General features: G+C 42.9%; 3 long non-coding RNA genes across 3 annotated transcripts in view; 2 read left to right on the forward strand and 1 right to left on the reverse strand.

Moving 5' to 3' along the window:
* The first annotated feature begins 1,415 nt into the window (after positions 1–1,415).
* On the forward strand, positions 1,416–1,743 carry LOC121700776. Its single transcript, XR_006027280.1, has 3 exons — positions 1,416–1,463; positions 1,535–1,662; positions 1,721–1,743. It is a non-coding gene; the product is annotated as an uncharacterized LOC121700776 (long non-coding RNA).
* Positions 1,744–3,567: 1,824 nt separating this feature from the next.
* Positions 3,568–23,812, reverse strand: LOC121700678. The gene is made up of 3 exons (XR_006027274.1): positions 23,792–23,812; positions 13,276–13,278; positions 3,568–3,642 (listed from the first exon to the last, which is right to left on the reverse strand). It is a non-coding gene; the product is annotated as an uncharacterized LOC121700678 (long non-coding RNA).
* Positions 23,813–67,433: 43,621 nt separating this feature from the next.
* LOC121700371 overlaps positions 67,434–72,089 on the forward strand; it is a 17,527-nt gene continuing 12,871 nt past the window's right edge. Inside the window, exon 1 of the long non-coding RNA XR_006027206.1 lies at positions 67,434–67,519. This is a non-coding gene — a long non-coding RNA (uncharacterized LOC121700371). The remainder of the gene's footprint in view (positions 67,520–72,089) is intronic.

A 72,089-nucleotide genomic window follows, 5' to 3' on the forward strand; every position in this document is an offset into this window, starting at 1 on the left:
TCTTTATTCATACGGCGGTCAGCACTGGCCTATGATGCTCCCATATTGCAGCAGGGCCTTTTTTGCCTTGAGGAAGTCACTGTACAGAAACAGGTGGGTGTGGCATTTGGGGCCGTGTATAGCACACTTGTGTGCAAGATGGGCCTGTTGGTGTGACCCCCCAAATTGCACGGCCTGGATCTCGGAGGGCCATATACATGCATAGTTTTCTGAAAAATCAATATGAATTATACATTCATTATCGGAGAGCTCTGCCTTCAGGGCTCTGCCGATGGCAAATTGCCTGCTGATGTTGAAGTTATGCCGTTTGAACTTTACAAGCTGGTCATTCAATTTTTCAACAAGGTCACCTAAAGTGCTCTCCATTACTATTTTTACTGTGATTTTGAATGCTACATTTTCACCTCCTTCAGACCTCTGTCGCTCCTCTATTCCCCACTGAATGTAGGAGACCATGGTTTCTGGTGTGTAATGGGGCCTTCATTGAAAAGTTTGCATGTCTCACACTCACCATACATACACTCTTTTCTTTGTGAGTCATATACTGTACGATTTCTTTCACTAGCTGTTCAAGGTTGCATTGTGAGACAAGCTTGTGTTGGTGGAGCTTATTCACTATGAAGGTAAGATTCTCGTGTGTTTTACACTGACATGTCTCCCTATCTGCCAGACTTGGACTGACCACCCAAAAAGGTTGCAGGTGACAAAACAAAGAATGCGAAATCATTCTCTCAGGGTATTTGGACAATAATTTCCTGTGAGCATTTCACATTGTGTCAAGGAGGAATAGTTTTTGCTTTTTGTTTTAGTCTGCTTTTTCCCAGTTGGCAATTGGCTCACATTATCACGTTCAAAATATTGTCTCATGCAAGTCTTAAAGGATAAGTTCGGTGTGATATTGACCTAAAGTGTGTTGAAACATGATACCGAGTGCAACATTTTGTCTCAGCCCATCTCGGCTTGTCCCCTGCATTCTGAAATCTGCCACTAGTTAGCCGATGCTACCAACAGCCTTACAATGGGGGTGCATTGGGCATCGGGCTAGCCATGCAAATTAATCACTATTTTACACCATTTATGAGGCTCAAAGTAGCTCCACACTTCATTGGTTGCCTTTCGAGGGCCCTGAAATTTAAAAACGAGACATTAAGAACTTTGAAAAGACGATTTATACAGACAGTACCTTCACAACGTTTTCCGGGCGCCGCCATCTTGAAATCGTGTGTGTGTAGTGGCGCTCCGGTACCTTTAAGCGCGCCGCAGCCGTGCGGCGTCATCAGTTACGTCATCACGCTGGCTTGTTGTCTAGCGTTAGCGGCAGTCTTTAAAAGCATGGAGCCGACACGGCCAGGCGAGTAAGCTCTGCCTGTTCCACGCAGTTCTGCATCAGCATTGGTTCTGCTGCTATTGCTTAGCTATCCCTGCTGAGGCAGCGTTCGGCATTCCCACGGTTCCCTTTGGAGGTATGTGGACCTCTTAGTGTTGAAATGTGAGAGTTGCCAATTGCTAATGTAGCTTCTCACACTGTTTTCAGAGTGTTTCACTTGGTGACCTGCGTTCCTGCAGTAGCCCCTCGGTTTCATCTGTGCTCCGCGTTTACGCGCTCACTACTTGCATCCTTTGCAGTGGTTTATCCAGTTTTCATCCTCCCTCCGCGTTCTGGTATGTCCCTACCCAGCAACACATTTATTCAGCATTATGTCTTCCTCCCTTCACGTAGGGTCCACATTCGTGACATTTGCCCCGAGATCAGCTGGGTATTCGGGCTCGGTGCGTGTTAATATCAGGCTTTGGGTAAGTAGTGCCGCTCTCAATATCTTTGCTGCCATGAGTAGTAGTAATTTGTAATGGGCCTAGCTAATTTGGAAATGTTTGTCTGCCCGTAGGCCGCCGGGTACTCTCATTCCCCCTCCACTGGGCCTCACCTATTTCTAGGCTAACAAAATGCCTGTGTGAGGTGAAGCACACACTAATCCCGGCGCAGTGAGCTGCCTGCAACAACAGCGGTGCTCGGGGAGCAGTGAGGGGTTAGGTGCCTTGCTCAAGGGAACTTCAGCCTTCAGCCTACTGGTCGGGGTTCGAACCGGCAACCCTCCGGCTAGAAGTCTGAAGCGCTAACCAGTAGGCCACGGCTGCCCCTGTAAACAACCAACCAAAATGTTTCCCTCCACTATTTTGAAATTACCTAGGGAAAGTCACATCTATAAATTAGTTTGCAAGTTGGGTGGTCATTTCAATCATGATCCGCAGACAGTTGAGTTGTTATTGCAGCGCTGCTGTGCCTGAGGAGGATGCGCAAGCATAGGCACTGGGTTCATCCTTTTCGCCTTGGCCGGGAACAGCATGGGGCTCGTCATGGAGCTCTGACTGGACAGTGATCTGTTCCAGCAGTATTTCCGCCTCTCAGTCAAGTTATTTGATGAGCAGAGGATGGGCTGGGAGCAGCCAGGTCTGTCTATTATTTCTAACTGGATGGGATCTGCCTGGAGGAGAGCAGCCTGAGGAGGGACAGGCTGGAGGAGAGCAGGCGGCAAGTGAGCAGGCTGTGGAGGGACAGGCTGTGGGGGAGCAGGCGGGACAGCAGGCTGGGGGGGGCAGGTTGGCTGGAGGAGAGCAGGCTATGGGGGAGCAGGCTGGGGGTGGGTGGGGGGGGTTTGGGTTGGGCTGGGGGCAGGTTGGCGTTGTCGGAGCAAGTTTGACACAGTGGGCCTGCTCTGAATGAAGGGGGCCCATCACGCCACTGGTGCTGTGACGAGGCCCCAGCACCACTCCTGTGCCTCTCCTTTTTTTTTCCTGGACGTATACATCCCTGAGGCTCTTCCACCAACTTCTACACTCTTGCTCTGATATAAAGGGGGGGAATGCATTTCACATCACTAATAGAAGGTGTTAGTCTTTAGCCAGTATACAGACTACCAACTCAGCCAACACAATACAGCCAACACAATACATTTAACTATAACTCAAGTATAACACATTTATGATTACATTTCATTTCGATTTTACATTCTGAATTAGTCCTGATAAAATCAGCAGATTTACTTCACACACCCATCTCTCCACCATGCCCCCCTCCACACACACACACACCTTCACTGCAGCAATCCCCTCTCCCAAGGTAAGTAAAGTTGCCAACTTAAATGTGCCCATGCAATTTCCTATTGCCAAAGCAATAAGTTAGCTAACAAATTAATTGTTAGCTAACAAATTAACAGCTATTTTTGTCAAATAAACTTCATAACACCCACCATCTATATTAACAATCTCTCCGACTTTCCTTCACACTTCATTTCCGTAGTCCCTGTATGATTCTACCGTCACATCATACAAACACGGAAATGTAGACACTGCTATGATTAATTTTTCGTCTGCCATGTTTCTGTATGGTGTTTTGGCGGTAACCACACTACCGGAAAATTAGGTTTTGTTTAGGCTACGTGATGATGGACCTCCCCTGCGTATTGAATACTCGCCTCGCGATGGACGGATTCATTTGCATAAAGTTGGAGATTGCTGAACTCTCGTCGCACCGCATACCCAGAATCCTGGGTTTGGAATTCGCTTCTCATAGAAATTATTAGGGATACTGCGTCGCTGAGTTCGCATCGCATGCTAGTGGATCACCGGCGTTAAATAAACAAACTTATCACCCACCTGTGTTCTTGGGCTATGTGCCATCGTTGTAAATCACTTGTGCAGGCCAAAGGTGAAGGAACAGTTTTCACACCGAGCTGCAAATAATGTGCTGTCTGGTATGGACCCTTTCAACAATAAAAAACAAAAACATTGCTTGAACGTTCTATTTAGTTTCCCAATCTACTTCCTCTGCATTAAGATAACATATGGAATGTTAAAACGGAAGCCTTGTGGGGCCAACTATGATGCTGATAATGGAACTCTCTTGAAAGGGTCTATTAACGTTTTTCATGTGACATATTCTAGGTTCTATAGCTTTGTTTACATCCAGCTGGTAGGCAAGGGACAAGTTGAACCCATTGAATATCGTTGTCTGCAGTTGCCTCTCAGTAGGCTACATCTCTGTATTTCAGCAATGTCAACATTTCAGGCATCAATAAAGGTGATGATGAAACGTTATCCCATTGTTCAATATTTGATAGCCTGTCACAGGAACGTTGTTTCGCTAAAATCTGATTTGGTGCATTGATCTGTATCGGAGAACCTGCATGTAGCCTAATGGTAGCCTAACTTTTTTTCTCTGTTCAAAACTCGGTTTACACGAAGACGATAGCCTTTCTTAGAAGCTGTGAAATTTGACCAGAAAGGAACATGTCTTCCTTCTGAAAGCTGACACAAAATCAAACAATATTTGATCATTTAACTTCAACTGAACAGCGACAGGTTTTGGTAGGCAGTAGACTCAGCAGACTTTAAAATGGTAGCCTAGAAGCTACTGTTATAGCCAGCGTCAGTCAGCATCATAACATTAATGGCGTTAGTCATGAATCCTGTAACATATTATATCATATAACAGCGATGGCTTATTCCAAGACGATCTGCATGGATATATAACCACCCAGAAAAACTCAGAATGTGAGTGATAAAGTTCATTAATTGTATGAAACTTTTTATTAGTTATCCATTGCAGCATCGCCTATATTAGGCTGTTATGCTAGCTCAGCCTTTAAATATGTTGTTATTTTGGTCATGTGGACTTGATTAAACGGGTAAAGATAATTCATAAACTGCTTATTTCTTACATGACTGAAGCAGTAGCCTAGGTTCAACAGTGGTGTTTGAGGTTGCTGTGTTAAGTTGTTGTGTGATCGCTAAACTATTAGGATCAAATCAGTTTATTTTGACATACGGGAGTTAGCCTAAGTGACCTGTAACGTTAGCCTATAGCACAAAAGCCTATTCTGTTTTCATTTATTAGCATTTGTTGTGATTATATAATCAAATGACACACATGATAACTTGAAATAGAAGGACAGAAGATAGGTGATTGATGTCCACAAGCACAAATTTCACGAGACAAATTAGAACAAACTGTTCCGGTAAAAATAATCTTGCCATGTTTAAAATGCTGCACTTTTTCCCTTCATAGCCTGTCTCTGGCAATTCATTTTTGGATGACTGTAGATAGTTGTATTTTAGCCTACGTCTTCGTAGACAGTAGGCTACACCATTAGGCTATCTTGCGAATAAAAGACTTCACAGCTGCTAACGATCATCCTCCACAACCACGAGGATAGGTAGGCTAAACGGTCGTTCGTCGCCTTTTTGCTTCTTATTGTAAAACCAACTGTTAGGGCCTACACAAGTGGTCGGCATCCCGGTCAATATTTGATATTAAAATTTCAATTTTGAAGCTATTTGTAACTATGTGTAGCCTATGCAACCCGACTGTTGTAGGCTTGCCTACCACTCTCTGCAGTGCCTTGCCTACCATTCTTGCCTACCACTCTAGTTGTAAACAAACGGTCACATGACATTATGACGTAGGTACAAAACCTTAATAGGAGCCCCACGATGTGATTGCAGAAACATTTTCCAACTACACAGCTGCAGGAAAAGGACATCAGATGCCCATTGCCAGTGGCAAGTGATATCTATACACACACACACACACACACAGATTTCAAAACCCTTGTTCCGTTTAAAGGATGGTGAATTCCGCGAGTGATGACTGGATGAGTAATGAATACTCATTCCAGGTCCTGGAATACTCATTCCAGGACCTGGAATGAGTATTCACAACATTCCAGGTCCTGCCTACAGCCGCAACACAGAAAAACATACAGGCGAGCTTCTAGTGTACAGGCATATGGCCTTACAGTTGTAACATTATTCAGGACTGTGACTTTGCCCCTTCCCAAGTCACAGATCGTCCTGATCCATCTGGGCTCTTCAACTCCTCTCCAGCCCGGGTCCTCTCCTCCTTAGGAAGAAGAGGCGCTCGGAAACTGGCATTGGAAGAGAAGGCGCGTCGAAAAGGAGAAAACATCAGAAAGAAAATCAGGCTACACAGCGCCCATACCATGAATGGGTCCAAGCACCCACGGAGACCCAGGTTCGAGTCCGACCTGTGCTCATGTCCCGACCAATCCATCTCTCTCTCTCTCCCACTCACTTTCTGTCTGTCTTCATTGTCCTGTCCAAATAAAAGCAAAAAGCCCAGAAAAAAAACACCCAGGAAAAGGGTGAAAGTTGAGAACTCCTCATCAGAAGAGGAATTTATGTGTGGTCTGCATGGAACCATTTTGAAATTCCAGTCCCAAAGGAGTGTGGATGAAGTGTGTCTTGTGCAGCTTTTGGGCCCACCAGGCATACACTCCAGGTCTAACCAATTTCATTTGTCACCACTAATTAAGAATGCATTTAATTAGTTTGTTCTTGTCACCATTGTGACTAATTAAGAATTCATTTCATTTGTTTGTTCTTGTCACCATTGTGACTGATTTAAAAATGCATTTAATTTGTTCTGTAGATGGGGGTAAATATGTTTATGTGTGTGACAGTTAATTTACATTCACTAATTCACGGATGGGATAAATGCAGAGACCAAATTCGCAGGGGTGCAGTGGGGGTGGCGGCTGTGTTCCGAGCAGTGGGGGCTGTAACATGCAAGGTGGTGGGCCTCCCGGTCCCTACAATGGGGTCGCTATTGACTTCGGCGGGGTTTGCCAACACAGTGGTTACCTGGGGTGTTGTAGGGTTGAAGCCCGGGGGGGTGGGGCCAAGTTAACAGGCCGTTCCCCTGGAAAGCACAGGGTGACTAAAAAAGGATTTTCAGTGCTCACAAGAAGAGCTAGTGGAAAAGTTAAATGATTCTTTGCAAAAGTTCAGACGCCATATTCTCAACATTCAGCAGCAATTTACCTTCTTGCGAGTCCTGAAGACGAACCTGTGACCCACCTGGTGAATGCATTGTATATTGATTTGGCTGAGAATTACAGCTGCAAGCACAACAAAGAAGTGCAAGTGGTACACTGGGGTGCATCAACAGGTTGCGCTCCACATTAGAGTGTGCTATATACTGTAGGCGGGGAGGCCTCTCCCTTTTCCTTCTGCGCTGTCATCATCCAGATTCAAGGGGCCTCCTGCCATATGGAAACACCTGGAGCCAGTGCTGAGCTTTGTTAAAGAGTGATGGCCGGATGTCTCAGTGATTTATTTTTTCAGTTATGGTCCCTGTACCCAGTACAAACAGCGTGGCAATTTATTTCTGTTCTCCACAGAGATATTCAAGAAAGGATTCAAGATGGGTACGTGGAATTACTTTGAGGCCAGATGGTGTGGAGGCACACTGAAGAGGAGGGCCCACAGACTTGTCAGTCATGGAGCAAACATTCCAACCGCATTGTCCCTTTTCCAGGCTCTGACTGAGGGAGAGTCTAAGGTCAGAGTGTTTTACATCATGGAGAATACTGTGAGCCAAATGCCAGCTGGTCATCCACTGATACCATCTACTATGAAGATCTTACCAGGTGATCGCTCCTTCCCCTGGAAAGCTTCTCTGCCGTGTGAGCTGCATTTGTTCTGCCACTGGAAATTTTCAGTGTGGGTGCCAGGAGACCAAGATCTTCAGCTTTGATCTCACAGCTAAACCACACACAATGCCCAACACACCACCAGAAGAAATCCAGTGGCACAGCCCAGATGTTATGGGGAAATGGTGTGCACTAGTGTATGAGGACTTTATCTACCAAGGGATCATTCAAGAGGTGAATGAGACCCATTCCTAAGTGAAAAGTATGGAGTGGCACAAACTGGTATATCTGGCCATCCCATGTCCCACAATCACCAGTGTGGATTTAAAAAAAATCTAACCAAAATCCATCAATCCTCATTTCCTCTCCTAACATCCTCAACACCATCACCAAAGATCCTTGATTACTAGCAAGATAGAGCAACGTAATTCGTTACTGGAGCAAAACGGGACAGTTCCGGTCTGCATAAGTGGGAGTGTCACCTTACATCACTAAATAAACTTTCTCTTTTAATAAGCAATAAGAACAAAAACATAATTGTGTTCACATTATTATTGTCTATAATCATGTTTGATATCAATGAATCATTATTTAAGACATATGAATAATTTAATTAGTCATGTGAACTGAGCTAGCTAGCTAGCTAACGCTAGCTTAAAACGCTATACAAGTGGATGGGAGTAGCTATGGCAATACAGCTATGCGCTAACAAGTGACTAGTAGTTGAAGGACTTCGCTTAAACATAATATACTGTTGCAAATTCACATGAGTATAAACTATCCACTTTAACTAATGTCAGTAATGATATTCAGCTAGTTGTTATTTCAAAGAAATTACACTTCTCCGTTTAAAAGGCATCTGCTAAATCCATAACCAAATCTATAAAATGTTACCTTAGCTTGGAGGCTAGTTAGCTTGCTAGCAACCGGGCAGTAACTGGCAGCAGCATGGTCTGATATTAAGTTATTTTATTACAAATCCGAACACTAAAAAATTACACTATTAGGCTTGAAATGACTTGTGGAATATTTACAGAATATGACAACATTTTCCTGTACACGGCCATTAACCACCACAAATGTATAAATTCTAGGGCCAATCTCATTTCTCTATTTTACCCCTTCCCCTTTCCCCTTAGTTTTGCGCGTGCACGTGAGACGAAGGGCTATCTCAATTCTCATTTCGATCGAGGGGTAGGGATAAGGGCAAGGGGTAGATACCCCTTAAAACCAAGTAAGATCGGGAGCTTACTTGAAACCGAGGGGTAAGAGAAATACCCAACATACACCGCTCACACCGGAAAAATAAGCACACCGAGAGATTCATTGACATGAAGTGTTGGCATTAATAAGGATTATAAAATTAAAATGGTAATTGTTTTATGTTGCATTCAATCTTGTGACCATATATTGAAGGTCCTGTTCTTCACGAGGAAGTTTTCAAAAAATCACTGTTTTGTGAATGTTAACAGCACATCATTATTTGTGCGAATGTCTCGCATTTTACATATTTCCATGTCTACCCCGCAAATTGGCAGCATGTCAGAAATGTAAAGTCCAACAACAGCTAAATTCGCTGAACTTTTTTACCGCTTGTCTGATATGAATGCTGCATAGGCCTACTGCTGCCGACTCTTCGCATAGGCAGGTAGCGATTGCTTCTGATGTCAAGTAATGATGCATTGGTGATGCATTTGGATATTATTGTAAAATATCAAAGGAGTTGTGGGATGTTTACATAGCAAACTGCATGTTTATTTTGTCCCCCATCCCTGTTTCATTCACCCGGACCAAGGTAGGCTGCGAACGAACATAGGCACGTTCAGCTGTTGTTGAAATAATTCCTGAACGGTTTTATTCCGAGCTGAAAATGCAATTATAGCCTATTTGACAGACGACAGGTTGCTAGTGACAAAATATTAGCTTTCAGTGTGGTACGATCTCTGTAAATTACGTTAATTCAAGTGTTAATCCAGCTCTCCCTTATGATTGGCTAGTGGTATCTCATTTCCAAGGGGAATATTCTTCACCCCTATGTTTTGCCACTCGGTTTCGAGGGACAAGGGCTAGGGGTAAGATGAAGGGGAAGGGGTAAAACAGAGAATTGAGATTGGCCCTTAAAACCAACACACACAGACACGATTGATTTTCTGGACACTTCAGTGTTTTTTTTACAGCATTACCTGATGGCAACAAAGTTCTTCAGACAAAGGTCTTCTTTAAGTTCACTGACACACATAGCCTTCCATACAAATCTAAAGGTTATACTGGGTAACCCCAGTTCTCTGAAACATCGAGTGGAGATATCCACCTAAGGGAGGGACATCCGTACCCGACCTCTCCAGAAGCAACCAATTGCACAAGACTGGCTTTGACAGACAGCAGCGCGAATCCGACGCCACGGATAGCCCCGTCCTGCATCCGTGGTATAAAGGATGATGCTGTGCTGCGCCTCATCAGTAGACAATTCTCTCGATCTCTCCACTCGATGTTTCAGAGAACTGGGGTTACCCAGTATAACCTTTAGTTCTCTTTCATCATCGTGTTCGAGATCCACCTAAGGGAAAGATCTGGACAGCTCCCTGATTGCCCATTTGCCTACCGTGACACTGTCAGCCTCGGATGGTCTCCACGCCAAGGTGTCCCCTCAGCGCAGTGGTGCCAGACACATCCAAAGTTATACGCACAATCACAATATAATCCCACTCAGTGGACAGCATGACCAGGGAATGTGTCTATGGTTATGAATATGCTTATGTGTTATCGGCCATGTAGTCTATAGACTAGAGATCGCCCGAGCAGGGCTGAGCCGTGAGGGAAGTGACAGTAGTGTAACGAACGTAGGGATGTGACTCACGCAGATCCAACGCTCAGGACCGAATGAGAAACCGGTGTTTCGAAATGGGTTTTCCCGTGCGCGGGGGGGGGGGGGGGCCAGGAGACAAGGAGTCTGTCTCAAATGTCGTACTTCCGTCAGTACATTTCGATATCATGCACTATGAGCACTATGCACTTACGTCCGTAGAGCGTAATTTTCAACAAAGTAGTATCGTCTCAAATCGGGTACTCCGCCTATACACTTACCGGAAATGACGAATGACTAACGTCGTATTTTGATTTTGACCGTGAGCGCGCCAAGATTTTAGCCAGCTTTTGTTGTCATTGTGTAGCAAAGGCATAATTTAGTGTAAATAAAGTTTTGTCTCTTTTGTAATATGTGTTAATCTTTTAATGGTTCTGTTAATGGTTTTGCTATTGTTTCCGATGGGGCATTAATTGGTGTTACACACCTGCAGACTTTCTCACGTTTTGGAAGTCTGGAAAGGGGTAAGCTGGCTTTGTAAATCCTGCGAAGTTGAAATGCTTTAAAACTGTGTATTTCTTATTTTACTTAAGATATTATCCTTTTATATGATGTAAGAATGTTCTGTGACACCTCCGTTATTTTTTATTAGATTGAATATGCAAATTAGCGTCGTAAATTCATTTGAAGAAAATCGATTGTTATCTGAGTAGCCCTTTTGACTGGGTGCTAACGGGTGCATTACTTTGTAGGATGCCTGAACTCTTTTTCGTCTGCATATCCATTGATTGCCCTGTCTGTTGTCTTCCAGGTATGTTTGCCTTAGAAAATGTAAAAACCTAGCCTGGCGGGGCCATCCTATATCATTGAGATGTATAGTCTGGCATCGAACCATTCACCTCGCTTAATCCAAGGGGCGGGCTGAGAATTGTCTTTCAAACTGCCTAGGCATGCAATAGGCCAGCGCTACGACCATATCCGTATCCGGTCGGCAAAACGGCAAATACATCCTTCTTCGAAAGTAATGACTTAAGTGCATTGTGTTGCTCAACTTTCAAAGAAAAGCACAAGTCCAACTCCTCCAAAGTTGACGCCAACGCCGATTCAAACAACCGCTCTTCGTTCGCCATAGCCACCTTCCTTGTTGTTCACAGTCGCAGGACTGTCGTTATCCTGTTAAGCCCGCCTTAAGACTCTCTAACAAAATAGAGCGCTGTGATTGGAGAACATCCACGGTGCTAAGCCAATAGAAATCCCTATGGTTCGATACTAGACGTACAGGCTGAGCAAATTAATTTGCCGCCGCTAGGGTGCGTCTAGATTTCTAGGCTAGTAAAAACCAAGATTTGTCATGTCTCTTATTAATGTACGGTTTATTTCATGTTTTGTATATTATAACCTATACTATAGTCAAGTGCACTGCTACTACTATTGTAGGCTGTTTATTTCACACTGGATCATCTTGGAACAAAATGTACTGAACAGTATATAGCTTACATTATGTTATGTATTTTTATCTGTTTCTCACGTTTTGGAAGTCTGGAAAGGGGATGCCTGAACTCTTTTTCGTCTGCATATCCATCGATTGCCCTGTCTGTTGTCTTCCAGACCAGGAATAAATGCTGACAAATCAACTCTTAAAGTCGGTTACAATTGCAAGACCTTTAAACTTTTGGAATGGCGACTTTCATCGCGACATGGGGTCTACTTCGACGTCAACGCAGAGCTCTGCTTGAATTGGCTGAACAAGAGCATCTTCTGGTATGTAGATGCATCTATTGCTTTTTTATGGTCTTTGTATTGTATTCCTACATTAGACTAATGTTATGCATAATTCAACCGTAAGCTGTTCTATTCAATCCAGCTGCAGGCCATCTGCGATCACACTGCCAAATTTGTGGATGTGTTTGTTGGTTATCCTGGGTCAGTACACGACACCAGGGTCCTGAAGAATAGCCCTGTGTACTATGCCCAAGCCTATCCTCCACCTGGGTACTGCATCATCAGGGATGGTGGCTACCCCTGCCTGAGCCACCCAATCCGCCTCATGACCCCATACAGGCAGCAATCACCTCCAGGCTCGCTTCAACAGCCACCTGACAGATGCCAGGCGTGTTGTGGAGAGGTTCTTCGGGATCCATCCAGATGGAGGTCCATTTTTCAGAAGACCCTGGAGGTGGACGTGAAGTTCGTACCGGAGGTCATCACCTGCTGCACGATCCTCCATAACATCTCGTCCCCTTAGAATTATAAGGCTCTATCTGACATTTTTGTCAAAATTGAGTTGTTTACATATTCTTATTCTGTGACACCTTAAGAATATGAGGTGAGGTGTTTCTTGTAGTTGTATACATTTTTGAACATTATATCTGAAGAGGTTTGTTCCACTTAGCAGTATAACTCTATGGAATTCTAAGACTTTGAAGCTCAATCTCAGAACTACTCAGAACGTAGATAGAACCCTATAATTCTAAGGGGACGATCTGCCTAAGCCATGGGGACCTGCTGGAGCCAGAGGTTAACCGGGAGGGTGCAGCAGGAGACCAGCCAGTACCTCCAGGTGCCGTCTGTGGAGCAGAGGAGAGAAACAGGATGGCAGCTCGATCGGTTACAATCCTGACCACAACTTTGTTTAATTGAATAAATAATTTGGCTAATTAAAAGAACTTGTGTGTGGGCAGGTGTGTGTAGACATTCACTTGATATTCACTTGATATTGTCTTAAGATGTAGAGTAACAAAAACAGAAAGAATGCTGCGTAACGTTTTCCTAATTATAGCATTTATTTACAACCAGTCACAATCGGTTTGCTAGCCTCTCTAGGACTGCCAGGAAGCGTTCCTCCCTGGCAGCCGCCGCCCTATCCCTCCTCTTCCCACTCTCTCTCATCTCTCTGATAAGCCTGTCCTCCCTCTCCATCATCAGCTGCATCCTCCTCTCCTCCCTTTTTGCAGCCTCCCTGACCTCTCTGAGCCTGGCCTCCTCCCTCTCCTTTTTATCTCGCTGCATGTCCAGCAACACCGCCTCCAACTGCTCCTCCTTCCTCTCCATGTCTGCAAAAATCTCCATGACATCCACCCTCCGCCTCTTTGGGGTGGATGCCATGGAGGTACTGGCCTGTTCAGAGGTCACCACAGAGGGGGGTGAAGCCACTGCCACTGTGGATGAGGCAATGAGGACCGGCGGTGTCACTGATGGCCTGCCCCCAATTGCCTCATCCATCAATGTGTACCACTTCCAAGAAGCGGCAGTGGCCTCACCCCCCTCTGTGCTGACTCCAGTTTTGGGGCACTTCAGATCCTGTTATTAAATGACAGCATAACAAAAAAAAACACCCAACGCAATTTTGTCAGGAGGTGGCATTATCAGACAGTCTAGTAGGTATAGATGTTTTCACCGCAGCCATATTGACTAAACATGGACGTTATTAATTGCATCAAATTAGTCCGTTTTATGAAAACGTATTGGTTTCAGGTTCTCCCATTTCTTTTTGCAGAAGGCTGGGGTCACCTTCCCTCCCAGCCTCTTCTCAGATATGAAGTTTCTAAAGAAAACAAATGTGGACATAGCAATGCAGAAAACAGTTAATAATATAATGTAAATTAATAGTTACACTTTCATTAAATAGTTTCCAATGATGTACTTTAGGTCATACTTACTAATAGTTCATAAACGTATGCTTACTATAGTTGATTTAATAACTCATTTTTGTTTACTTACTCGTATCCATTGATGGTAGCGTTTCGTCTTCCTGTAAACAGGGAGATATTGGCAGCACGCCATAGTATGAGGGCCCTGGTGTCCATACCGACAACGGACTCTCAAATCTGTAATAATATCACCAATGTACAGTAAAGACTGCCATTAACGGGCTCTATCATATGTTTTTACGTGACTGCCAGCATTCACGTTATCGCGTTCACATCAGCCTACCTCGTTTCCCATTTTGAAAACCCTTACCTACCTGCACTCGCGCTACAGGTCATTCAATTACAGACCGACGAACAATAGACGAATCCGACGAGCGTTCTGTGGAGGCTGCCATCTTGTGGCGACGCCATTACTGAGCTGTTACTGGTATGTAAACAAACCTCCGTGATAACGCACCCTCAATGACGGCTACAGCCAGGCAGTATGGCTTGTTGGGTTGATGATGTTAGACAGTGGCCTCCGGTCACAGATGAAGGTACAAGCGATCTTACAGATTATTTATGAAAATAGCTTAGAGTAGAGAATGAGGAAATAAAGACATAATTGGGACTAGGTTGATATTATATCTACTTAACTACTGTAGCTCTAACGTAAGCAATAACTATGCTAGCTAGGCTAGCTAACGAGGAAACTATAAAAATATCTGTCCATTTGGCAACAATAAATAAATGAATGGATATCAAATAAACAAATTCATGTTTTTCATTTGTGACCATTGTTTATCTAATTTTCACATTTAAAAAAAAAAAGGGTAAGGTAGCTGCTACAGCTAACTGCTATCTGTGCAAACCGTGTAACGACCAGACAGGGGGCAGTCAACCCCGGGGTATTTTGTGTATCTCACATTTTTTTTTTTGTTCCAACTGGTAATTTTATTGCTGCTATTGGAACAATTGAAAACGGAACATGTTTTCCCACTCGACATTATAAAAGAAGTAGCGAGACAGTCGTAAATCGCGGGCTGTTATCCCAGTGGACACAACCAATCCAATAGGAGGCACTGGCGCAACGCTATACCCAGCAACAGCTCAGTAATGGCGCCTGCTTACTTCCGGTAGTTTCGCCGGATTTGTGTATAACCTCTTAATATACACATGCACCACTTTAGCTTCCAATAATGTAGACAAGCAACACTTCTACTTGACCATTTTGATCGTGCTTCCTAGCTAGCTAGCTTTTTGCGAGTCAATCGCTATTCGTGTATCGCGTTGACATCAAGCAACGTTACCTGAACTACAGTAAAGTCTCTTACCATTAAAGCACAGACTGCCAAAATAGTGAAATAAACCTCTAAATATAGACATGCAACACTTTAACATCTTAAATATGACCATTTTGATCATGCTTCCTAGCTAGCTTTTGCGAGTTCATTCACTGTACCGAGTTAAAACTAATCGCTGATTTAATAGTTATGGTGTATATCGGGCAACAATATAATAGTACTGCGTGTAAAACAACAATATAGATCATTTGCATTAAATGTCATATTATAACTTACATCTGTATGGACCTGTAAGTCCCTCCCCTTTCGCTTCGTAGCCAAGATGGCTACCGTTGAGGGCGAAAAGTGTCCAGCGTTGCACACTCAGCCTTTTGACCGTTATGAGTACACCATCCGGGTACTTACAGCGCACTTCGTGTTGTTGGAAATTTCAGTGTGAACGCCCTCACATACTCAAATTAGGTATTGTAAGTGCAGAATTACGCGATTTGAGACACAGCTTAAGAGTTGGTCGCTCTGCCTAAAACTCTTAGTCCTGTCCATGTATGTTCTCAAGGCTCGAACGGGCATAAAGTGTTGCTCTTCCGCCGATGCAAATGGGGGCGGGTGAAAGGCTATGAGCTCCCAACACCTCGCAACGTAGGGAAGCATTTCGGTACAAAGGCTGGGTTAGGTTTGAGAAAAACCTTATCCCCATTAGAAGAGAACTGAAGGCATGAGGCGTGCACCGAAAATACATGCCACTAACAAGTCACTAACACATTTGGCAGAGGCTAGTGCAAGCAATAGGGCTGTCTTGAGTGACAGCAATTTCAAGCTTATATCCCCAATAGGCTCAAAGGGCTGCCGTGACAGCGCATCCAAAACCAAAGGGAGATCCCATGACGGGACGAGCTTTTTCGAGATTGGCAACGAGCGTCGCACCCCTTTAATGTACCTGCGTACTAACGGGTGCTGACCCACCGTGTCATCATTGAAACCAAAGTGACACGCTGATTAGGGATGTAACGGTATGAAAATTTAACCTCACGGTTATAGTGACCAAAATTATCACGGTATTTCTAAAAGTGTGTTCAATATGTTCAGAAAGCACTGATAGGCCTACACAAGCTGAAATAGTTTCAAAAAGTGTCCCGTTTTCTAATGTTTAATTGGCTATGTGCTTATAGCTTACCTTACCCTACCATAACTTGGAGCTATTTCTGTTATTTGGATGCAATGAGTGAGACCAAAGTAAGCGTTCAAAATAAAACTTTAGGCTACTGTATTCTCCTGATAACATGAGTGGAATGGAATTAATGTGGACGTGAACATAAAAAGAAGCAGAGTGGCTACATGATACAGTGCACATTTTGCGGTGAAAAAGTTCCGCCTTTTAAAATCAGGTGTAGCCTAATCCGAATCGTAGTTAAAACCATCAATTAAACAACATAATCAGTAGGGTACCAGTTTTGTACCAGGCCTACTGTATGTCAAAAGCAGGCTCGGATGAAGCTGGGAAGGATTAAACACACGGTTTCCACACCGCGGTAATCAACAGTGATAATCATGATGTTTGAAATGAAAACGGTAATTATTATCGTCAACATTTTTATCGCGGTTTACCATTATACCGTAAAATAAATTACCATTATACCGTCTTGTAAAAAGCTGAGAATGTCTGAGACAGAGCACTGATATGGCACTAAATGATGCACGTCACACCACTTTTCAAAGACTATACTTTTCTTATAGTCATACAGAGACCTAGTGGAGAAAACCCTTGCGCTCTGAATGGTAGCCACGACGTTGGACGGTAATCCCAGCGCAGTCAGGTTCAGCCTTTCACGGGCCAAGCCCAGAGCGCCACCCGATCTGAATGCTTGTGGTGAATTTCCCCGTTCGCCTGTGATAGCCGGTCCGAACGTAACGGGAGCGCCCTCGGGTGCGCATACAGCAGGGGGGTTATCTCCGCCATCCATGGGGCTTTGTGCCATCTGGGTGCTATCAGAATCAGCGTAAGCCCCTGTTCCCTCCCTCGGGCGAGAGTGGGAATAATCAGACTCAGAGGGGGGAAGGCATAGAGGAGCACTTTTGGCCACGGGTGGGCTAGTGCGTCTACGCCGAGAGGCGCGTTCTTGTCCTGAAGCGAGAAGTACATAGGACAATGGGCGTTTTTGCGCGAGGTGAAGAGATCTACGGCTGCTCTGCCGTATCTCGCCCAAACCAGTTCTACTACCTGAGGGTGGAGACACCACTCTCCGAACAGCGGGTTCCCCCTCGATAGCAGATCTGCCCCCGTTTTTATTATGCCTGGGACGTGTGTTGCACGTAACGACATAAAGTGTGGCCTGCTCCACAGCAACAGGTCGCGTGCTAAGCAGTGCAGGGCCGAGGAGCGCATTCCCTCTTGTCGGTTTATATGGGCTACTGCGGTGGTGTTGTCGCAGCAGACCAGTACATGGTGGCCCTGTAGGCGGGGAAGGAAATGTTTGAGAGCTAGCCAAACAGTCAGGAGCTCTAGGTAATTTATGTGTGACGAGCTTAACCAGTCCGGCCAAACACCGTTCACCGTCCTGCCCTTTTACCATGAAGCCTAGGGAGTTTAAGTGCACCCGCACCCGTTGTGTGTCTCGAAACACCTGGTCCCTGGAGCTGGCCAGAATGAGCCAGTCGTCCAAATATGTTAATATTCTTATCCCAGCAATGCGTAGGGGGGCTAACCCCGCTTCTACACACAGGCAAAATGTTCTGGGGTTGAGGGAAAGCCCAAATGGGAGAACTGTGAATTAGTAGCATTTGCCTTGATAAGCAAAGCGTAGAAACTTCCTGTGTGGGGGATAGATGCCAATGTGGTGAAAAGCGTCTGTTAAATCGATCGATGTAAACCAATCGTTTTGTTGTATTGAGCGTGATAAGAGTGTTGAACATTAACATCCTGAAATGATATCGTCTCAAATGTTTGTTTAACACCCTCAGGTCCAGAATAGGACGGACCGAGCCGTCTTTCTTTGGTATGAAAAAATATCAGGTATAGTATCCATGATTCGCTTCGCTTGGGGGAACCTCCCGAATTGCTCCCTTTAACAAAAGAGAGTTGATTTCCTCTTCTAGGAAGTGGCCTGAGCCCTCTTCCGTTTGAGAGAAGACTATACCGTTGAAACGCGGGGGCCTTATACCGAACTGTAGGCGGTAGCCTTTCTCAATTGTCCTGACCACCCACTCGGGGGTGGACGTGGCTTTCCACGCTGCAGCGTGTTGAGCCAGTCGCCCCATCGTCGACACCTGAGTGCCTGTATGAGCGCGAGGAGTGAGCGCCCTCATATGCGCTGCACTGTCGCCATCTGGTGGCTGAACCACTGACAGCGTTGGCCTTAGCCTCATATGTTCTGGTATTTGATTTTTTATGTTCAAACACACCATGGCCGTAGCCTTTATTGAGAATGTGTGAGTGGTGTAGTGCGAACGGTGTGGTGACACTGCCTGTGCACTGAACATTCCCAAGTCTCACCCCATGAGCGCGCTCTGGCTTGGGGAGGTGGAACACTCCCCACCTAATTCAAGTCTTCTCCTCTTTAGCGGATAGACACTCAGTTGCGAGTCCAATGGGCTGGCAGCCTGGGAACCTGGACTGGAGAGACGATGGTCAGGTAGACCGCTTCCTCTTGGGAACGGCCTGTGCGGGTGGCTTCTTAGCCACGGCGGCAGCGAAAGACATCTTACCTCAAGGCTTAGCCTGTTGCTGCTGCTGGGGCTGATGCGGTCCTGGGCGAGGACCGTTACGGCGAGGTCTGTTGGCCCTTTTAGGAGTATGCTGAGGGCGGTTAGATGGCATTTGTTGGGGTCTGGGAGGCGGCGAGGGGCTACTTTCAAAGGGCGGCCATGTCCTTCACGTCCAACCCCGTGATACCGTGTTTCAGGTCCAGTGGGTCCCTCCGGTGGTGCTTCATGTGCTTAGCGCACATGGGAAGCACCGGCAACAGCTGTTTTTTAGGACCTGGGGGCTAGCCTAAGAGTTTGCCGTCATACACGTCTCTCTCCTGGTCAGCTGGGTTATTGAGTGCCGGCCAATCGACGTTGAGACGGGAGGCAGCCCGCTCACACACCTCCAAGAGTACGGCATGAGACAGGGTGGAAGACCCGGACGTTGTGTTCTGGGCCGGGGGGAGGGGGTCATCCTCCTCTGAGCCCTCCGACTCGTCCATCAAGTTAACCTCCTCGACCGTGCAGGGCAGGTCGTGCTGTGGCGGGGGGAGATCCAGCGCAAATTCCGCTGTGTTCTGCTCGGACTGGTCAGCCCAACTGAGCAGAGCCGGGCCCTGGAGGGTTTCCGGGGGCCTTCATGTCTTCGTCGTCTCCCTCGTGGTTCGACCACGGCTGCTCTTCGACGCTCTGAGTGGCGGCCACTTTAAGACTCTCAGGTTGAGTCAATGCCTCTTGAGCGTGCTTGTAGCCCATGCACACTACACATAAGGGAATTGGGCATCCCTGGCCGCGATGAGGGCACCACACGCGGCAGGGCAGGCGCGCGATGTGGCTTCCTGGACGAGAGCTGGTGTAGTGGGCTTCGAGAGAGCCATTAGGTGGGCAACCTGGTGGCAAGCGAACAAGCGACGAAAACAACTTAACGATAGGTGTCAGCCTGTTAAAAGAGAAAACGCCAGTAAGCTGGAAAGCTTCTGGTAGCTTCGTCTAACAGCTCTTAAACTGACCGAAACGTCGACAATCATGCCCGGCAGAGGCTGATCCGGTGGGCTACTGGATGTGTCCTCCTGCAGGCAGTTAAATGAAAGCGAGCGATGACTGTCGAGCTGCGCAGAGTAGTGATGGCTCGCAATCTGCGAGAAGCGAATGTCATCTGATGAGGGGCAGCGCAGCATCATCCTTTATACCACGAATGCGGGGCGGGGCTATCTGCGGCGTCGGATTCGCGTTGAATTAGTTATCGGATGATATTAAAAAGTAGGCCTAGCGAAATTATTTGTGGTTGACCTGGAAATTTCAACTTGGTGATCAAAAAGTTATGGATTTTATGTTAGCCGCGAATTCAGAGCATTAAAGGGACACCAGGCAAGCCTGAGTGCTTTTTCTCTACGAAGCTCCCCCTAGCGTCTGTACGTCGATACGTGTGTGAGCCCGTGCTCGGTCTGAATCTCTTTTCCTTTTTTTTTGCATCTTCCATCAAGGGATTTCGGTGCTTCTTCGCTGGCTCTGCCATTACACACGTTTGCAACAATTGCTAGCCGGGTTTCGTTAGCCTGCCTCTGTGCTGAGGATGCAGGATGTAAACTGATCCTGCTTCTCGATGTCTGAGACTTTTGCTAAGTTTACAAGTGGCCGGCTTTTTTCATAAACGGACATTTCACCCTCTCCGTTTTCAAAAATAACATTGTGCACACCTGTCAGTTTTCAGAAACGTTTTTCCTTTACACTAACCCGGGTATATGCCTTCAAGAGCATGCCAAACCTGTACGTGTAAATGTAAATAAATGTATGTTAGCCAATCAGAATCCCGAAAATATAAACAACAGCAATGAATCACTTCCTCATCTTTTGAACCGACTAAAAATCTCCCCCTCGTCACATAAATCTCCGTTTGTACCTCTTTAGATGCAAACGAACAAACAGAGTTTTCCCAAAAACTGCGGGGGGATAAAACCTCCGTTTGCGTCTAAATGACAGGGTCAAACGCAGAAAAACATCACCGGGGGCGCTGTGGCGCAGCCGGCTACAGCGCCCGTACCACATACGGGCCTGAGTGCACATGGGGACCCAGGTTCGAATCCGACCTGCGGTCATTTCCCGATCCCACCCCATCTCTCTCTCCCAATTGCTTCCTGTCACTCTCCACTGTCCTGTCCAAAAAGGCAAAAAAGCCCAAAAAATATACTTAAACCTTAAAGGAGTACCGTCACACCGGTGTGACGGGAATGTTGGGAAATTAACATTCTAAAGAATATCTGGGTTCATTGAATTCAACATAGAATTTTAGAACCTTCAATTGTTGCGGAACTTAGAATGTTCAAAAACCTACACCTTTAACCCTTTAGGCGCCAGAGGTTTTTTTCCGAAACGATCAATTTTGACATCTTCATTTCAAAAGGCTATATCTTAAAAGTGATAAGAGATAGAGACTTTCTGTAAATTAGAGAAATATTAAGGATGACCCAAAGTTTATGTAGAGATTAAATGTTTATATCTAATTTGCATATTATGACGTCATATGGTGGCGGCCATCTTGGATTATAGAATTTTCATGAAAAGTCGCATGTTTGAATGATAAAATGCACCACTTCTTTCCCCCCAAAATGTCCCTCACCTTCTGTATGCTATATTGCACAATACTGAATGCTCAGGTAAATAGTAAGTAGTGAACAAACTGTGTAAATCATTACTAATAAATGGCCGAAACAAACCAAATGCATGTAGCAGTAGACTGGCCTTTTGCTGTAGAGATTTTCCATTTACTACATACAGTAGGCACTCTGATTCCATGTATGGGGCACATATAGATTATTCAGATGACACACAAACACAAGTAGACAAGACCTGTTTAGTTCAAAAGCTCATTTGCCACGGCAAGGCACAGATCAGGAGTGAGATGACGAGACAAGACAAGAGACAATGTTAGTATTTTTTTTCTTTTTGTTGTTTTTGTTGATGTTTTTTTTTCTTAGCTGACAAAGACACACACATCACAAGGACATGAACACACAAAAAGGAACACATAGTGTATGTCCTAAATGATCAGGGAAATAGATAGCAAATCAACAGTGTAAATCATTACTAATAAATGGCTGACATTTTTTTTTTTATGTAGCAGGCCTTTTGTTGTAGAGATAATGACTCCCTATCCATACAGGGCCGGCATTCCCATCATCTTGTGATAGACTATGCATGACCTAATGTGTGTGTGTGTGTGTGTGGGGGGGAGAGGGAGAGGGAGAGAGCGTGTCACCACCTCCACCATGCGAGCAGCATGGCCAGATCTGCCTCGCGCGCGTCGAGTGGAGAGAATTTGCGCAGCTCGGACTAGGCCTACTGTCATTCTCATTGCGACTCCCCACACTGCCACTACGTTCCCCCCTAACTCTCCTATGAGCACTTCGACCTCGTCTAACATACCCAGTCGCATTAGACAAAGGCTCCACCACGTTACTGTCGCCGCGATTGTGGAGAGGCAAAAGACAGAAGCTAGCGCTATTAGGCTACCTCCAGCCTTGTTCGCCACACCACTAACACCCTGCTAACTTCCCGATGAACACTCCGAACCCGTGAAACATTATTCCCACCAGTGACATTGGGCAAACGATTCAACGTTTGTGCTTGGTGTAAGCTAAACTATGGAGTAAACTCTCACTTTGTCCAGCTGCATCATTGAAGGCAGGGACGCATCTGAAGCCTCACTAAACGAATCACCGTCATTTCCTGAAGGCAGATATTCCCCTTCAGAATCAGGGTCCGCGAATAGAAGACCCAACACTTCATTTCAGGTAAACTTTTTTGATGCCATTAGACGATAATCTAATGCAAATACTCGCTAACGTTGACAATATCGCTCTGACTAAGTGGCTCACACGCACACTAGCTCCGGTATTGCACGCACTGATTCAATACGCTGTAGCTCAAAACTTTTGTTTAAACCAGGACCTTTTTCGGACTCGGGGATGACGTATGACATGTTTGCCACCTAGTGGAGTGGATGTCGAACGAAATATGACACCCTATTTGACTAAATCGGCCGTTTTATTCAGTACCGCATCTTGTCGAGTAAACTCGACAGTGGCGCCTAGAGGGTTAAGGGTTAAAAAAAATAAAATAAAACCCATCACCGGTTGCATTGTTTTCGTTGTCGTCTACACAGGAACATAGTGAGACTGAAGGTTGCGAGTAGGATATACTGACCTTGCAAGTGGGATATTCTTCCTACAGAAAGGACTTATGTCAGACTACTCTTCCTTGACTTCAGCTCTGCGTTCAATACTATCATCCCCAAACACCGGTGAATAAACTGTCAGCAGCGGAGACTTAAAGGAAAGGATTTTCCACATAGATCTCTGCTTCTTTTAGTATGGAAAAAAAAACTCAGGGTGCGCAAATACAAGGTCAACTTTACTTCTAGACTGAAAATATGCCCTGGCCAACAATCTTTTCTCCACGTGTGACCATAGCCTTATGAAGCATTCATGAATTTATTATGAAGCATTTATGAATTGAAAATGTGTTATTTATCACTAGTTTCAGAAAATTGAAACGCTGTGACACCACTTGTTAAACAATTAATCTTATGAGTCCTTTCTTCCCCTCAGAGTCTCCATGTGAGAGCCCAGCTGTGTGGCTCAATCAGGGGTGAAATAATGACGGCTTCATGAGCTCCATCACTTCTCCTCCTTCATGGCTCCCACTGGACCCAAATGCTGATTAATGAGGAGCTCCAGTGTGGGCATTACTCATTACTCTCCATGCAGGACTGACACAACTGCCCCCAACACACACACACACACTCACCTAACCTAAACACACACACACACTCACCTAACACACACACACACACACACTCACCTAACCCAAACACACACACACACTCATTACTCTCCATGCAGGACTGACACAACTGCCCCCAACACACACACACACACACACACACTCACCTAACCCAAACACACACACACAAACACACATTACTTTTCACGCAGAACTGGCCTTGATGATTGATGAATGCCACTGCCCAGAGTCACTGGGCTTTTCACAGTTCAGAACAGCTTCTGTCAAGACATCAAAGGACTCTGACTTGATATAGAGAAAATTACATATATCACGGGCCTCATCATTTTATACTCTGTAGTAAAAGTCACCCTCAAGTATTTTATCCAGGCCAATGGAAGAGTGTCTATTGCAGACGTGATGATGTGTTGATGACAACTCGAATCATACTTGGATTCTAGTCAGTCCCTATCTGAATCTTTTATGTTTATGTTAACTTAATATGTGCAGTCAGTGTTAGCAACAAGACCACCTCTATGCTTTTTGTACATACAGTATTGGTATGAACGAGTCACTTGCCTTAGCAAGCATCAAGGTACCAGCTTACACACTTTGTTTCGGACAGCCTAACAAAATAGCAACACAGAAAGCCATTGCCAGGATACCAGAAAGCCGAATAACATAACGTTTGACTGCATCAACAGCTGCTCACAATTAAATAGAATTTTGGATGTTGAAGGCAGCATGAAGGATACATCTACGCTGCTTTTAAAAATTCAGCCAAACAAAGGTATCTTAGAAGGCAATATTTCATAGAAATATTTTGTTCGGACATGCCTCGATGCCTCACTGCCACTGAATGCTATCTTAGAAGGCAGGATGTTTTCTGTTTCGGACACAGACATTATTAAACATGAAATGAAATTAACATCATAATGAACATTAATCAACCACTGTAACAGGTACTATGTGGCCTTGTTTGTGTTGTCCTTTTGTTTTGTTCCTCATTAGCAGAGAGAAAGGCAGCCTGGTGTATGGGATGCTTATCATACGGGGGACCTGGTAAGTGAATAAAAACGGCAAGCACTCTCACCAAAGGGAGGAATTGAACACAATTTATGACTCCGAAATGTGCTTACAGTGCCACACAGTGGAGACAAATGCAACTCATTATGGTGTATTTGGTATTTCCTCTGTGGTCAAAGGCTGACTTTTAAAGCAACACCAAAGAGTTTTTTGCACCTTAAAATAATGTTTCCAAAATTGTTTCAGTGGTTCATCAACTCGTAACAGGGTGAACGGCACTTCTGCATTCGCTTCGCGGCCCTCTAACGGCTATAACCGCACTATGTAAGTTTGCCAGATCGGGTAGCGGATCTGTAGTTTGACGGAATGAGACATAAGAAACTACAAATTTGACATATTTGAAATACATCGTACTTTCATAAAATCATGCAACATATTCTACCTTGTCATGGACATTGTTATTTGCAAATCCGGTGCTGGATAAACAAATAGTGCGTTTGACAGAGGAAAAGTTCTTTGGTGTTGCTTTAAACCCATATCTAATGTGACAAATACATGTAAATATATTTATTGTACATATGTTATGAAGCAACAATAACCACATCTAAACAAACAAAATAAGCTAATGAAACAATACTGCATACTGATTGAAATCCACAAAGACAGCTTTAACAAGCCTGTGAAGTGCATAGCAGTTGCTGATGGATTGACATGACTTTTGTTCCTGCTGCTGTGTGGTTGAACCCTCAGATTTAAGTCAATACGAGACCAAGGAGAGACCAAGAACTATTCTACACATGCAACTCACTCCAGGGTGTTCTCTGTGCTCTACTAGCTAACAGCAAAATACAAGTTTTTTTGTAGATCTATTGGAAATGTTCCATAAAATGCACATTGCCTTAAGGGTCAAACAACAGCACTGTGGACCATGGGACCACTGCGTGCAAACAGAAAAAGGGTCTCGGTAGGCTACGGCTGCTGTTCCTCCTCCTCAAAAGACCTGTGGCTCACGTTGCCTTTTGTATGGCAGCTTGCTATGCTTGCCTGCCCACTTACTTGATACTGCTGCTTCTCAAAATGGCCATTGACTTTGCTGTGTGGCCAAAACTCGTCACACAAACATACTTGGGTTTAACACATCTAAAAAGGTTGCAAATTACTCAAAATTGTTGGGCAACTATCCAGACAAAAGGGAAATTAATTTAGATAAAATGAATAATAGCTTTGTACCTCCTGACATGGCATTAAGCAATATTTATTCACTGCTGCATGTGGATTTACTGTAAGTATGACAGAGGTATGACATTGTGTTTTTATTGGATGGCCTGTTTGACTGCTCCCTGTTGATTCCTGGTCATTGAGCAGCCAGGCATTTTGCCCTCCTCAGTGAGAGCGACCTCATAAACACTAACACACAGGGACTTTACACACCAGAAACCTTGCAGGCAGAATTTACACACACACACACAATACACCCTACACAGGGAAGATTGCACACACTTACAAAGGACAAGACTGATGTAGGATAATATGATGAGCTAAAAATAGGCATCTACTTTAATTAGACCAATTTTGGCCTCATAACAATAATTTAAGAGCATTACAGTTTTTCTCGATTGCTTAAGGAAACTGGGCTCCACTTGTTCTTCATGGACACTTTCTTTGCACAGCAGAAGTCATCTCTAGCTAATGTGTTCACACATTTTCATTGGGTTTACACATTTCTCACTCCCTTTTGCAAAACAGTTAACACAGGTGTCATTCAAAAGCCTCAAACTATTGGTTTTCCCATGCTAAACAAAAGGAAAACATCTTTTCACAGGTAGTATAGATTCCTTGCATAAGTCTGAATCTCTGATACACCTGTGTGAAACTCCTTTGCATAATTCTTCAATCAGCAATCATTCATTATCCATAAGAAATCTCTGTTCTGTGTTGCTATTTGCAAGTATGGATCTAATGCACATTTAGACAAAGTACTGTATTGCCTATTTGGTGGAGGAAACAGTACAAAAGGTGTTGGTCTATTTCAATGAAAAATGACAAGTTGTAGTTCAATGAAATTTATCTTGCTAGGTGTTTACTGTGTCACATGTCAATGACCGTTACATATTGGGAGGAATGAAAAACTGACAGTTTTTTTCTCTATCGTTTTGATGCTAGTGTCAACTCTGACATCACATTCTCAAAACACCTGTGTCTGAACTAAAGCGTTCTGGCCAAAATGACACATTTTGCTTGCAAAAGGCTGTTACTCCTGCAAACACTATATAGAGAGAGTGTGTGTGTGTGTGTGGGGTTCATTGAAGTTGTCATTTAGGGGTAAAGAGGTCAAAGTAGTCCATGTGCGGATCTACGGGGTGGCAAAGGGTGGCAACTGCCACCCCTGGGACACAGTCTTGCCACCCCTGTTGCCACCCCATTTATAAATCAGATAATATATTTTTTAAGTATATTTTATGTTCATACATGTTGGACTGTGAGAAGGTGTGAAACCCGCACCAAACTCCTCTCAAACAGAAATCGCCGATTTAGAATCCCCCGCCCCCTCACAATGGTTTCACCCATCACCATCAGCGCAGTGACCCCCGCGAAATTTCACCATTGGCAGCAGATTGCACAGTGCATGCAACTATGTGTCAACTGTCTGTAGGCCTACAACGAAGTGGTAAGTTTGACCACCAAGTCGAAAAAGTCCATAATCAGACCCATAGTCAGTTCATAAATCAGTTAACCAGTCTAAATCATTTACATCCGCAAGACTGTCTCATCGAATTTTTCGATGATGGTCAGGTCAGATAATAAGGGCATGCTCATGCGTAGCTTAACGTTTAAAGTCTATTTGTGTGTTTCGCTAGTTTATAACCTTTGATTGTAAATACTGCTGTCGATGTCAACCCATTAATACACGTGATAATTCAACACGGGTTCTCAAAATTGTCATGCATCCACTTTCCTTGCATCTATGACTAAATTTGGTCGACATGTCAAATCAAACTAGAATATCTAATCGGTGTCAAGCTGGTGGCGGTTGCGTTTTTCTTTTTCCTTTCTTTTCATACACGGTGTAAATCAATCTACACAAGTAAAAGTACAGTTACATGACTGAAATTCTACTCAATCACAATAAGTAAAAGTAGCCTACTATTTTCAAACAAACCCTACTCAGAGTAGGCTAGACTAGACGTTTGATGATGTCAAAGTACATCACATATGAAGCTTTGTGCATGAGTGAATTGCTTAAGATTCCAGTTAAATCGTCCAGTTTCATTGGGTGATAGATTTCAATAATTTGCTGGTAGATGAACCAACAAGCTGAGGCCAGCACAGGAGTTTGTGTCCTCAAGAAATTAACATGTTGCTTGTTCACTTGTGTTTGAGGTCGTTTCTTAATAGGATATTTATAAAGGTACTTTAATACAGTATACATGTACTTCATTATTCACCACTTTGTGAGTGAGAGTGAGTAGCCTAAATTGTGAATGGCAAAACATAATTTGGCACTAAAGATCAGGGACTGAGGGGGACTGATTTCCATTTAGGTTCGTTCTGAGCAAAAACATTATTTGATATCATAATATTATAATACCTATATAATATTAGGTCTTATAATATTATAAGACCTAATAATAGCCTAACTTAAAGGCACAGAAAATGTCCTTGCTTTAAGCCTTGTAATAGCCTAACCTATGTATGGTGCTACCAGCATGACAGGCCTATAAATATTTGCCTAGTGTCTCTGGTATCTTATTTCACAAATTGTTTCAGTAATTTAGACTACATACATAGTGTTGGATATTAATATCAACTAGCAGTTCTAGCCAATTATGCAGGGGAGATACCGATTCATAACATCTGACTAAATTCATCTTATAAGGGGTCTGGGGAACACTGTGTGGGCAGGTGACTTTCCAAGCCTATGGAGTTTTGAATAATATTCAAACAAAGGTTAATCAGAATGATAAATACCGTTATTAACCGGTTATCTAAAATTGAAAATTACGTTTTCACTCTGGAACAATTGGTTTTGCTCCCGTTTTCAGTTACGTCCTTCCAAAAACTGTGTTCGTTTCCGGTTTTCATTTTCATTTTTTGAACCGTTTCTAATCCCTGCTAAAGATATTTGGCCTTTAATTGTAGTGGGGGTTGAAGTAAAAACCTTCCAAAGAATTAAATAATTGAATTAGATACCCATACCCAGTACTTAGTTACTGTCCACCAGTGTGTGTGTTTGCATGTTTATTAGTGAGGTGGTAGATTCATAATTACATTCTTGTTATGTACATTTTAAATAGTTGTATTATAATAAATCCAAAAAGAATGTTTTAACTAAGAAGGTACTTACTTAGTCTTTATTGAATCAGATGGAAATGTTTTGAAAGTCACAGTCATGGTTATCATTGCAACAATCCTGCATTAGAATCTTGTTTCAATTCAGATATCTAAATCTACTGATGGCTTATTTTGTATGACTAAATTTGTCCATATTCCCTCAAAACTCACTAGAAGACATCATTTGAGGGGTCATGTTTTAAAAATACCCCCAAATCATCAGAATCTTGTTTCAATCCATATAACCTAAATCTAGGTTAGGTAGGTATAACCTAAATCTATTGATGGCTTATTTTATAAATGTATCCATATTCCCTCAAAACTAACTAGAAGAAATCATTTGAGGGGTCATTTTTTAAAAGACTTCTCTGGGGGAACATACCTCCAAACCCCCCTAGAATTGCTTTTTGACACTGTATAATTTAAGTACAGACTACACAGACTGTATAGTGATTACACAGAGAAAGAAATTCACATATTAAGACCCACATCATCCAAAACGCCAGCTACATCTCCGATTTGCCTCCCACCTCGTGTAGTAATGTAGAGAACAAAACATATTCAATGAAATACGTAGAATTTTAAGTTTTGAATAATGTCCATGGCCCCCCTCCTGGAACCTCATGCCACCCCAGGAAAAAATCTCTAGATCCGCCCCAGAAGTAGTCCCACCCTAACAGAGAGGGCAACTGCAACCAGACAGTGTAATGAGTCTGAGATTTCCATCAGACCTCGTTGGAGATTGAGTAATCACCCATTAGGGAGCCCCCCCCCCTCCCTCTCTACCCCTCTCTCAACTCCAACGCCAACTCAAACCCCTGAACAAGCAAGATTCAGAGTGAAGATCAGGATCATTTCAAGACTGCCTAGACTGGCTTTAAGGATCCAATCTCACAAGACAAGCACAAACAAATACAAAATACAAAACCATATAATTGCTAAGTTCATTCATGCAATACTAGGTATTAATGGTGTTATGCACTCACCCTACAGATATAATGTTACAAAGCAAGTACCACACCCCATGACATCCCATCACTTATGCTTGCTGCTGCCCTTTCTTCTCTGATATTTCTCCTGAGTTCTAAAAGTCTCGCTTTGATTTTGACATTTTATGGATGGGACTAGTTCTGCCGAAAGCTGATGGTCATTAACTCCATCAACGTGGTGGAGTTTGCCGTTTTCAAAATGTCCAGATGGCAAAAATGAAACATCCTTTCCCATGACGGAGCCCACTTTGTCACACAAACTTAATGGTGTATTTCAGTCAGTGAGGCACCACCAGTTTGGCATGTTTTCCATACAACTAGAACTTCCTGTAAACTGCAGATAACACTGGCACGAATGAGCACATTTGGCCTTGGCAAAAGTTCACTGTAGGCCTGAAGAGTTAGCTCTGTTACATACAAATACTGCCGACCTCATTGGAGGAAGGATAGTCACTGAAGCAGGAAATTATCTGGCTAGCAAAGCACTTTGAAATAAATTATTTTCTTCTCTTCATTTTGCAGTTTCTTGTCTTGGCTGTGCAAGTCCATTACTGGCTGAGCTCTACTCTCTCTTTCGCGCTCTTGTTCAGTGAACATCTCCTTTCTAACTTATGCTCTCTAATTTTCTCTTTCCCCGTCTGATCAGAGGCAATCTCTTGGGGTGTCTTGAGGGACAGAAGTGCTCCAACAAAAACCTCATTACCATTGGGCTTGTGACTACGTTGCAGAAAACAAGAAAGACAAATCATAGAAAACGCATCTTTTAGATATTGTGATTTGACCTTAAGATGTTAACAAGAAGAAATATTAAGCAAGAGATTTCATTTCAGACATAATGGGGGGGGGGGGGGTTATCGTCATTGTTTTAAACCTGCCAATAGCGTGCCAGGTGGATAAGCCAGCTTGTGATTGGTCCCGGCAAAATTGTAACGGAAGCAGCAGAAAAAGATGCATAGGTTTCCAGCTTGAGCAGTTAGAACATAGACTCATAGACTAATGAATCCTGGGTGAATAACCCATATTACCTGCAAATCGCTCAGTTAAAATTTTCAATCAGTAGGGGAGCATATTGGCAGTGATGACATTGGCGACATAATTTCCATATAATTCTATTTCTCAGTAGACAAAGCAGATAGTAGACAAGGCAGGTATTTTGGCAGGTAGTAAAATACGGTCAAATGTTATTGTGCACTTATAACAGGGTGGCTACACCAGGCGTATAAATTAAGCGCTCCGTTCGCGTAGCGTCTGCTGCAGTTACCTTCACTTTAAACTGGCTATACCCGGTGTGATAGCAGTTTGTACGTTCAAAAAATTACACCAGTCTTGTAAAACAATTTTTACGCTACGCAAACGGATAGCTTCAGTTACGTGCCTGGTGCAGCCTCCCTGTTAAAGGCACTCTAATCGATGTTGGGTCACTTCTGTTGACATTCAAACAAAACAGAAAGCTAGCTCGCTACTTTCTCCCCCTCCCTTCCGTGTAATTGAAACTCTCCTAAACGCGCATCTCGTCGATGATTTGCTGGAACAGTTTGATATGTTTTTAGTTGTTTTGTGGTTGTTTTTGGAGCCTGGGTTTTTCCACAGAGATCGCATTTTTTCACAGTGTACTCAGGACACAGGCAGCTAGCGGATGGTGAGGTGAGGTTTGCTGTTAAGTGACAGAATGTTTTAGCCTAAAAAACGTATGACATCGCTTAGAGCACCTTTAAGTATAATGACATGTAACAGTAAATTAATCTTGAGTCTTATTTCCCTTAACCTTGTTCATGCATCTCCCCAGGAAACCGTCATGGCCAGCGTGTGGTGGTGTGTTGGCCCAGATGGAGGCTCCTGATGGGGGTCTGTGGGGTATCTGTTGCAGAGTCTAGATGGAGCATCTGCTTAATGTCCCGTCACACACTAGGATAGAAAAAGGGGGGAGGGTGGGTGATGGCCATTATGCACAGGCTGCATGCTTGCATAAATGATAATGAAGTTTGCCCTCATCGTTTTGCTAATGAGCCTCCCTTAAACAGTAATTAGTGGGCTGCACTGATTAAGTTTATACTTCTAACAGATGTGCGGTTGTGGTGTTGGTGCACCCTAGAACACCTTTCTATAGTCAGGACTTCATGTGAATCTATATATTTGTTTTCCTTATTCTGTTTCACCTTTCACGTACACTCAGGATGATGTCCCTGGAAATCAGCCCACTGCTTTCACACAAGACACCAATAATGAACCTTTGTCCTTAAGTAATACTGTATGCAACATGACTGTATTGTATCTCATACAGGCCATTGCATAGTGTGCCAGACAATGGACTGTTTTACATGTACATGAATCCATATCAAGACTATTAATGCACCAATACATGTTTTCCCCCAAACTGAGTGTTTGTGTAGTTGGCCATACCGATATTTCTGCTCTTGTTATTACAATAAGCCAAAAAAAGAGTGTAAAATAAAATATATTAATTGGCTATTCTCAATTTCATGGCCACTCCCCGTTTGGGCTAACTCTGAAAACAAACGTATGGACAACTGATAGAGGCCCAGTACCTGGGAGGTTCCAGGCTAGGGCCTGTCTTCTGGTCAAATGTCTGTTCTCAGCGAAGTTTACTATCATCCAGTAGCCAAAGGCCTATTGCATTGCCCAAAAATGCCAGCCATTCCCAGGTGAGGATCATGTGTTCTTTTATGGGACTAAAGATGCACTTGCATTTTGATGCTAATACTTTGTCAGGCAGTCTGAAGCTAGAAACTGATGCATTATGGAGAATAGTGGTCAAAGTTCCAATTCGGACAATTATTAATAGGTTATAGAATAGTAGAGTAGTCTCACACTCCATTGTCTTTGCACTATTTAGTGACAAGGTTTTGACAAACGGCAATCCTTTATTAGTTTATACTGTAGTTTGAGAGTAAAGGTACACATATTCGTACCGAACCGTTTAGGTACAGGACGTTAGATACAATACAGATGTGTATTGAAGGTATCAAATGCAGTCTTTAACTGTAATCAAAAGTAAGCTTTTTTTCGCTTGCAACCAAATTAGAGTTCCCACGCAAACATATTAAGTAGCAGACCCTATGTCAGTTTAGTCCATTAATGTCAATTTTGTCAAAATATTATTCCCACTGCGCATTAAAAAAATTGTCAGTGAATTTTAGGTTAGCAATATCTACAGGCCTACTGTACCAAAAATGAACCGAACCGTGATTTTTGTGTACTGTTACAGCCCTAGTTTATGAAGGATATTATTTTTTGTCAGCACCTTGTGTGTTTCTTGTATGTTATTGTAGTTGGAAAAACAGCTCAAATTGTAATGCTGACTTTCTACTCTAGTGCTACCAAGTCCAATGCCTGATGGATTTATTTCTTGGATTTCGTTTTAGATTGAACAAGCACTTCAGAAGCAATATCTAAAGCTGAAGGAGTTGTAGGGAGGCTTGTTTTGTCACAAATCCACAGGTAGAGAAGTGTTCTGCTACATGTGTTTTTACTTTGTGTTCAATGACTAACTCCGTGTTTTAAGATTTAGTAATGGTCCACTTCTGCCATCTAATGGTGAAAGCTGGTAGTTCGAATATAAATGCGTACACTTGTCGTTGTCTGATGATGTCATATGTCTTGGACTTTGTTTATTTCACACTGGTTTAATAAGCGCAGTGCTCCGCACTCTACTTGTTTAAGTCTTGTTCAAATTGGCCTCTGAAAGCATCGTTGTTTTACCCTACTTCAAGAACTCCATAAAGAGTGAACTGGAATACGTCGTCTGCGTGGTTTGTTCCTGGAGAGGAGTTTAACTATCTGTCGACCCTGGCAAGGCGTTGGGGGTAGAGGGCAGAACAGTAAAACAACGACTTCTGGCGGGCTTTCTTCACGCTTGGAGGAAGAACAACGTTGGACGGGAGCTAGGCTACGCATCCTACAGAACCAACTGACTGGATTTTCTCGTCAAGTAAGGACATTAAATTCAAAGTTAATATGGCAGAAAGAGACTCAACTATGAGAACAGTTAAAATCAGATCGACTGCATCTTGTTCTTCGAAAAGGTCAGCGAGCTCAATAGCTAGCAAAGTAGCCGCTGCTAAAGCGCGCGCTGAAGCCGAGGCAGCAAGGACTGAAGCAGCTTTCGCTACACAGGAGAACGAGCTCAAGCTAAAGCAAGCAGAATTGGAGGCATCCACTCAGTTACAGCGGACACGTTTAGAAATGTCACTGAATGTAGTACACCTCGAGAAAAGGGCTGCAGCTGCAGCGGCTAAAGCAGAGGTCTTTGAAGCTGCAGCACAACTGGAGGAGGGCTCTGAGAAGGATTTTAGCCACATCGACGTGCCAACGGACGATTCAGAGACGCGCACAAAGAACTATGTTGAAGGAGTCGCTCAGTTCGCTCCGACCATGAACTCTGTGGGCGCCCCTGTTTGCTTTCCGGAGAGACAGACCTCTGAATATGCCCACACCGTTGCCTCCTACCATACAAGCTACATGCCTGGTAGTAAACCTCAACAGAACTTTAGACCCCCCTATGTACAGCACGTCCCAACCCAAAATCAGGCTGTGGAGGGAGGTTTTAAAGAACAGTTTGTGCCACGACCGCAGCACATTAACTATGTGATTAAAACTACACCTCACACTGCATTTGTACAACATTTAGGAAATGGCTGCAACACTGCATACAACAGACTTTCTGACAATCCCCATGTGCCACCTGATGCTGCATACAAGCAAAATGGCCCTGTGCACAGCCACACGGACGACAATAATAACACCGACATGTCAAACATTGTCAGATTCATGGCTCGACGTGAGCTAATCTCCACTGGACTTATGCAGTTCAATGACCGTCCTGAATGCTTTAGGGCTTGGAGAGCATCTTTCATGAACTCGATCAGAGACCTTAACCTGTCAGCTAGTGAGCAGCTCGACCTCCTAGCGAAATGGTTAGGCAAAGACTCAGCTGAACACGCCAGGCGAATAAGGACTGTGCATGTGAACTATCCGGAACAAGGACTCCGAGCTATATGGGACCGGCTCAACGAGTGCTACGGCGCACCAGAGGTCATCGAGAGCTCCTTGTTCAGGAGATTGGAGAACTTCCCCAAGATCCAGAACAAAGATGGCCGCAAATTAAGAGAACTAGGGGACTTGCTTATGGAAATACAAGCGGCTAAGGATGATGGGGACCTGCTTGGGCTTAGCTACTTAGACACGCCCCGTGGGGTCAACCCTATTGTGCAGAAATTACCATTTTATTTGCAGGAAAAGTGGCTCACATTAGGCTTTAACTTTAAAGAACAACATAGGGCCCCCTATCCCCCATTCAGTTTCTTTGTGAACTTTGTGTGTCAGCAAGCAAAAATGCGAAATGACCCAGGTTTTATGCTGTCAGCGTCAAGTAACGAACCTTCTGGTCATAACAAGCCAACGTTTAAACCTGACAGTCAGAGGGCAGTGGCGGTTCTTAAGACCAGAGTGTCCAGCAACACCTCACTCATGTCATCTGACTCCCCTGCAGCAAGTAAGTCCATCAGCAGAGAGGACCCAGCGAAACATTGTCTGCTGCACAACAAAGCTCACCCTCTCCACAAATGCCGTGGATTTAGAGAAAAACCCATAGAGGAAAGAAAGGAACTCCTAAAGAAACACGGAGTGTGCTACAAATGCTGCAAGGCCATACACCTAGCAAAGAACTGTGATGAGGAGGTAAGCTGCACAGAATGTGGAAGCAAAACGCACATCGCTGCACTGCATCCCGGCCCGGTCCAGAGGTCCAACAGCTCAGGTCCTGCATCAGAGAACGGCGGGGAGACTGCAGTCTCGACCACATGCACCAAGGTGTGTGGACAGGACATCTCCGGACGCTCCTGTTCCAAAATATGCCTTGTGAGGGTGTACCCAGCCGACCGCCCTGACTCTGCTCTCCGTGCGTATGCCATACTAGACGACCAAAGTAATAGATCTCTTGCACGGTCTGAGTTTTTCAGTCTGTTCAACATCTCAGGACGCCCCTCACCATACTCTCTGAAAACGTGCGCTGGCACAGTAGAGACTGCAGGCAGACAGGCACGTGGCTTCATGGTGGAGCCCATTGATGGCAGTATCACACTCACACTGCCACCACTGATTGAATGCAACGAAATTCCAAACAACCGAACAGAAATCCCCACACCTGAGGTTGCCTTAAGCCACACACACTTAAAACATCTCGCAAAGCACTTCCCTGAGCTGGATCATCAAGCTCCTATTGTACTGTTGTTAGGCAGAGATATGATCAGAGTTCATAAGGTAAGAAGGCAGGTGAACGGCCCACACAACGCACCCTACGCCCAAAAGCTGGATCTGGGCTGGGTGATCGTGGGTGATGTGTGCATTGGAGATATGCATAAACCAACCCTGGTCAGCGCCTACTACACCAACGTGCTGAGAAACGGACGCCCTTCTCTCTTTCCGCCATGCCCAAACAGCTACACGGTGAAGGAGAGATACTGTAATGCTGAGTCCCCCTCATACGCCATCCTACACAGAGACAGTCATGCAAAGGTACAGAACATTTTGAACTGTGATGTTTTTCAGACAACAAAGGACGATGACACAGAGGCTCCTTCCATCGAGGACATGCAGTTTATGAGCATCATGGACCGTGGTGTCTACAAGGACGAAGGAAACAGCTGGGTGGCTCCCCTGCCCTTCAGAGCTCAACGGCCACGGCTGTGCGACAATCGCGCACAAGCACTGGAACGCCTCAACTCGCTACAACGCTCTTTCAAGAGAAAGCCTGAAATGAAAGAACAGTTCATCACATTCATGAAAAAGATCTTTCAGAGTGGACACGCTGAGGAAGCCCCCCCACTGAAACCTGGTGAGGAGCACTGGTACTTACCATGCTTTGGTGTGTATCACCCAAAAAAACCCTCTCAGATAAGAGTCGTTTTTGACTCCAGTGCGCAACACAAAGGACTGTCTCTGAACCAAGTGCTGTTAACTGGACCGGACCTCAACAACAGCCTCGTGGGGGTCCTCCTCCGCTTCAGAAAAGAACTTGTCGCCTTCTCTGTGGACATACAACAAATGTTCCACTGCTTCAAGGTCAAACCAGAGGACCGCAACTTCCTCAGGTTCTTTTGGTTCAAAGATAATGACCCAGAGAAAGAGATAACAGAATGTCGCATGAATGTCCATGTCTTTGGAAATAGCCCTTCCCCGGCAGTGGCCATTTACTGTCTCAGGCGTGCAGCCCAAGAGCAACAGAGTGAGTATGGAGAGGACGCGCGGCAGTTTGTAGCCCGTGACTTTTATGTGGACGATGGGCTAAAATCCCTCCCAACAGCAGAGCAGGCGATCAGTCTACTTAAAAGGACTCAAAGTATGCTGGCGTGTTCCAACCTCAGACTGCATAAGCTGGCCTCAAACAGCAAGGAAGTTATGGAGGCCTTTCCCTGTGAGGACCACGCCACAGACCTAAAAGACCTGGACCTGGCAGCTGACAGTCTACCAGTGCAGCGGAGCCTGGGGCTACACTGGGACCTGGACTCTGACTGTTTCACTTACCGTGTGCAGGATGAGAGGAAGCTGTTCACGCGAAGAGGAGTCCTTTCCACAGTGAACAGCTTGTATGATCCGCTCGGATTCGTCTCTCCTGTGACTATTCAAGGTAAAGCGCTCCTCCGAGAACTCACCTCTGACTCTCCTGAATGGGACGCCCCACTGCCTGCAGAAAAGGAGAAGTTGTGGGACAGCTGGAGAGATTCTCTTCAGGAGCTACAACACCTAAAGATCCCCAGAGCTTACACAGGTGCGTCATTGTCTGCAGCCGAACGAACTGAATTATGTGTCTTCTCAGATGCATCAGAGAGGGCAGTTGCTGCGGTTGCCTATTTAAAGACTGTACATGCAGATGGAACATCCCACACAGGACTGATTTCAAGCAAAGCTAGACTCGCGCCACGCCCAGAACACACCATACCCCGTCTGGAGCTGTGTGGAGCAGTCATGGCAGTGAATCTGGCAGAGGCCATCATGTCTGAAATTGACATCACATTTGATGCGGTCACATTCTACACGGACAGTAAGATTGTACTCGGGTACATTTTCAATGAGAAAAGAAGATTCTACGTGTATGTGAGCAATCGTGTTCAAAGAATCAGACGAAGCACACTGCCACAACAGTGGAGGTATGTTCACACACAGCACAATCCCGCAGATATCCCAACACGGTCTATCCCAACTGAACACTTAAGAAACACGATATGGTTCACCGGACCAGCATTCTTGTCTCAGCCTGTGGACATGTCACTTCCTGAACGGACATTTGAACTTTTACAGCCAGAACAGGACCCTGAAATCCGACCGCAGGTGACCACACTCTCCACTTCAGTGTTAAAACATCTAGGGTCACAGCGCTTCAGCCGCTTCTCACGCTGGAGCTCCCTCACAAGGTCTGTTGGAGTTCTGATTCACATCATCCAGAGCTTCAGAAAAAAGAACGGAAAGTGTCAGGGATGGCACCATTGTCACATGCCTTTAACGGTGGATATGTCTCGTCAAAGCGCAGCAGTCATCATTAGAACAGTCCAGCACGAAGCCTTTGAGAGAGAGCTGGAGTACCTCACATCCAGCATGAACATTCCAAAGACCAGCCCACTCTGGTCACTGGATCCTTTCATCGACCAGGACAGCCTGCTGCGAGTAGGGGGACGTCTCGCTGCAGCAGACCTAGATCCTGATGAGAAAAGGCCGCTCATCTTGCCTGGACGCCACCATGTAGCCACCCTCATTGTGCATCACTTTCATGAACAGACACATCACCAGGGACGCCACTTCACCGAGGGGGCTGTCCGATCTGCTGGCTACTGGATAGTAGGTAGCAAGAGATGTGTCAGCAGAGTGTTTTTTGAATGCATTGTGTGCCGTAAACTCAGAGGAAAGTGTGAAGTTCAAAAAATGGCTGACCTACCACAGGACAGACTCAGCACGGAGCCGCCCTTCACTAATGTCGGCATGGACGTTTTCGGGCCCTGGGCTGTCGCCGCACGTCGCACAAGGGGAGGTCACGCTGAGAGTAAGAGGTGGGCAGTTCTCTTTACTTGCTTGTCTGTCAGAGCCATTCACATTGAAGTGATAGAGTCCTTGGACTCTTCCAGCTTTATTAATGCATTCAGAAGGTTCCAGTCTATCCGAGGGCCTGTGAAACACCTACGCTCTGATAGGGGCACGAATTTCATCGGGGCTTCCAAAGACCTCGAAATCCCCTCCAATGCCGACGAGAAAACAATGGAGAGATTTTTCTCAGAACATAGCTGTACATGGACTTTCAACACCCCACACTCCTCCCACATGGGAGGAGTCTGGGAAAGGATGATTGGCATCACACGCCGTATCCTGGACTCAATGCTCATGCAAATGGGATCCTCTAAACTCACACACGAGGTGCTCACGACTTTCTTGGCGGAGGTCGCTGCCATTGTGAACAACCGTCCACTTGTACCTGTCTCCACGGACCCCTCAGATCCCTTCATCCTCACACCAGCGTCACTGCTGACTCAAAAGGTAGGCCCATGTCCACCTCCAGCTGGAGAGTTTGAGCACAAAGACTTATTCAAACAACAGTGGCGCAGAGTGCAAAGCCTGTCCAACACATTCTGGGACAGGTGGCGGAAACAGTACCTGGCGACACTGCAACCCCGCAGGAAGTGGCTATCTGACCAGCCCAATCTCAAGGAAGGAAGCGTGGTTCTTCTCAGGGACATTCAGTGCAAAAGGAACGACTGGCCTCTTGGTATCGTCACAGATGTATACCCCAGCAAAGATGGACGGGTGCGCAAAGTTCAACTAAGAATTTCCAGAAAGGATGGACCAAAACTGCTCCTCAGGCCTGTGCATGAACTGGTGTTGCTCATTTCCCCAGATAAATGATACTGTGATGTTCTGAATGTATTGACAAGAGTAAATGTTAGACAAGAGAAACAGGCATAATACAGATTTATTAATGTTGGAATGTTATGTTCAAAAACTTAGAGTGAAACCCATGGGTATCAGGCGGGGAGTGTTCTGCTACATGTGTTTTTACTTTGTGTTCAATGACTAACTCCGTGTTTTAAGATTTAGTAATGGTCCACTTCTGCCATCTAATGGTGAAAGCTGGTAGTTCGAATATAAATGCGTACACTTGTCGTTGTCTGATGATGTCATATGTCTTGGACTTTGTTTATTTCACACTGGTTTAATAAGCGCAGTGCTCCGCACTCTACTTGTTTAAGTCTTGTTCAAATTGGCCTCTGAAAGCATCGTTGTTTTACCCTACTTCAAGAACTCCATAAAGAGTGAACTGGAATACGTCGTCTGCGTGGTTTGTTCCTGGAGAGGAGTTTAACTATCTGTCGACCCTGGCAAGGCGTTGGGGGTAGAGGGCAGAACAAGAAGACTTTAAAATGTTACCTTACCCAGACAGTAGATTACAGTCTACTGCCACACCAAAATATGGATGGCATGTAAAAACTGCAAGGTCTGGGGCAGAGCAACCAATGAAAGTGGCCCTAAAAAAATAAAACAAAAATCCAGGGCCGCAGATGAGTGGCGCAAAAAATGTGTTAAGGCCACAATGTGCCAACGTTCATTGATGCAGCAGCTGCTGCCCTGGTGAGTTTGTCAGTAATTATTTACAAGTTCCACATAGATGTTTTTAGTTCACTGTCATGAACAAATGACACTGGGACGACACATGAACTCTAACCCTAATCCTAACCTCTAACCCTAACTTGTTATGACAAAAACCAAATGTCACTTAATAACAGAAGTGTTATGTCATAAAAGTTTATGACTTGTTTATGACACATTCATGACAGTGTCATGTCACTCTTATGTCGATACTGTCAAGTAAAGTGTAACCTTATTTTCTGCCATGGCATGTTCCTTGTCTTCACCATTCTTCTTCGTATGGCTCTCACCACACCACACATACTGAATTTGAAGCTGCATACAGTAGGAAAGAGAACATATTCACCACTTCATAACATAATGATTTGTTGATCATTGATGATGTTGATAATTGTTCTAAAGTTTACACCAAGTGAACATGATGTGAAGACACGTCTCTGAAGTTGATGGACAGATCCAAAACTTAACAATATATGTTGCTCTACACACAACAAAAACAATGTTAATGTTTTTCACCAAAACTTTTCCAGGCACTACATCTCATCCTTCCATGAGATATGGTCTTTATATTGATCATTCTGTCCATAGCAGGCCTTGAACTGACTGGCGAAACCACTTGAAAGTCTTCCAAGTTTTTGAATGCTTCACAGTCATAGATTTAGGACAACTGGGTAGTGGCTGACCAATCTTTTGCTGAATATCAACAAGCAGATCAATATAATCAATCAATCAATCAATCAATCAATCAAGCCCTGGTGTCCAGGTTTTGCCACCGCCTCCAAAATAGGAGGCCGCCGTGGCCTACTGGTTAGCGCTTCGGACTTGTAACCGGAGGGTTGCCGGTTCGAACCCCGACCAGTAGGCACGGCTGAAGTGCCCTTGAGCAAGGCACCTAACCTCTCACTGCTCCCCGAACGCCGCTGTTGTTGCAGGCAGCTCATTTGCGTCAGGATTAGTGTGTGCTGAGTGTGTTTCACTAATTCACGGATTGGGATAAATGAAGAGACCAAATTTCCCTCACGGGATCAAAAGAGTATATATACTTATACTGAATACAACTCTAGCATGGTCACACCAAAGCGTCCTATTGAGTAAAATGACGTTATGTTCTCTATGAACAGTTCTTATAAAATGTTTTAAAAGATGCCTCCGCCCCCCACCTGTAAAATGAGTGGGATGGCAACTTATCTGGGCATGTCACAGTTATTCCTTAAATACAATATTCCAAATACAGAAACTTTCTGGTGTTATGTGTTTTGTGTGTCTTGGATTACTTTTAATAATAGTAATAATACGTTTTGTGCCACTTCTGCCCCGGTGTCTAAAGATTAGTCTGCTCTGGTAAATTCACAGCACTTAACCCCATACAAAGAAGAGGTGTGTCTAGATGATGCACAATCCCAGCATCTGGCTCCAAACCTGAAAGGGCATAAAGGCAGCCTCTCTCAGCCTCTGTCTAGTACAGGAGCCATGCATCATCCAGCCAAAAAATGTCCTCTCATCTAGCAGACTTATGCCATGAAGTAAACTTACCACCATTCTCTGTTTTTTTTGCCACTTGCTCCATGTCCAGCCCTGCTTTTAACACTGATGAAAAATGAACCGTGACTCTCTTCATGTCTAATCATGTACAAATTACTCAGTATTTTTCAACTTTGTCTCTCTGCTGAGTGCCGGTGAGTTTCAAGTGAATGATGCTGCCAGCATCGATTACACAGCACTTATCTTCGACACATGTCACTTCCTGTGGCTCGAGCCCAGGTGCTTTATAATAACAACAGTGAGTGGTATCGGCCTAGTGGTATCACATCCCCAGACATTCTCAGAGTGCGTTTGGGCACAGTCCACAGAGGTACCAGGCCTCAACAGCCAATCAAATTACACTCCTTCCATCTGTACAACCGTAGGAAGGTTGGCTGGAATTGTTTATGGTTTGGTTCGAGCCAGTCTCCTGTTGCAGTGGCTGGACCCCAAAATGAATTTCCCTCTAGGGACAATAAAGTATAAGGTAATAAACTTACCTTAGAGTGTCAGCACTGGAGTTGTTTAGAGCTCATCTATCTATACACTAAAAGACAGAAGAATAGCTTACTGACTTCTACAACATTTTGTGTTAAACAGTAAACATAAACAGTAAACAAGCAAGTTGTACTTGTACTGTTGGGTTTAGTTTCCATGCCTTTAATAAGTTATTATTTTTCTATTGTGGGCTGTTCCCACTCAGAGAAAGGCACACCAAGGTGGTTATGATACAATGAGCTGCATTAAAACACAGAGACTTGTTTGGAATGCACAGATGTGTCTGCGTCCTTCTGGTTGTCTGCTATTGTACATGATACACAAGCGAGGCCATTACCCCCTACAAGGCTAAGGGCAAGTTCCTTGCACGTTGGTTGTGTTGCCTGAGGCATTCAAACTTTAAAGGAGTACCGTCACACCGGTGTGACGGGAATGTTGAGAAATGAACGTTCTAAAGAATATCTGGGTTCATTGAATTCAACATAGAATTTTAGAACCTTCAATTGTTGCGGAACTTAGAACGTTCAAAAACCTACACCTTTAAGGGTTAATCTTGTCAGAGTCTCCAGTCCCTTCTTAGCATTCAGATGCACTGCCTCTGACACGTGTGTATCAGACAGCCAGGAGGCGGACGACAACGCTGATCACGCGTCATGAGTGATGTGATTGTCTATGCATGGCTTTAATCTAATGCCGTGTGTGTGTGTGAGTGTTTCCAACAGTACTGCTCTGGGTTACATCATACTGTATGGGTTGGTGTGCCACTGTATCATAGAGAGAGTACAGGTGTGTGTGTGTGTGTCCATGTGAGAGGGCTAGGTGCATGAAGGAAGCAGTGGAGAGATTAGCTGGGTAGTGGAGTGGAGATTTAACCAAAGACCACCAATGTAAAAATCACAATCTGACCATAATCAATCCATAAATGAATTTATGTGTACATTTAGTGACTGTACTGTACACCAATCGGCCTATAGAGGTTGGTGTTGAGCGAAGGGTTGCTGATACTACATGTCTACAAGCACGCACACACATACACACACACACACTCACAAACATGCGCACATACAGTACACACACACAAACATAAACACACAAGCAGAGACACAGGCACGCACGCACACACACATAAATTAATATTCAAATAGAAATTCCATGCAAGTAAGTGACTGAGACACTTTGATACTGACCATAAAAGGCCATAATGAGGCTTCCAATAGGAAAAGAAAGACTATATATATTATATATCACTAAATATATTATATCACTATGCTCCATTTTCCTCTTCCTCCCTAAGCCATTTAATGGTCATCTACACTTTAAAAGAATGTATTTGAATATATTTGAAGAGAGAGAAAGAGATGGAGAGATGTTTAAAATCCTCTTTGATGTTTTAGAACTAATGGGGCTTTTTCAGGTTGACAGGAGAGCAGAGGGGTTAGGAACAAGGGGAGAAGAGGTACCAGCTGGTGTCACTATGGGATCTTAGTTTGATACTTTGTTACACACAGTACTGTATTTAACAGTTGGCATTAGTGCCACAGAGGTTGATGGTAACAGAAGCCACACAATCTGTTGTATCTACATTAGAGCCTGTTACTAGCTTTAAAAACAACCACAAGTACAGCAGTTCCTCACTGGTAGGTGCCAGGAAAAAGGCATGGATGCATGGCATATGAATTCCAATCTGGTAATAATACCTTGAATTTCCCCTTTGGGATCAATAAAGTATCTATCTATCTATCTATCTACATTTCCGACCGCACAGTTGAACAGAATTTCATATATACACAGGAAAGATAATACATTCTAGTGCTATGGGTAGGGGATTTCACACAGCGGCCAAACCAAGGGGGCAGGCGAATTCCCGGAAGTAGAAGAATCGACGTAGGCTGGAGGGACCACCTCTCTGCTAACTCCCATAGAAGCCCATTCATTCTAGGATTTTTTTGAAATACCGTAACTTAATATAACATATATCCTGTGCCGATATTGTAGCTTCTGTGTAATCCACATAAACACTACAAAGGCAAAACAGACTCCACTACCTCGTCCGTAACGTTGGTTACCCGTAAGAAGAATGGTTAGCTTGTTCGGTTGGAGGGAAGCTAGCTTTGACGTAATCTCTCTTTCGCGCCGTAGGGAGATAACCGTATTGTTTGGATAAGAAGCTCAGTCCACCTTACTGTCTATGACGGTAACTCATAAGCAAAACCTAGCATACACGACCGTATGTTAAGGTAAAGCATTACACAGAGGCAACCTAATAATAATAGAAAAAAAGTAAACCTAATTTTAAAAAAAACGGCACTAATCATTTCAGAGGTTTTCGATGGATTGACCGTAGGTCGGAAAAGTGGAAAGAAGATTAGCTTCAAGGCTATAACTTTTTTGTTTTGTTTTAGCATGACTGTTTTTGAAGATGATCATGTATGGTAGCTTCAACATTAACACGACTTGGTGAGCATGATATTAATAATAATAATACATAAATAAATGTTTAACTTTGATGACTTTGAAGGCGAAGGAAGTGTGAGAAGAATTTCTGTGTTTTTATCATATGAGTTACAAGATTCAGTTCGATGGCTAACGTCACGAAGTTAAGTGTGAGTCTGCGCAGTACTGGGGGGACCAACTGAAAAATCGTTCTATTTGACTCAGTGCCCTCCCATTGAAAACGACGGAGTCTGTTGGTCCATTTCTTTTACTGTCTATGGGCCAAACAACAACCAAGCCTATTCACCGTCAAAACAAAACATCACCAACAGAACAGCCTTAAAGAGTTCATGGGGTTAACAAGAAAGCTCCTTCCTTTATATTCATTATTATTAAATCCTTTTAATTGCTGTGGATGTTTATGACCCGATCAGCAATATAAACAGGCAAACCGCAATCCCTCAATGCGGGCACCGACAAATACCAACAAACCCTTCAGCCAATCCTTTTCATTGCTGTGGCCGTTTATGATTCAATCAGAAACGTACACACAAAAAGCAAATCCTTTATGAGGGCATCCATAAATACTGTACCAACAACCTCTTCAGTGATTCCTCTTCGTATACCGACTTACCATCTGTGAGGGCTAGTAATTCTGCTGCACCCTACACAGCGCTCCCTGAATGAATGTCCTTGGGCGACTGGCCACACACTTCAGGCTCTCATATAACATCGGGGTCTTGATTTTTTTGCCTTGATCTACAAGAAAACACATACGACCAGCCTAATAAATAAATGTAGCCTAATAAATAAATGTGTAAATTATTCTTAATTCACACAATATAGTTCATGCTTAAATAATACCAGACCAAACAAATCTAAAAATGTAGAAAGTTGTTCTGCTTGTGCCTTGTAAGCTGTAGGTGAAATGCCATTGTAACCGGTAAAAAGTAAAAGTATGCTCCACGATCGGATCCCTTCAGTTACGTGACCGGTGTAGCCTGCCCGTTAAGTCCATGTGACTTCCGTCTGACATCAGTTATAATAGATGGCCTGGTAATGTGGTGTATGGGTGTTGGACAAGTAGAAAAAGAAAAAAGGTTAGACAGAAGAAAAGAATGAGGTGAAAGCAAAACAAATGCATTTCCTTCAAAACAGTTGAATCAATTTCTATGAACTGGATATAATTGAATGTCAGGTACCAGTTTAATCTCAGAGAACAAATCCTGGAATGAAACATCAGTTGTCTCAGTGTTTAATACAGACCATTAGCCATGTGACAGCGTTTTAATAAAGGTTGATGCCTCGTGGAGCATTTCTTAGCATAGAGGGTCATTCAGCAGTGCTTTGCCAACCTATATTTCAAAGTGTGTGTGTGTAAAGTAAAGTGTGTGGGTTTGCTTTGTTGGCAATTATTGTCCAATTAATTTCTAACAGGACACTGAAAGGCCTCTAAATAAATGAAGCTGTTCAATGCCACAGAAGGTGTTGCATGGCTTCCAAAACACAACACACTTATAAATCATTTAAAGCATGTGGATTGATCATTTTCCTTGAGCCCCCTGCTCAACACAATTTCAGCAGTATTTGAATCAACACTGTGGTCTCCATAAAAAACAGGAAGTAAATGATGTTGTTCTGTTGTTGTTTTTATTATTATTCTATTAAATTAAGTCTGATTTTAATTTTTTCCAGGTGAATTGTCATAAAAGAATATTCTAATATTATTAATATTGTAAGTATAAGCAATTTCTTGGACATTAACAAAACCTGTCTAATTTGTCTAAAATCTTCAAGTAATTAGATGTGCATTATACGTCTAATACAGACTCTGTTTGTGTATGTGTGGTTGTGATGGTGGGGGAACTGGCGGCCAAAGCAGTCAGTGCCTGGATGACATTTACAGAAGTGTCCAAACATTTGACTGCTACTGTATATTTCAATAAAGAAAACCACCCTGGGTCTTAGTTTGGTGGCGATATAGGTAGCGGGAAGCTACATCAAGGCGGGGACTGGAATAGGCCGGTGAAGTGAAATTGAACTAGATGTACCGCAGAGCGGTACAAAATATGACCCAGTCCAGCACATGTTTTCCACAAAAATAAGTCACGCTGAAAGGCATATATGATTCTAACTGTCTCACTGAATTGCATTATGCACACTCAATTCTCACTGGTATCTGCTAGACAACAAGTACCAAAACATGATTAGTTCATAGATTTCACATGTAATATACATTTTATACAACCCCACCCCCATCTTGCCTGTTCATAATTCTAAGAAATTCTTGAATTGTGTGCATGTGTGCGTGTACATGTTTATGTGTGTGTGTGGGTGGGTGTGTGTGCGTGCATGTGTGTGTTTGCCTGTTTATGTGCCTGTGTGTGTGCATGTGCATGCATGCGTATATATGTCTACTGTGTGAGTATGTGTCATACGTAGGATTACTGTGAATGTATGTGTGTGCGTGTGTATCTGTTTATGCACATGTGTGCATATGGAATGGGTTTATATGACTCCTGGAGGCAAACATACGCAAAAATTTGGTCATCCTAGGCCCTACGGTTCTCAAGATATTCACAGAAAACTGTGTCTGCCCTACCCTCCTTTCGGGGGGTCCAGTCCAGCAGGGGGGCTACAGATCAAAACGAAAAGCGATGGTTCCATGCTATCCATGTGGGGTTACATGCCCACCAAGTTTCGTGTACCCCGGTCTTTCAGTGTCCCGGGAAGCCTTGTTGGTGTACGGTCACTAAATGTACACATAAATTATTTTATTGTAAGGCCCCCCATGAACGAAAGTCCACGAAACGTGGCATGCATTCGGAGGGTGTCATAATGATCCTACACTTTCAATTTTGACCATGTCAGCCAGAGATATTGTGATGAAAACACCTAATGTTTTGCTTTTTCATTTTTAACTAGGTGGCGCTATACATGAAATAAGTGGTAATGGGATAGGTTGACATGCCCCCTTAAGACCAACATACAAAAAAAGGTGGACCTCCTAGGCCCTACGGTTCTCGAGATATTCACAGAAAACTGTCTCCAGCCACCTACAGGCCAGTTGGTGTATAGTAACATAAATTAATTTATTGTGTGGCCCCCCATGAACGGAATTCCACGAAACTTGGCGTGCATTCAGAGGGTGTCATAATGATCCTACACTTCCAATTTCGTGCAGTTTTGACTATGTTAGGTCACAGATCCCTGCGATTACAACACCTCATTTTTATTTTTTTGTGTTTAACTAGGTGGCGCTATACATGAAATGAGTGGTTATGGAATGGGTTGACATGGCCCTTTGAGATCAACATACAAAAAAATTGGTCCTCCTAAACCCTACGGTTCTCGAGATATTCACAGAAAACTGTCTGCCCTACCCTCCTTTCGGGGGGGTCCAGTCCAGCGGGGGGGCTACAGATCAAAATGAAAACAGGAGGTTCCATGCTATCCATGTGGGGTTACATGCCCACCAAGTTTCGTATACCCCGGTCTTACAGTGTCCCGGGAATCCTTGACGGAAATTTGGACATGCGGAAAAAAAAAAAAAAAATCTGACTAAACCTATATGACCGCCGCTTCGCTAATAAACCAATCACATGCAACCAGTGTTAAATACTGATCCATATATCCATCTTTTATTAATTAACTTTGGCCTGACTCCTCCCTGGACCCAACTTGGTCTCATTGCACGGAAGTTACTCTGTCAACGTTTTTGCAGACCTGCCCATACGTAAACCAGTCCAAGTTTTGAGGGGGGAAATCTCCTCCACGGGTTCTAAAGAGACACTCTATACGGCTCTGGCTCAAACGAAACCAGAGAAATTTTAACAGCGTTAACCAGCACTTTTTACGGCTCTCCAGAGCACAGGTAAAATATCTGGTCACAACATTTACTTGTTGATATTGTTGCTTGTTTTAACCATTGGTTTCTTTTGTTGTCCTAAATAGTTTATGAATGTCAATTTTCATACCATTTAATTCTGTGGGATCTAGGGTGGGCAGTGGACAATTGATAAAGCTAACGCTAACATTAGCGTTATCTGCTAAATGCATTGATTACAGTAAATGTAGTAGGCTAGGCTAAACGTGTCAGTAAACAAAACGGTATGTGTATTAAGAAGTGGGGTTGTAATAATTGTGCACACTGGCCAGTAATCTCAAGGCATTTTATTATTTTTTTCTGGAGAAGGACAGCTACTAACCTGTGGCTGGCAGATAGGCTAATCTTGAGCTAGCTTTGAGTAATCTTGGTTTCTTTTAAAAACTACACTTCCACTTCGCCTATGCTGTTGCGCCAAATCGGCACCAAGAGGTGAAACGAGACTTGACCATAGACGGATGATGAAAAGTATCTTTGACTTGACTGCAAAGTGGATTTGAAGCAACAGTAAGTTTACCTTAAGTTAACAGAGACTGTCAAATGTTACCCTTCATGCACGACGTCCTACCAGTGGATTCACACCAATCGCGTTTGTGGAAGCTGAAGAAATTAAACAAGCAATTGTGCATTATTTGCTTTGGGTAACTTTACAGAAAAAGGCACACTCCCACCCTATTCGACACTGACTAATAAATCATTTTAATTACTTACAGCAGCCAGCGATAAAAGCTTTTTCTATCATTAATTTAGGCCTATTTTGATGAATTGCAACCAAGTCTCTCTTTAGCACCCCAAGAGGAGATTTCCCCCCTTAAAACATGGACTGGTTCACGTATGGGCAGGTCTCCAAAAACATTGACAGAGTAACTTCCGTGCAATGAGACCAGGTTGCCCTGGCCACAGAATAAGCCCTCGGCATATTCACTGTCAAACTCCTCACTCACTGTTTACTATTGACTATTCACTGTCACACCGCCTGAGTGAATACATGTAGAATAAAGGTTTACCTTAGACTAAAGCACTGTACCTTTTCCATTCTAATACTGTATTTTTGGAGACAGCTCTCACACGCATACCTTTCATGCCTTTCTCCATAAAGCATGAAGAGGATGTGCTCTCCCCTGGGTCTCAGCAATCACTCCAGGTCAGTGCTGACAGTTATTTGTCCCAGGCAGTCGTAAATGGTTACTGATGGTGCAGGCCTGTGCTCTGTCATGCAGCTGGTGTCATTCTGAGGTGTTCTATGATGGAGGGTTCAACGGAGGTGTTGCTACTACCCTGAATATCCTCTCACATAGCCTACAGTACATACACTTAAGTTTGATGGGGTGTTTTTGTTCATAGATATAGAAATATCCATTATGCTCCTTTAGCTCAGCATGTTGAGGAATATGAAAAAAAAAACAAGCTCATGGAGTGAATAACTTTAGGAAATCACCAACTTTTGAACGACTTCATTTTTGGATACCAACGTCAATAAATGATAAATAAATTGTCTATCAATGTCACTCTTCCCAGCTCCCCTCAAATGTTACACCATATACATCGACTTCACTTTACAATGGTTAGATACTGAGGAAGAGAGTGATCGCAGAGCATATAATGTGATCATTTATGGGCTGAAGGACACCACTGCTGCTGCTGCTTCTTGAATATTCTTCACCATGTTTAGAACTACAACTTTCACTGTTCACTATGGAGACGGGTCCATTCCAAAAAAAGCTATTCATATTTTCGAGTCTTTGCTATTCCACTTGATCTGTATTTTTTTGTCCTTTTTGGTGCAACATAATTTACTTCCCTTTATTTTATCTTATTTTCCTCATCACATGCTTAGCACTGCATGTATTTCAATTATCAAATAAATGCATAATCGATCAGTGGAAAGAGTTGAATATTTCTGATACTCCAAGGCAAAATTGTTTTAAAAAAACTGAGTTTTTTGTCACCACCAAGGCGGCCTGAATGATCTTCTAGATGACTCAAAAGACCCTACTCAATCCCACTGTCTTTCTCTCTCTGACTGGGAAAAAAGTCTCAAGATATGCAAACAAACACTGCATTGAAAAATGATGGTAACTCTCCAACGCTCAAATAATAATAATAATAATTAATAAATTGATAATAAAAACACTCCTCAACAAGAGGTACCGTTGAAGAATTCACCTTCACCTTCCCCATCTCAATAGACCAGTACCTTTTTTTTTTTTTTTTTTTAATTCTAGCAGATAGTATGGTGCCCGTACGGTCAGAAGACAGTGCTTGCCTCTAATGTACACCTCTGAGTTTAATGGGGGCAAGAAGTAGGTGAGTGAATTTTCCAAAGTAGAAATAAAGTGTCAGCATTCACCAAAGTCATATTTTTCTATCACAGTGCAGAGTCAAAAAAAGGCTGTATTTCAGTTGAAGGTCTGTTCCGGGAAACAAGAGCTGAGATGGACAGATAGGTCCTTTGGACAAGGCCTTGTACTTTATCTCTGCAACTACAATGCTTTTTTTTAATGTTTTGAGTGATTACATTATAGGGTCATAATTTATACCTGCATTGGGTGTAGCGTTTTTTTATTTGAGCACAATCTTCTGTCTACTGCATCTTTTAGAAACTGGTGTGCTTTAGAGGCTGTTGATTGTTGTCCAAAACAGTTTTAAATACTGGATTCCTTTGTGTCCTTCCTGCAATTTCAGACAACTTTTACACAAGGTGAAAATGCTGCTACTGAGAGGTATCCTTGAGCACTATGTGAAAAGATTGCACGGTGCATTGACGCCAAACTCTGAAGGACTTTGGAAAGATATCATACATGGCTGTGTCTCTTTGGACACCGCTGCTGATATACAGGTATGTATCTGAGCTCTATTAAAACTTTTGGACAGTCAATTCCAATTAAACCACTCTCTGACTGAAATTCACCTGTAAAATAACTTAGAAAAAATTAAAGTTGTCAAAAGAACTGTCATTACCCCCTCCAAGAGTTCAATGTCATCCTCTTTTAAAATGGCATTCCATTCTCAATACAACTCTGGCAGGCGTGACTGAGAACCTCTCTGAACAGTCTGGTAATCCTCTTTAGTCTGACTGTGGAAAGGGCTTGTGAAATACAGTTAACCCTCTACGCATTATGATCTCAATGGGCAAAATATTTATTGTAATGTCTGCTTAAAAAGTCACTTAAACAAAATTAGTGTAGATTTTAAAAATATCTAGTTGTATTTATTTATTTAAAAAATGTTGCCTTAAGGCAACATTGTACCATAACAGAAAACATTAAACTATTTATGTATTTTATACATATATACAAAAGAACAAAGCATATCCGTTTAGAACATATTTGTAGTTAACCAAACACTTAGAAAACAAAATGATGTAGTTTTTAGAGCATTTAGAATATTGTACCATTGTGGAACACTATAGCAAATCATCAGATCTTAAAATCATCATAAACATTCTTTTAAATGACTGTTGATTAAAATGACCAGTATAGTAAAACGCATTACAGTAAGTAAAAACGAATTATCTTTTATTTATTTAAGATTCACAAACATGCTCATACACAGAAATTCACCCGCATGAACACTGAAAATCTCTGTAGGACATTATACTATTTGTGAATATTGTGGGAAAAAATCCTCTCCTTACTGAAACAGAGATGCAGTATGTTGCACATTAAGAGCACTGCACTTTTACAATGCCTGAACAAGTTGGGAATTTGCACCGCCCCTTTTTCCTCCATCCAAACAGGCCAGTGGTCTGTCTGATCCACACGGATCATCTCTGAAGCCTGTGATTCAAGCATCTTTGGCTGCTTTTCATGCGGTAACTCAAGTGATTGTCACCCTCCTCTCCTCACGTTGGCTTTTCTCTCCATGCAGAGACAAGCTGCCTCAGCTTTGAAACTATGGACCCTTTCAACAAGGTAAACAAAAACAATGCTTGAACGTTCTATTTGGGCCCCAATCTACTTCCTCTGCATTAAGATAACATATGGAATGTTAAAAAGGAAGCCTTGTGGGGCCAACTATGATGCTGATAATGGAACTCTTGAAAGGGTCTATAGCCAAGCTGGCCTCCTCATTGGTGGGGATGCCACAATCTCCACTGGCGCCGATGTCAGGTAGGCCTACACAGCGGAGACTTTTCCCCGCATAGAACTCGAAGTTGTAGACCATGCCTGTTATCAGCCAGCACAAACACCTTGTAGCCCCAGCGCTTGGGATTTTTTGGATCGTACTGTTTTATTGGGTTTTTACCCTTGAATGGGATGATTTGTTCACCGACACAGATACTTTCCTCCATGGGGATGGCCTGAAACTGCTTCAAGACAGACGTCAGGAGTGGGCACACTTTGTACAATTTATCATACCCTGGGTCCCCAACAGTAGGTTGCTTTGAGTTGGCAGAGAAGTGAAGATTTCTCTTGGCCTCCCAGCAATGCAATGGCATGATGTTTGCAATGCAATGATGAAACATGCTCAAGTTTCCATACAAGTATAAAAGGGTGATATTGGCATAAGACAGACTAATAGAGATCGCTCAGGAATATAAGCAATCACATTCATCACTTCATAATGTCCTGAGTAAAGTCAGGGATACCTCCTCTCTCTGGGCAGTTACCATCCAATACCCACAGGTTATGTCTAATTGTGTCTTATTGTTTCTTTTAATTATGATGTGATGGGAAATAGAGCACAGTAAGAAGTCCAGTGGGGGAGAGTTGAATTGTGATGTTTATCCAATTACTCACAAACAAGACTGAAAACAGGTCCGATTGCTAATGGGGGCACCTCACTGGGAGAGATGCCCCTATTAACACTAACTGCTGGCTGTAATTACGAATCAAACAGGTGTGTGTGTGTGTGTTTGTGTATGAATGTATGCGGGCGTGGGTGGGTGTTGAAGTGACTTGATCCTTGAACACCAGGAACCATGTAAGAAACTCAAATTATTGTGCTATCATAAGTCCGTCACAATAGCTACTCTGGCTTACATACAGTAAATCTCCGACAAAGAATTATGTGGTTGTGTCTGCTGTCTGTGTGTGTTTGAGAGAGTGAGAGTGCCGATGGAACTGATGGGGAAGAGTGGAAGCTATGCATGCTTAAAACACACATCACTGCTAAATTACTCATTAGAGCCCCTTAGCATAGCTGTAGCTGTCAGTAAAACAGTCACATGTGAGCATAAATGATAAAGCTGCTTATGATTATGTGGGATTTTCTGTATAATGTACTCCTGCTTCAGGGATCTGTACTAGTTCATCGGAGCTCTGAAATACAAAAAAAAAAAAAAAAAAAAAAAAAGAAAAAAGAAAACAGATTAGCACAAATTTTGCAGTGCTATTTTGTCACAACACACCCACTGTCACTTGTTGCATGTCCTGAGGTATTTTCTGCAAGTGTTTGGGAGAATGAATAGACTTAACAGTTATGCATACTGTACATATCTATTATTATACGGCTCTTCACAATGCAAGTAGAATGCTCCATTGACTTGAATGGGATTTCCGAAAGTTCTAGCGGTCATTATTTCTTGGGAAAGGACCTCTGAAAACAAGAATGACCGCTGTCAATGGCAACGGAGTTTGCGCTTGGAATTTCATTCAAAAGTGAAAGCTACGGTTGATCAGCTGTGTTCTAAAGAATGTTTGATTCAAGTTCAGCGTGTGTTGCGAAATATTTGTTTCTCAGCAAAAGCCACGACGAAACTGTAACAAATAAGTGTAAAGAGACATATCATGGAGTTTATTTTTTCGTTTTGGCAAGTAGCCGTATAATAAGCGGGATAATGTATAGAACGCCGGTCATTATGGGAAAATAAGTCCCTTCAGGGCGCTGGCGCGTCGGGGTCCGGTTCGCCCTGTCGGGACTCATTTTCCCCATAATGACCGGCGTTCTATACATTATCCCTTACATATTGTTCATACTGCATACAGTATTCATATTTTATTCTGCTCTTATAATGTTACCGTTAATACACTGCACATATGGCTTAGGCCGAAACGCGTCTAAATAAATAAGCAATGAGAAAAAGCTTGAGTGCAGTTTTATCACTTTAATAATACACTGCACATATCCTTACTATAAACCATACCACTTGCTTAACTGTATACTACCGTCTACACTGCACTATATTTTATATTTCATATACTCTTTATACTGCACTACTTGTCTACTGTTCACATTGCACTTCTCTGCTTTTTTGCACTTGTAGTTAGACCAGGGATTCACAACTATGGGAAACTATGGGTTAGACACTAACTGCATTTCACTTTCTCTGTACTAGTACTCTGCACAAGGACAGTCTAATAAAACTCCAGAGTCTCTTTTGTATTGGCGTACTAGAGTATTGCTGTGAGAACTCACATGGAGTGTGGTGTTAATGTGGTCCGATCTCTTCTAAGTGTATAGGATTTACATACTCTGTTTGTGAGGTTGGAAATGTGAAATGTGTCAAACACCTTATAGCAAATACTACAAAACTGAGATTAGTTATCACAACAGTATCCCGAGTCATAGCTTTCTGAATACAGTGGTGTATTAAACAAAGAAACAGAGAGAAAGAGAAAAGTCACTGACTGAATGAAGGGGGGTGGGGGGTGGAGAAAAATAATGGCAATAGAAAAACAAGTAGTCAGAGTGAATAACAGAGTGAAGGTCACAGACTTCTAACAAGGGACAAGGCCAGTGGGTGTGAAAGAACAGGGTGGCTACTGGAGAACAAAGGAGGTAACCTACTGAGAAGAAAAGGTGTGTGAATGAATATGTGTGAGAGAGAGAGAGAGAGGTATGGGGGAGGGAAAGAGCAATCGCAATGGAAGAGTGCGGAAAGAGAGGAGAGAGCACGTGAAGAATAAGATAAATAAATATGTGGAAATTCAAAAAAAAAAAAAAAAAGGTTTGAGGGAGAAAAGGAGTAGCCTATGCAGCAAGCAGCAGTAGGTTGGAAACGTCAAGGACAAACCCTGAGCTTGTTAAATATAACAATGAATCTGGTTTCTTATTAAATTTTCATGACCACCTTGGGCACGAAACGTACGTGAACACATTTTGACAGATGTGATTTCACCTCATACACGGTTTTATTTTTTTTATTTTAAGGAAAAAATTAAATGAAATTGCACACTTGAACTACACCCACCAGGCCCTGCTGCAGTGGTTTGGAAATGAATTGGATATTTCTGGCTCCATCATTTGACCAATTGCATTTAATTGTGTTTTATGTGATTCTGTGCTTGAAGTACATTTGTCAAGACAAATTGGTGGTCTCGGTTAATGTCTTTTCTACTCAAGCATGACACCATCTGTGCCAACAGCCTTCATGCAGCTGAGGCCAAATATCTTTAATTCCTCCCTTAGTACACTTTTCAATTTCACCCTTTTTTATTTTAAGGTCTGTCCTTGGAGTCAACAATGGTCAAACTCACTCTACTAATATGGTAATAATAATTTATAATGGCGAGTATGACATTTTTATTTTGTTCTTATTCATTACCTTGCATCCAATGTGCGGTATTTATAGTGGAATCCACCATCTTGAAATCTCCTGGCTTCTTCTTCTTATAACCTTTTCTTTTTATCTTTTCAAAAATGAATGCAGCTCTAACTGCTTAACATACAGACATGTTGAAATAACCGTTGTTTAGATCTGAAGTTGGACAAGAGAGTTATCATTTCAGATTTTTTAAAAAAGTTTATACTTTGAGAAATAGATTAAGGGGCCGTTTATACGAGAACGATTGCGAAGGAAGACGAATGCCTTTCGCTTACACGGCGACCCCGCCATCGGGGCTTGAAGACGCAAAAATCTGAAGACTCCTTCCAGAGTGTAGAGTTTTGAAGACGGCCTGGGTTGCGCCTTCGTCTAAACCAAAGATCCTTGATTACCTCTCTGGCGAAACTGTGAAATTAGAATGTCTGCGCGTGACGTACTGGGGTTCTATCACACCACCACCCAGCGGTCTGGAATACATATCCAATCGAATATCACATACTCTAAACGTGAATAAAAAAATGAAGACGAGACGCCACTTCTGAGTCTTCTCTTTACATAGTCACCGTATAAACGTAGCCTAAAAATGTTAAACATATTTTTCTCTGTATGCAGGGCTCCGAACCGGTTCAAGGAACGAAAATGAAAGGAATTTTACGAGGAGCGGAAACGAAAACGAAAACAAAATGGTCTTCAACTGTTCCGGAACAGAAACGTTATTCTGAAATCCACAAAACCGGTTAATAACGTTTTTTTTTCCCGTTCTCTATACATTTTATAAAATTTCACAAAAGCATATCCTATGTCAGGGAGACTATTTCCGGTTGTGCGAAAAACAAGCCCGCCTATGCGTAATAGCCTATTTTGCCTGTCCACGCCTTGTCGTTTTGAAGTCGGGATTTGAAATGTTTGCGCAATTATAGCCTATTCTATGTAGAAGAGTTACATAGGAAATTTGAGATAGGCCTTGTAAGCAACAGACAGGTTCGTTTATAAACAGGGTTGGAATTATAGCGCAAGCCTTTGAAGATCTCCATATGGATAAAACAGGCTACAACCAGGTAAGGAGTTTAGCACGTATCCAGAAATATTTTTGATAAGAAATTATTTATAGGCATAGGTTAGGCCTACAGTAAGTCTGTAGGCTATGGGATGGATAGCCCATCTGAATGTTTTTGGATGCCGCCTGTGATTTATTATTTTTGGGCATAGCTACGGTATAGGCTAAATCAAGGGGAAATAATGAGTACGTCTATTCTAAGGTAAAGTCCACAAAAATAGACTTGATAGGCCCGCCAAACACTGCCGGAACTTTAAGAACGAACGATATTTTGCGTTCCGAACCGGTTCAGGACCGATATGTTGGTGGCGGAACGCATGCAAGAACGAAAACGTTAAACATAGGCCTACCTGAACCGTTCGGAACGGAACATTTGAAAAATAATTTCGTTTTCAAGCCCTGTCTGTATGACATCACAAAGGGGGCTCATTTAGAAGGGTCGTAAAGTAATCAGGTGCGGGTCCACTTGCATACAATCAGGCGCTCCCTAAACTAGTCCTACACATACTGTAATTAATCACTTTTGAACCACACTGCTCAATTCTCTTCAAGACAGTTTACATTCTTGGTGACTGACGAAACGGACATTTTCCTACCACACCCAATATAAGTTTCAATTAATTTGTATTTTCTATTCGAATGGAGTTTCTATGTGAAGTCTGTTTTTAACTGATTCGGCTAGACAAGTAAGCAAGCAAGCTGGCGTTAGCTGCCATCAATTAGCAACACACTCGTAGTTGCTACGTCTAGAGAACTCTAGTTAATTTGATAAAACTGGTATTCCGTCGAGTAAGTTCATAACTTGATTAAACTATCAAGTTATATCAAAGTCCTTACGCTACCATCAATGCGGTCATCTTTTACAAATATTTTTTTTTTATTACTGTAAAAGTTAGGGGGTATGATGGCCTATTCCAAGATGTACATTTGAAACTTGAGCAACATTACAAAATGTTGAAAATAAAATAACAAAATGACACTACAATAAACATTCCAGGTTGATTTCTTTTTACATGCTGCAAAGTTCTCTTTGGCTAGTTAGTCCTCTGCTGGAGTGTCCATGGGGAAGGTGACCCTGAGCTCCACCTGGTCTGTTCTGTTTCACACACAGGCTGCTGATGATGCATGCATCCCATCACTCTCCCACACTCTGCCATCTCAGCTAGTGGAGAGAGAAAAATCGTGAGAAGGACTGTGAGCGGGAGAGTGAGAAATGGAGAGAGAGAGAGAGAACAGCTCTCCACCTACCTCATCCCTCTCCAATACTCTACCCTGCCATTTCAGGCCTGCCCTTGGAGAGAGAGAGAGGGAGAAGGAAAAAAGAAAGAAATGAAGAAAAGAAAAGAGCAAACAAAAAAAGAGCAGCACTATAGGGAAGAAGGTGAGCCTTCCTTCTTGTGCTCTATTTGTTCTTGACAAAAGCTAAGCCCCATTAATCATTAATCTTCAAAGTGCCTGTAGAGTTTCCTTTTCTTCCCCTCTCCCTCAGTAGAATAGGACTAAGAGTGTATAAAATGATGGGTCCTTGACAGAGGGCACAGGAGACAAATGCATTTTTACGCTTCTCAATAGCTGCACCTCACCCACACTTGAGTGCATGGTGGTTTGGATTTCCCCCTTAGAAGTTTCGCAGAGGTTGCAGCCATGTCAAAGAGAAAACAAGACGGGTCATTTCACTTTTGCCATGGAAACTTCTTGCGCGTTGTGTATATTGTGGAAATTACTGCCACGAGACGAGGTATGATGTTATCAGTTTTTATGTAGCACCAGCCATACATGTCGGTCACGGTTCCACAGGGAGCGCTTGAACCAAACGCAGGGCAAAGCACAGCCAGGCAAGGTAATCCCAGAATCACAAGAATCTTTATTAAGAACTGAATCAACCGTGTGCAATGCAACACACAATGACTAATAACCGACAAAGACTGAGGGGAGACACTCAGGTGTATTTAAACCCTCTAGCCCGAGTCGGAGCTGGATCGGGAGCCCGAGCCGGATCCGGAGCAGGAGCAGAACTCGGGACTGGAGCCGGACTGGGGCTGGAGCTACCGGAAGAACTGCAGGCCCAGGGCGTTGGGGAGCTGGGACTGGAGAGGGACCTGTGGGGTGTACTACAAATCTCGATTAGTGGGTTAGCGAGGCATGTTGCGCTCAAAGATAGGGTATGCTGTGACATGAAAGTGGATCTGTTTTAGTGTCGCTATATCACCATGGTATCTTATGCGGTCCACCAAACCTGGTCGGGAGGAGGTTATGTGCTAAGTTATAGCTCATATCGTGTAATCTACCGCCCGCTGACCAATCAATTGTCTTATAAACGAAGTTCTCACGTGTAGGATTCTGTCATACATCTTACAGGTGGAGCGCTCCGCCTCTACTAACATTTTGGATCTCGAATGCGCTTTAATAGGGCGGTGCGTGCAAATATCCCACTATGGACGTGCATACCATACAACAACTGATAATTGATTTATTTGATGTTATAGGTTAGACACAAAAAATGACCGCAGTGTAGATTAAGCTATCACTCATGAATGCGGAAGTAATTGTTTTTAAATAGAGGCGGTTTTGTGCGTCTCCACGTTTCACGATTGGCCAACGTCATCCCAACACCGAGAACACGCACAGATCTGAGCTGAAAGCCTAGTTTGACAAATATATCACATAACTGCAATCGTAGTATCACTTAACGTATACCCCTGAGTTAAGGCTTTGTCAAGCCTCGCTATGTCTACATAGCCTAGATATGTCTAACGTGCTTCGTCGTATACCCCACTGGTCCATCCTCCTCAGAGGACCAGTCGTCCTCAGTGATTTCCCCCTCCTCTTCATCCTCCCAGAACAGCTCCCAGGGCATTAGGTGCAGTGGCAAGTCAGAATTTAAAAAAAAAAAAAAAAAAAAAAAAAAAAAAAAAAAAAAAAAAAACATACCTTATTCCATGTTTGTTGGTCGGTTATTCTGTCATGGTTCCACAGGGAGAGCTTGATCCAAACGTAGGGCAACACACGGCACAGTAAGGTAAGAATCTTTATTAAGAACTGAATCAACCATGTGAAACAGAGGGTTTAAATACACAGGGGTAACAGGGCACAGGTGGACAATGAACAAGGTAAAACAAGACAGGTGGAAACCATAATTAACAGACTAACGTGGATCAGGTGAGGGGCGGAGACACGGGCACAGGGAACAGAAACACATGGCAAAACAAACAAACACATGGAACTGAGGGGTATTCCAGAAAGGAGGTTTAACAAACACTGTGATAAAACTTAACCTCTGGGTTGTCTGAACCTGTGGCGACTAAACCCGAGCTGTCGGTTCCAAAACACCGGTTACCAGTTAGTTCAATCAACCCTGTGTTAGATAACCTAGAGTTGTGCGCGTTCACGGCGAACTTATAAAGGCATCATCTATTGAGAGTCGAAACAATGAGAAACAAAGAGCACCGTATTTTTCAGAGGCGGAGTAGTCAAGGCTAACGAGGAGAGAACTGTAATAACAAAAAAAAGAGCAATACTTAAGCGCCTGCGTCCGAGACCTTGCTTGGCAGAGAATAGCCTAACTGACCGTGTAAATGCGTACGTTTAGGATAGCCTATTTAATGTCAAAAGCACAATTAAATAATTCACTGGACATCACGTATTGTATTGACTGCTTTGAATGATGCTTTCTTAAACTAGTATGCATGTTGTCACTAAGAATGCTGATGGCATTTGGGATAAAATATTTTTTAATAGGCTACACACGCTCTCCGACTGGGAGTTTTTGTAGTGTTGGAGACGCAGAGCATATCGGCAAGCTGTCGGTCGGTGCGTAAAGTTTGCTTTGCGCTAAAGCAGTCCCTGCGCAACTTCATTCGTTTTCCTGGACACAAACACACGAGGATCATTAATGTGTAGTTTCACCAACTGGCACTTATTACATTTTCTAAATGTGCACTGAAATGTGTCCAATAGGCTACCCATGCCTTCCGACATTCACCCTTCCGATGATGGAGTGCAAAAGTTTAACTTGGCCCACAGCTGCAGAACCCGTGTTGAAATAGAAAATTACATTTGGGATTCTCACAGATTAAGTGGGCCACAGAATTCTTTGAGAATCCCAAATGTAATTTTCTATTTTAACACGGGTTCTGCAGCTGTGGGCCAAGTTAAACTTCACAGATTAAGTGGGCCATAGAATTCTTTGAGAATCCCAAATGTAATTTTTAATTATAATAATTATATTATATAATTATATCTTAATTATATCTTCAATGTGTCTGAGATGTTGTTTGTCCATCTGTCTGGTGAGCCAAACACAAATGTCCACTATGGTGTAGGCTACATTAAAGATGTATTTTATTCTATTCTAATCCACCATGCTGCTTTTCAAGTAGCCTATATTTAGGATTCAGCTGAAAAACTCGCTCTTGAAAAACTCGTTTGGAAAAGAATGGATAGGCTATCATGTGATGTCGTGGTCTTATCGCCCTCTCACGGTGAATTGCACGGATGAATATTACAGGATTTTGTGCTTCTTTGTCAATCGGACCTTCGTCAAAATGAAACGCCATTGTGTGACAAGTGTAAAAATAGCGGCCTGATTGAACATGCACTGAAATAACCGAACATAACCTTAACAAAACCTACCCCCTACCAGGTTAAGTTCAGAGCCTATGTTACCATAGTTACTTACATAGCCTGATCATTTTTGAGCTTTCTGGAACTGAAACCCCAGGTTTACCGTTTACTCTGGGTTTACATACCCAGTTCAGAGCCTATGTTACCATAGTTACTTACATAGCCTGATCATTTTTTAGCTTTCTGGGGGGGGGCAGTTCGATAAATATGTTCAACTGAACAACAAACTAACAGCTAAGCCTATCAAGTCATTTTACTCCACAACCTACTGTTCATACAAATGTAGTTCAAAACGAAGGCTAAGTTTCAGCCAGTGACTGTTTGCCATAGAAGGCCATTTCCCTCGTCAGGCCAGCTATCGCTAGGAAAGACTGACAATTTGGGTGTGAAGCTAATTTTTACTTCTAGCTGCTAACACTACCGCCGCCACTCCACACAACCGCGAACCTATAAACATTCCCGAGGTCTAGCTAACGTAATATAACTTACCAACTGAATCCTCGGTTATCGCTTAAATAGGCAAAAATAGCATGATGGTAGAAATCGATTTAGCACATGTTCAGAAATGCCTGTCTCAAATGAGAAACACAAATTCTTTCTTTGATCTGCCATTTGATGCAATTAGAGCCTAATGATTTCTTTGTTTTCACCTTTACCTTCAGCTTTGAAAGAAATGCATACTCTTATTCATGATGACTGATGCAGGATGTGTCACTGTACAGATACACAAACAGCAGTGGGTTAGCACACTTGTGGTACACCCTTATGATTTTGCAAGACTGTGATAAGTAACAAATTCGTACAAATCTGTCACAGATTATCTTTGCCTAAAATGGATTTCTGTAACCCTTTCTCCAAGCAGGAACAAATATTGCTGAAAGTGCTGAAACACACATCAAAGCGCATTCACTATGAAGATCCTCTACCTCTGAGTCTCTTCCTCCCCCTCTCTCCTACTCTCTCTGGGGAGGCTGAGGGGGTTTGAAGGCGTCTCTGGAGCAGAACCTGAATGAGCTGCGAGGCACTAGACCATAATCACCCTCTTTGAGTAACTTCTAGTCATGGTTCAAAAAGAAAACAACATTAGGGACATGTACTCTGCCATGATTTCTCTCTCTCACACACACACACACACACATACTATCTCTCTCTCTCTCTGTGTGACAGAGACGTACAGGAGAGAGAGAACAGACAACATAGCAGGTTATGCATGACGGCACATACAAATATAACAGTATAGAGCTTTGAGGTTTTTTTCATTCATAAAAACAAAACGGCATTTCAGAAATAAAAACAGCAACACTCAACTGGTTTTCTGTAAGGCCCACAGAAATCGCAGCAGAGAGTTTTGTTTCCCCATTCAGAAAAGCCTTGGTTAATCTCTGGGACACGCTCCCTCCTCCTCCATCTCCTTGTTTGTCTCCCTGGTGAGGATGGAGGTGTTGGAGGGCATGTGTGTTTGTGTGTATATGTCTGTGTGTATTTGTACTGTATGTGTTGTGTAGAAGCATAGTGGCATAGTGTAGTTTCTGGGTCCCTGGTGTCATTCAGCAGCTTGGAAACAGAAGGGCAGATCTCTGTGTACTGTACTGTACTTCCACTGGCCACTGCGTGGACTCTTGGGAAAGACCTCATCATCCCCTTGCTCTCCTCTGGTTCTCTGGGGTGGCTGCGGGGGTTTGAAAATGTCTTTGGAGGGAAACCTCAGGCTGTGCGGCAGTAGGCCATAAAGAGTGAGAGCACTAGGCACTCTGAGCAACTTCTAGTCATTGTTCTGTGTGTGTGTATGTGTATGTGTGGTTCTCTGGGGAGGCTGAGGGGTTTGAAGGTGTCACCAGAGAGTAACCCGAATGAGCTGTCAGACTTTTTGTGAGACTCTTTTTCCTTTCTTCTAAACCTCACCTTAGAAGATAATGTTCCACATACACCACACAGTCAACAACTAGATTAAATCAATTCCACAAAAACTAAAATGTAGCTGAACTGTGTGTTGTTTTGGTTTTGACGGTAAATAGGCTTGGTTGTAGATTGGCTGCTGTGTGAAAACCCTATCTATAGCTCAAGGAATGCATTTCAAATATTTAACTCCAGCTGCAATCCATGCTTTGAATCTCTCTCATTTAATTTATCTGCCTTGTGACAGTTTGAATGAAGCAAAGCGATGACATTTGAACAGACAGAGCAGACTTCACTCTAATTATCTTTGATTCCATTCTGCATTCCTTAAACAAGCAGTCAAAACGTCAGCTGAACAAACAACGGGCACAGTTTGCTGGGGATGACAGGAAATAGAAAGGAAAGTCAACTTGAAGAAACTTTTTATTCTCAGCACGGGCTCCTCTCAATCTGTGTGTGTGAGCATGCATGTGTGTGTGTCCGAGTCTGTGTGTTTGTTTATATGCCATTGTGCATCTGTCAGCTATTGACATTTCACCTTTGCTGTAAGGACATTTTTGACTGTGAGGACATTCAAGTCGGTCCTCACAACCAAAAGCTTTTATTTGGCATCTACTCATGGTAATTATCATCCTCTGATTTTTATGGAATTTCAGAAAAGATCAGTGTTGTTTTAGAAGCTTGACAGTGTGTGTGTGTGAGACTTTCATCTCTTGACTAACTGCCTAGGCTTTGACACTTGGGCTCTTTAAATTGTGTAGGGAAAGTCATTTTAGAGGGAAGTTCAGGGAGGGGGATGTGACTAAGCTGCCTGTCTGGTGGATTTTGATACCTTGTGTTGTCATAGAGGTGGAGTCAAAAGGAGGGGAATGGTAGCTTAATTTCCTTTTCTGACTAAAGAACTTAGGTCATTGTTAGAGTTGGAGTTAGGCAGATAGCTGCCTCTGCTGCTGCCTTTCACCGCGTCTGTGGCCTTGATGGGGTTATTGGGGCAATTGATGGCTGCCACATCAGGGTCCAGAGGCCACCCATAAGAGGAGGGGATTACATGGCAAGGCATACTACTCTATACTCCTTCAGGGGATTGTGAATGACCGGGCCCGCTTCATCAACATCTCTGCAGGACCACCAGGCAGGGTGCATGATGCCAGAATGCTGAGGAGTTCCACCTTCTACACACAATGGCAGGAGAAGATGGGGGAGCGCCGTCTGCTTGGAGATAGTGCCTACATTGGCCATGCCTTCCCATTCATCAAAACTCCGAAGCGTGATAATGGGGCTCTAACGGTGGAAGACCTTATACAATTCGAAGATCAGCCAGAGGAGGGTTATTGTGGAGAATGCCTTTGGAAGAATGAAGTGCAAATGGAGGCATCTACGTGACCTCCAGAACACCCGCATTGACATTGTGGTCATGATCATTATGTCTGCTTGTTTCTTACACAACATGTGTATTGCTGCTTCAGCCGTATGTCTAGAACACCGACGTGGCTGCCCAAGGCCCAAGGATGATCACAATGAGTAGACTCATTTTCACGGTTGAAAAGCTTCTAAATATATTTACTCTTCCTATGCATTCGCTTTCTATTGTTATTGATGTTTACTTGTTATATTCTGTGTGTACTAATGATAATGTTTTCCCTAAATTGAATGCTTCACCATTTTGTATAGCCCACAGTATGGTTTTGAGCAAGTAAATATTTATTTTCCATAAAAAAATACTAAATAAGAAACAGAATAAAAAAAACGATTACAAAATATATTATACGTACATACACAACTTCACTTAACAAACTAAATATTTTGAGTAAAAAAACATATATACAGCTTAACAAACAAATATAATTATATTTAATAATAACATATAATAATAACAAATATAATAAATAGAGGGAGGATCACATGTCCAAATGATTAATCGTGTCATCAGGCTTTCAAAGCCCTGCTGGGAAGTCTTCATCTGGGCCATGTGGTCTCCTGGTGGCGCTGCTGGCTGGCCATTTCGGTTTTCCGGAGGAAAGTCAGGAGGTCCTCATCCCTTGGACACTTGCGTGGCATTCTTGGGGTGGTACAGGGTGTTTCTGGTGGGTTGGAGTTGCATGCTGTGCTGGTTGTTGGGCTGGGTGTTGATGTGCGTGAGGTGGTGGCAGACAGTGGTGTGGGAGGTGGTGGCTGCGGCAGTTTCACTGGAAACCACTGCTTCCTGTCTTCGGACATCCACCCCATCTTTTGTTCCTACAAAAGGGAACACCACATCATGTTGGGCCCCAAGCAGATCATCCATTTCTTTATAGAATTGGAAACGCATGGGGCCTTTCCCTGTGCTGGTGTTATTGTCTTTGACCTTTATACCCCTCCACTAAGGTGCACCACTTCCTAGCCACCTTGTCAGGGCAGAATGCTTCCTTGTATTGTTCAGTTAGTTTTGAGGCCATATCTGTCCACAGCTCCATATTCTTCCGGCCAAACTTTAGCCGGCTGTTGAGGTCCCTCATAGATTTTGGGAGACCCTCTCCAGATGTAGCCTCATCAGGTCCACCAGGAAGAGGGTTTGCTCCCTCGTAAAAAGAATCATCAGGCGACGTTGGTTAGCTTTACTGCAAACTGCTTTTCACCCCCCTTAGAGAACGTTTACAATGTCAATGTCAAAACATCATGTTAAATAGAGATAACATCATGTTAAACGAAGTTAACTCTTAGTTATCTCCTTTGCAGCAGATCTAACGTGAACATTATGTGATCTATTTAATTGGGAACGCGTCTGCACTCACGAGAGGGAGAGAGAGTCACAGGTTCCAGCTGGCTTGTCATTGTTGATAATTGATATCTCCTTTTTATAAGAAACTTTTAAAAGGAAATCATGAAGGCAACAGTAGTTCCCACTACTGACCATTTAAAAACTGTGAGAGGGCCCAGCCGTAGATACAGCACTAGCCATAGCGGAGCAGGCAGAAGATCATTGAGAAATAAACGTGAAATTAAGCGACTGTCTTAAAGTGCACAATTTATACATTTGTTAAACAACATAAAATTAGCAGTATTTTTAAGCAATTCATAATTTAAAAGAAATACTTTTCATACTAAATTATAGGCTAAATTTCTTTTTTTTTTTATGTGTGTGTAGTGGGGGGTGGGCTGTTGTGCGGGCCCACCTGCCAACTTTCAAAACCCAATTTGAGGGTGCTGAATTGAAATATTTTGTTTACCAAACTCAATTTTGAGTTTTAAGCTTGCTAATTAGCATAATTCACATACTTTTTGGTTTTGCTATCAGATAGCATAGGAATTGCAAAAAATAAGGCATTAATATACTCTTTATGTATCAGATATGTTGTAGGACAGGACAGGAATGACCCCAATGACCCTAAAGTAGCAAATGAAAATAAGCTAAAATTAAAATATAAATTGAAATAATAACTAAAATTCATATGACGTTTAGAAGCGAAATAGATTCCTTGATAATAAATTGATAGTAGGTCACTGCTCATTTTTCTGTAGAAAGTACTTTGTCACTAATTATTATGAACAGTTGTCAGTCTTTACAGAGGATTTACACTGTATTTTTCTTTTACTGTAAAGGCGACTGTGCTTGCCTAGTTAAAACATCTCACTGGTGCTCTTTCCTATCATTCAAATTCCAGCAATGCAAAAAAATGGTAGTGTGCCTGTTTGAGGCTTGCTAAACAGTGCTATGGAGATTGCATTATTGCAACATTTAGACAAGATATCCTTTATAGTGCAACAAAAAGAAACATTCTCCAGTGCATCATTACTGCATATGATGCTGAGAAGTGGACCTAGGACAAATCCTAAGCTATAAACTGATTAATGTCCCTGTACTGTAGCTATTGCAGATAGCGATGGTTATTTGTGAAGTGGAAATAAGTCTATCCTCATTCAAGTGCTGTCTAGCAATGTTGAATGTCCAGTAGTGATCATTGCAAAACTGCTCATTCAACACTGGTAATAGATGCTTAAGATCTAGTTATGTCTTTAGGACACCCATCTGACAGCAGCACATTTAAGAAGTATGCAGGAAAGTTTGTAAGGAACTTTTGTATTGTTATTTGGTATTTGTTATGTGGTAGCAAATGATGTTGACTATCAAAGAAATAGACCTAATGTAGGAATGCACACAGATATTGCAACAGATACGCTCAGGCCAATCCAAACTTTTCTCATCTGTTGTTCCTCGTTGGTGGAACACACTGCCAGTTCCTACAAGGGGAGGATCATCCCTCTCCATTTTCAAAAAACTCCTGAAGACCCAGCTCTTTAGAGAACATCTCCTCTCATAGCACCACTTACAACAAGTCTTGCTGATGCTAGCACTTACCACCCGTCTTGAACTGACACTCAACTGTTTAAAAACAGCACTCACTGATGCACTTATTCTTACTGTACTCTACCGTTTTTAAATTGTCCTAAAATTGTTAAGAGAATTGCTTTAAAACTTAACTGTGACCATGTTGTTAGTCGCTTTGGTTAAAAATGCGTCAGCCAAATGTAATGTAATAAAGGTGTAGGCCTATCTGATTAAGACCCAAAGAGTGGTTGAAACGTACTTATTAAATTACACTGGGAGCAAAGAAGACTATCTTCACTTTTTTCCCTTAGCAACCGTCAAAGAAATCCCATACACACAGGAAGGCCTAGGGTAGCCTACATCAGATGGCCTAAAGATTAGGCTCTTCTGCATAGCATTAAGTGATTTGCATGCAGTAATTTGAGCACTGACCTTGATCTAGCCTACTTTGGCTATTTAAAGGTAATTTATTGCCAAAACATCACACAATATAAATGAGCTTTAACAAACAATAAAGGACTTAATCACACACAATTATGTAGGAAGTTTAGAAGTTTAAAACCCAGAATTGACCAAAAGTGCACCAAATTCAACACAAATGACTTAATACACTTGGAGGAGGCCTGCATCCTTTCTTTTCCAGATATTTTAGGATTTGGATATCGTTTCAGTATCGAGTATCAAGATATATATGGCAGGTATTGTATCGAAGTCATAATTTTGGTATCGTGATAACACTATGCCAGAGCCACTATGTTTTCTAGAGTGATGTTGCTCAATGGCATATTAGAACAGCACATTATCAAGCTCTAGTATGGAGGCAAGCACACATGCCAAATCCAGTGTTACTAGAAGTAAAATGTTTTTTACTTGTCGGTTGTTGCTGATGGTAGATGCAGTTCTGCATTATTAGGCTTATTCCCGCTATCTATGTTCATATGTACTGTAGGATATATTCTGAGTTGAAGGTTATCTGTGCAATTTGTTATTGTGATGAAATGCATGAAACACCACGAGTGACTCACTATGTTAGCAATAAAAATAGGGTAAGGCTATTTGCACCCCTGGTACAATTAGCAGTGTATGCTATTCGTACCCTGGTGCAATAAGAAGTGAATTCTATTCGTTCCCCCGGTGCACACAGCAATGGGTCCTATTAGTACCCCGTCTGGTACAAATATCAATGTATGCTATTCGTACCCCGGAGCACACAGCAATGTGTCCTATTAGTACCTCGTCTGGTACAAATATCAATGTATGCTATTCGTACCCCGGAGCACATAGCAATGTGTCCTATTAGTACCCCGTCTGGTACAAATATCAGTGTATGCTATTTGCACCCCTGTGCAATCTGGCATATTAATCACACAATGTAATAATTTTTTTTTTTTTTTTTAAAACAAGCAACATGTTTTTTTGTTGTTGTTACATAACAGAGTGTGAATAGCTCAGCCGTGTAGACACTCTGAATAAGTTATGCTGTTTGCATCAATGTACAGTTAGAAGTGGATGCTATTCGTAGCCTGGTGTTTATAGTACTGCATGCTATTTACACCCTGGTGCAAGAACTAGCTAATTGTTGCAATCAAAACTTCCGTTTGAGAACCGATTTCTTGTTCAAATTGCACGCCTTTTCTCTAGAGACGTTGGTACACATGCACACTCACTCTGCCAAAACACATCACATGGGTTTCAAACCCGGGTCTCCCACATGCCAGCCCTTACCTATGACCACTGCACTATCTGCATCCACAGAGGTGTGGTTTGCAGGTAAACTTATAGTTTATTCACCCCTTGCAGACACGTGACTTAAGTCACTATCTGGGAATGGTTGTGCGTTTGCATGCACTGTAATAAGTCAGAAGAAGTCAAAGGAATAACGATACAGTGCATTTGCATGCATAAGTTAGAAGAAGCCAAAGGAATAACATAAGAAGCCTAGAAAGAACAGTACAGTGCATTTTCATTATCCAACTTTTACGGGCTTTTCCCAAATCACGGAAGTAACGTCAACGCAGCGGTATAGTAGCAGATAGTAGCATCCATCAGGCAAGTCTTATTTAAATAAACTCCTGGTGTGTTTACAGCCTTTTAAATGCCATGTTTTATGAGTAAAGAACATAGTTGTACTACTGTAGAAGTTTCGTACCATTCAGGGCATTATTAGTGGGGTAATTTACGAGATAAAAGTTGGTACCATTACGACTGCAGAAACTCATTAGTTTCTGACAGCGCTACTCGACCAGGGTTCGACCAAGGGAAAACAGGTTCTGGGAGGCTGTTTGGCTCTGTTAGTACAGAGTATAAGCAGAGACTTTCTAATGAGGAGACACAGCACTCAAAAAATCCTCCATTGAAATGCATGGGGTTAGTTTGTACCGTTGTCTACACATATCCCACCCCTTCCTCGCCAAAACGTCAACATGTGTATACATTGAGCCAATCATGTGGTGTGATGTGACTACATTGAGCCAATTATGTGTTGTGTTGTGCAGACATCGTGCCAATCATGTGTTTTGAACTCGCCGCTGGAGCAAGATTGGTGTCGTGAAGCCTTGCGCACACGCATTTCTGCCGAATAGGATGCCCGATGAGTACCCAAAAATCGTTGCAATATGACCGCCGAGTGGAGGGACTTGCCTAAAAAGACTATGTTATAAGGGTATGGCTGAAAGGGTTTGAATACGCAGACGAATGGATGGGAAATCCCCCAACAGAGCTTCTACCTCCAGTGGCCCATTTATCTCTGACAGGAAAATAAAGTCCCTGATGACAGACCATTAGCTGCCCAGGACTGTGCTCACATCTGGTGCCTAGTGTTGAATATGGCTGAAGGAATAAGCACAGCTCATCATGTCTACAGGAGCAAACTGTATAACTGTACACTCTAAACCCAGATTTAGTTGTAATAAATATGTTAGGTGGTCACTACTAATGTTTGTGTGTTTTGTGAAAACTATGTCATAACTAAAATAAATGAGTTGATTGTACTATTTAAGTGAAATATACAGTGCACTGATCATGTTAAGCAGAGACAATGATAAATGTTATGTTTTTGCAAGGCAGAGGAGGGGTCTGATAAAAATTCTGCCCATCAACCGTTCCTCCTGCTTCTCAGTCCACACAGACATGAATGACTCCATGCATAGTGCTGCTGTGACAAATAGGCTACTATATCAAATGGTGGGTGAACTTTCTGATGAACTTGTTGAAAAATTCAAATTCTGATGAAATAACCGAAAATTATGATCAGTTTGAGCAATAGTTAGCTAAATGTTTGTTTACGTGATTAACCTGAGAAAACTAAGGTAACATTAGCTTCGTTGTTAGCATGCTAGTCTTTCGGAGAGTTAGCTCATGGTAGCTACCTTCCAATGGGTGTGTATGGCAGATTATAACAATATCACATATGTTTTCGTGTAAATATACTTGTCTTGGTGGTACTTAGTTTAATTCAGACTTTATCATTGAAATTGGTGTTTCTGTCTGTAGACAGTTTTAGCTAACCATAGCAGCACATGTTGGTTAGCTTTTGGCTAATGTTAGCCGATGTCCATTCACTTATTTGTTGCATTCATATATAGCAAACTTTTATTTCAACTGAGTAAATGAACATGAACTAAAAAAAAATGTTTCTTGTGTTCTTTTTTATAGGTTCTTCGTCTTTTTTTATAGGGGTTCTTCACCTACAGTGGATGTGGAATATTTATGAGTTTAAATGTTGTTCATGTTTTAT

The sequence above is a fragment of the Alosa sapidissima genome, chromosome 24 (assembly GCF_018492685.1).
Source record: "Alosa sapidissima isolate fAloSap1 chromosome 24, fAloSap1.pri, whole genome shotgun sequence".
Taxonomy (NCBI): Eukaryota; Metazoa; Chordata; class Actinopteri; order Clupeiformes; family Clupeidae; genus Alosa; species Alosa sapidissima.